Here is a 71,501-nt window from a genome sequence, read left to right as displayed (position 1 = left end):
ATTGTAAATGATTTATAGTTTTACTTTTGATACTTAATTATATTTGAGCAATTACATTTACTTTTGATACTTACGTATATTTAAAACCAAATACTTTTAGACTTTTACTCAAGTGGAATTTTACTGGGTGACTTTTACTTTAGTCATTTTCTATTACAGTTGCTTTACTTTTACTCAAGTGTGACAATTGGGTACAGGTATCAAGAACCATATAAAACTAGCTGAAATGAGACGCCTAACATTCCTCACATGGCAGCTTCTTGTCATTGTTGCTAGCTATCTGACCATTTAGAATCACAGCGAAGCAGGGCTTCTGGCCCTATCCATGCGTATGCATTATTTTGTGACTTTGTCAGCCAACCCATCTATGAGAGTGGATTGACACAGCTGCAGGGAACAGCATTATTTTTCTCTCAAAACAGTGCAGAGGTGGAATATGGCTGTGGTAGAAAATACCCCACTGTAACTTTGCCATACTCTACGTTTAGCTGAAGCCCCTGCTGAAAATATGTAGGGATTTCGGCACATGGTTTGCATAATGTTAAAAAAATATGACAAAAGTTGAAAAGAATGCAATAATGTGCAACGTGGGTGATAAGAATACTAGGCCTACCTTATAGGCCATATGGGTAATGATAAAAATCACAAAGATGCTAACATCGATTTTGATTGAAAAAAAGTTTAGTTTAAAAACTTGTAAAGGTGAATGACTCACCCACATTCAGTCAGGAATAGCAAGTCTTGACAAATAGAAAGCCTCTTTCGGTAGTTTTAGGTAGCTATTCAATAGTCTATGGAGAAGAATGTTAAGAATGCGAAAAGCTCCTATTCCTATTGAAACGACTGAGACTAAATGTTTTTGCGACTCTTAGAAAAATTGTGACAAATATGATTTTGACTAGTCACGGAATTGATCCCTTATTTAGATCCTCTTCCACACAACAACAATATTGATATTCTGCTCCCATGACTTGCAACTCTTCTAAAGGCAAAAGAACATACCTACCTTTCTTTTCAAAATGTACCTGTTTGTTATTTTTTGAATGTTACATAACAGAACAGTTCACACGTTTCATATTTGGCCTACAGCCAATGGTATTTTAACCAATCACATGATTATCGGTAACTTTAATCTGAATACAACATTTCAACACTCTCATCATAAGTGCTTGGTCGTCTTCTGCCTGGTAACAGCAATTCCTCCTATTGGTTTAGACTAATTTCGGTCTCCTCCCTAGTCAGAGAGAGAGAGAGAGAGAGAGAGAGAACTTGTGTGTGTGAGTGTAATATTTACTGTTCACTTTTTATTGTTCATTTCACTTTTGTTTATCCATTTCACTTGCTTTGGCAATGTAAACATATGTTTCCCATGCCAAGGAAGCCCCTTGAATTGAGAGAGATAAGAGGGGGGGGGGGGGGGTCAGTTTATTTAAACTTTTGTTTCAGTCACCACGTTATTCATCTTGTACATTACAATTTCCACACACACAGCACTGTAAAGTGAGGTAGTGCACTTTTGTTGTGACAAGTTTTAATGCCGTAAAATTAAACTGAAACCTGAAATCAATATTGATAATAGGCTAATTTGTCTAAATTAAAGATGTTTATAGTGCAATTATTATTCGGTTGGGCTTTAACGTAAACGACTTTGCACATCGTGTTTTACTCTTGAAATATTAAATTGCCTGCCTTATTGAATGGCTCTGATAGTTTTATATGCTTTTTACAGGTTTTATGATGCATAGGTCTATTGAATATGCCTGCAATCTGAACAAGTATATGAATTGCTGCATAATGATTACGTTAAAGTGATTTTAAAAATACATGTCGCACTGTTAAATGTCTTTGTGTGTTAGAAGCTTGCCCATGTGCTCACCTCATGTTCGACTGGGTGACGAGAAGAGAAACCGGAGCTATTCTCAGAGCTTTTTAAGAGGAAAGTTTCATGAATGTGTCTATACCGCCCCCTATCAAAATTGAACCAATTCACATTAATCTCTGCATAACCAACTTCCCTATACTGACACTGGCCCTACATCCCTTCTCCCTCAAACCCCCACCACTCAGCGTACGTTCTCTTCAACCCCTCCTGACTCCCCTCCGCTGTATAGGCTACGCCACCCAGAATACTGGGACCTCCCATTTCCATACCTATAGGAGTGGATAAGCAGCGATTGGAAGGACTTGGAAACTTTAGAGGGGTAGTTCTTTAGAGTGATCCTCCTCTCTCTATAGACTCCTTAGCTCGGCTCTCTCAGACTCGCTGTTGCTTTGATCTCCTCCTTAACAACAGTTAACGTCATCGCATAGCCCTCTGAAGGGGAGTTTTGTCTAGAAGGGTGAAGCGTTGGAGCTCTCAGAGGGCTTACACTGTAGGAGCAGCAAGCAGCATCCACGGAGCCTCACTCACTCCTAACAAGAAGCACATATTTTGATTATTTATTCAGCCCAGAAAACGCAAGATACTACCGCAAAAGATATGGAGCACCAGCTGCTGTGCTGTGAAGTGGAAACCATCAGAAGAGCTTACCAAGACGTCAACTTACTAAATGACCGAGTTCTACAGACAATGCTCAAAGCAGAGGAAAATTATCTCCCGTCTCCGAATTACTTCAAGTGTGTCCAGAAAGAAATGATACCTAAAATGAGGAAAATTGTGGCTACATGGATGTTAGAGGTGTGTACATTTATGATGTCTCGATGTATTGCTTAAACGTTTGTGTCCTAACACTAACCATGCCCTTTGGACGCAATGTATTGAATTGGTCGTTTTATGCATCGTACGTTTATTCTTTCCAAGCATGATCATTCATATTATGTAAACATACTGACATGTAGTAGGCTAATGTTTCATTTGTAACGGTTGTCCAAGTAGGCTAAAATAGATTTGGAACACTGTTGTAGCCTATTAGGCTATTTCCAAGGTATTGTGTGTGTTCAGTAGTTACAACACTTGCAATGTAGCTGCTCGATTCTTTTCTTTGTCGGGACTTAGGAAATGTATTTAGATTGAAAAATTGTTCCAAATTAATAGCAATGTACACGTATGCAGTCTTACTCTTGCCAGTATTATGCGCCATCTTTGTTGTCGTATGCGTAGGTTTTTAATATCATTAAAAATCTTTAATAATGTCGGCAATGACAGTAACTCAATCAGCAAGTCGAAAAGTATATCTTGGGTATGCACTTATAATCATGTCGCACAGATAGCGAAAAATGATTATATAAAACCATAAAGTTTTGTTTCGGCTTACTTATCAGGCTGCTGTTCCTGCAGTTTCTGAAGGTCGCTCTGGAGACATGATCATTTTCACAAAAATGTTAAATAAGAATGCATTTTCAATGGTCGGATATGATACTATATCGATTAATCAACATTTACATGTAGTTAGAGATTGAGTCTTGTGTCTACATACATTTTTTATTAATTTCAGAAATTGTGAGTCCGCACAAGATCTAAATGTCGCACGCTCCACGAGAAAGAGCGGTGTCTTGTAAATTAAATGTTTTTTATATGTTTACTATATTAAAGTTCGACACATCTTAAAACTATCCGATAAGGTATACGATAAGGATCATTTACATGCTAATTTCACAAACCGGGACAATTTTTACATATTTTTTATTATTTTTTGAAAAGATGACGAACTAGAAATTCCAGGGGAAAGTTGCATTGACGCCACCTTTGTGTCTTAGTAAGAAGCGACTGAAAACAGCCTAAATTCTCAACTATTTCAATTTCCGTTTTAATTAGTCTTAAGCAACTGTTTCAGTTTTCCGAAATGCATGATTTTATGTTGATTGCATTGGCAGACTATAGCCTACTTTGCGCCAGCTAAAGCCTATAATTAGGCCATAGCTATTGTTTTAAGGACAGCCTTAAGGAATGGAAGGATCTTTTTTTTTAAAATGCGTAGTGTTGTCATTACAGTATTTCGTTTTCACTTATGGACAGGCCTATTTATTGGTATATACCATCGACCTGAATGCACTTATAGTCCTATATTATAGGTTACTGTAATTTGAGGCTATAGGCTAAATTGCTGTTTTCACTTCTAGGTCTGCGAGGAACAGAAATGCGAGGAGGAGGTTTTTCCCCTGGCTATGAACTACTTGGATAGATTTTTGTCTGTGGAGCCCACAAATAAAACCAGATTACAACTCCTGGGAGCTACTTGTATGTTTTTGGCCTCAAAGATGAAGGAAACGGTCCCTTTAACTGCAGAGAAGTTGTGCATTTACACCGACAACTCCATCCGGCCCAGCGATCTATTGGTAAATGAGCAATGTCAATCTTCTACATATACACTCCGTATATGGCTGTAGTTATAATCCATTTAATATCGGTTAGGCTATTTTAATGAGCATTTCCATAGTAGTGCAATGGTAGCCTACTACAATGCATCCAGTTTGTTGAGCTATAGGCCTACTACTTGTCTTAGTTTCTCTTCGACGGGATCTAAATCATTATTGCATAATTTTTGTTGTGTTAATTTCAAAGAAAGACTTTGGATTTACATTTCACATGATAGCCTACAACGGTTAGCCCAGTGTAGCGCAATGACATGACGAGGGCGACATCTCCCTCTAGTGGATAGAGTAAAATGTAGAATAAATTATGAAGCCACTTGTGAAGTTCGATTGTCTCATTGCGCACGTCTGTTTGTCTTTCTTTGTAGCAAATGGAACTACTGACTCTAAACAAGTTGAAATGGGATCTAGCATCAGTAACACCTCACGATTTCATAGACCATTTCCTCTCCAAGCTACCAATCCATCAGCACACGAAGCAGATTCTGCGCAAGCATGCCCAGACATTCGTGGCTCTCTGTGCAACAGGTAGGCCCACACATGAACCATTGTCTGTTAAGTGTGAGCTTTTTCCTGCCACTGCTCCATAACCACTTTTTCAGCGACCAATGGCCAAGATATGTGTATGATGCAAGATATAGATTTTTGTCTGCATTTTTCCCACTTGTGAGGATAACTCTTCCTCCTTGAAAGCCCCCAGGTGGCCAATGGTCAATGTAAATGGCTGGGAGTATGGGCTCTGGTGCAGGAATGTTTGAGTGTACAAGGCCTAACATGTTTTATGGAGGGTGTCTCTGTCACTGTGTAGTGTGGACAAGTAAGGAGATACTGGAATGGAGTCAGTGCCATCTTTTTTTCTCCAGATCAGTTTTATGAGTTTGCTTCTCACCACATTGGTTTGTTTGCGTGGTGTTTCTCCCCAAAGTCAGGGTTTACTCAATAGATTCTGAATCAGTTGTCACTGGGGGTATGTTTTTAGGGCTATTGTGGAAAATGAAACAGGTTGTGCCGCTAATGCATTTATTTGTGAAATTATATCTACTGCATGCACGGGGGGAGGAGGAGATTGACACTCCACTCTAGATTCATGGTCACCTTTCATGCACTTGGAGTAGGCAGTGAGATGCCTACTCCAATGGGGTTTAAATCTATCATTTACATGAGGGGAAACAGGTATGAAGGGGTGGTATTTCCTTTCTTCTTGGAAAAAGGTTTTGAAGTGGTGTACACATTGAATGTGTGTGCTGTACGTACTTTTGTACCTGTCCTATTTTGTCGACGAGCTAGATGTACTGTTCTTGGAAGTCTGTGTGCATGAGCACTGGTTGTCCTGTCAGTAGCCGGTCGTGAAATAAAGCACATTCTGGATTTTGTGACTGTGAGTGGAAAGGAGCAACAGGATTTCCATTGTTCCCTACAGTACCTCATTCTGCCACAGCCTAGAATGGCCTCCCTCACATACCCTCTATCTGCCGTGGTCTCCCTTTCTACCCCTGTGTACAGTACTTGATAGCTCTGCCTGTTTTATTTACCACATGAATCCCATTGAAAGCTCAGGTGAACCATTTGGCCAATGATCTGTTTCGGGTGTTTTGCTTTCCGACTCAAGTACTTACCGTCTCTCTCTTTTGTCTTCCCCGTAGATGTCAAATTCATCGCCCTCCCTCCCTCCATGATCGCAGCGGGCAGTGTGGCAGCAGCGGTGCAGGGGCTGTACCTAAAGAGCAAAGACGGTGCACTGTCATCCCAGAACCTAACCAACTTTCTGTCCCAAGTCATCAGGAGTGACCCGGTACGTCAAACACAGTTCTCCGGGCCTTTACATTGCACCACACACACATGCTTGCATTGCACTATTTGACACAAACCCTTTCGCTACTATTGTCTTTGAGGTGTTTCGCTTCATTATGCTGACATTATCTCTCTCTCCTCACAGGACTGCCTGAAGTCATGTCAGGAACAGATTGAGTCTCTGCTTGAGTCTAGTCTGAGACAGGCACAGCAACATAGTGTCTCCACAGAAACAAAAAGGGTAGAGGAGGATGTGGACCTGTCCTGCACCCCTACAGACGTGAGGGACATTAACATTTGAGTGGCATCTTCCCCATTTTTTTTGGAAATATTTTTGAGGCTCTGGCCTTACCAAGAGGCCATCTGGGAAAAGAGGACACCAGCGCACCCTCGAGTCGTCACCCTCTGAACACACTCTGGCAAACGCTAAATGTGCCACACCTGTTACGGTGCCCCGGCCTTGTATGGCCTCCCAGTGACATGTGGCCGCCCTCAGCCAGGGCTGTCAAGAAAGGACTGAACACCTCACTTTTCTGAGACCTTCAGTCATATTCCCTCTCACTCTCCCATCCCGTCTGGCTCAAGACATAGACAAGGATGACAGCAAAAATGAATTCTTGTGAAAGATACACAACTATATGGATGAAGCAAAAACGTTATAGTTTATGTGCAAGATTAAGCCACAGAAATATACATTGTTACTACCCAATGTTGAACTAGGATTTTTTTTTAAATACCATAGACTGATTTTACATGCTTACTTAAAACATTTAAAATAACAAGTAGGTATTTTTTTGTCTGTCTTTTGTGTCTAGGTTTTTATTTGAAGTATAAATTCATTTATAAAAGAGAAGGGGCATTTTTGTTATCTATTAGGCATTTTGCTTGCTATCAAAGCTCCCGTTTTCCCCCCAGTCTAGTCGTCTGTGTATCCCTGCTTGCTATCAAAGCTCCCGTTTTCCCCCCAGTCTAGTCGTCTGTGTATCCCTGCTTGCTTATGCGTTTAATCACTTTATTATATTGTCTAGACTTCTAAAGAAATTCTGAGCCCCTAGTTTTGGCCTCTTCTCTTTTTAACTGAGTTGTATAGCTCAACAGTATACTTTTAGTATATATTGCTCTGTTTTATTGTTTAGATTGTGGATTGCTGATGCTGAGGTTTGGCAAATAAGTTCATTCATTCTTCAGTATAAGGACAATTACTTTATATTCAATTAGGAGTAAATTGAATGAACCAGCGTTGTTTGGCTGTTGATTTGTGATTTATTTTGTCCTCATTGCTACATATGTACATATATCAACAGCTAGCTACGACACAATAAGCTAAAAATCTAGCGTTAGTTGCAAACCTTTACCATGCAATCCATAGTTCATTTTTTTGTGGTTATATCTTACTTTCTAATACCGTTCCATTTTTAAAAGCACTTTTAGTCAGTTTTTTTTTTTTCTGACTCATAAAAGAAAAATCACAAAAAAATTGAAAAAATGGTATGGAGTGGAGCAGGTCTCTTTTAACTATGGTGTTATGTGTTACAATTTTGGGTACAAGTCAACGCAGCCCTTACAGCAATCCCGTGTCCCCTTGATGTAGAAGGGTATTCTTTTGGAGATTGTTATGCCACAGTTCTTACAGGAGGGGTCTATAGTGAGACGAGCGTTGGGTGTGGCATGTTTCTGCATCCTGTATCCCATCGCTTGAACGGCATCCAGAGCATTTGAAACACTAAAGTATCAAACTTGAAAGCTAAAACAAAGATTAACAGTGTTTATTACATGTTTTCCTCTTGGAGCCAGTGCAGATTAGAAACAGGATGCCAAAGTAACATTTTGTACACAACTATTTACCAGAGTGCTAAACGCGACTGCCCTCCAAATCATGTATGACAGTGTTTTCTCAACACAAAACTGAAAGAAAAACACCATAGTTAAAATGCTGTTTAGAATATGTGTAGTTGAGGGGATAAAAATACAACAACAAAAAAATAGGTTTAGAGATGATTTTTGCACAAACCTGAAGACATAGGCTATGTTTTTGTTGCTTGCCTAAGAGAAGAGGATCACAAAGATGGGATGGGTAACGTTGAAAAGTGGGAGTGGGGAAAAAGGGAGGCAAAAGGGTGACAGCTTGACAGCAACACATTTCTGTTGAATTGCTGAATTGAGGTGTTTGATTGTACATTGAGAAAAAGAGACAAGAAAACAGGATAATGGGAGACCACACTCCTCCTTTTGAGCTGCTATGGAGGAATTTCCAGCAAAGTGTAAAACAACAAGAAAAAAACCATGCTTTTTCTCCTATTGTTTGCTGCTATATATTTTATACATATAAATGTCAATATACTGCCATGTAATAGGTTTTTAATTTTCTATGAGAAAATTGTTATTGACGTCTTTGTTTTTGTAGTCTTGTCATCAGTTTTTACTTTAATATGATTTCAGTGCTATTCCAAAAAGATGAAAAAATTAGACAATGGACATGGTTTTTATCAACAATACCTCATATTACAGTCAAGATTTATCTTTAATTTAGTTTTGAATTTTGATTTTATTTTACTTGTTTGTTCAGTGGCTGATTGTCCTGTTTTTAAACTGCTAATGGTAATGCATTGATCATTATCCAAATGGGTCCTGATGTGAGCAAGTAGAGAGCATTGATTGAAACTGGTGCCATAACAGACCGGATTATATAACTCTTTTGAGTGTTAAGCTGTCTCATTGAAAGAGTCTTTATCCCCTTTAAGCTCCTGAAGGCCCTGCTATTTTTTTATATATATAAAGCATTTGCTCAAGTTAAAGCCCGTAATGAGTTTGAGTTTGTTAAATACCAAGCCATAGAATTATTTTCAAATCATCATGCCGTTATTCCACACAGTTCAGTACATGCTTGTCTAGATATCTTGTCCTCCACCAAGAAGCATAGCATATTGATATTTGTGTCAACTGCACAATAAATGGTAAATAGATTTAAATCTTGGAACACTGCAGTTTTTTTCTTAACTGAACCACTACTGGTACATTGAAGCTAAAATAATGGGCTACAGATATTGTTAGGCACACTTCCATTTGACCCAGACATCCTTCAATCAGAGTTAATGAGTGTGAGAGCCAACAGTGGTTCACTTAGCCATAGACATGATGCTGCTATATGTTCTGGTTGTAGATGTGAGGTAGGCCTAGTGTTGCCTAGTATTTGACAAATGATGTTGCTGCAAGCTGCTCAAATTTCTACTAGCTAACACAGGACCCAGGATGGAGAGATATTGTTTTTCTGTCTAGTGAAAGGAATACTTGTTACCTCAAAAAATGGAGAAAAAAAAATACATTGATGCCCTTGGGCTCAACTAAAGATGACATTACATATTTCTGTCATATTAATAAAAAGTGTTGATAGTAAAAATGAAAACAGAAGGGGTGGAGATCTTTGTCCAAACTTTTCGACAGAATGTGCTTACCCCCCCCCCCCCCCCCCCCAAAAAAAGCTAAGTGGTCAGCTTTTTAGCCTTTTACCATTGCTTCTATTGTTAATGACGGTCGGGTAGTTCGCCCCTCTTACTGAAGTGTGGGTCAGATTCTGTGTTCATTGCAATGGGTCAAAGGTCATCTGGGGTCCAAGAAAAATAAAGCAAAGATACTGAAATGTCTGTTTTGTGTAACAGTCGCTGGTCTGAAACGCACAACATTTTACTTGCGGATCCATTCTAGAAACATGATTTGAACGTCAAACTAAACTAAAAGTAAAAGTGGATTAAAACATCCTGTTTTGTCTTCTCTTGATGGGAAAACAAACAACGGATGTTGATGTCTTTTACAATGTCAAATATTTCTTTCTAAAACAGTTATTGTATTCCATACATACCTAATTACATAATCCTACCTCAGTTACGATTTTTGTTCTCTTTTGGGGGGCTCCCGACTGGTGCAGTGGTCTAAGGCATTGCATCTCAGTGCAAAAGACATCACTACAGTCCCTGGTTCAAATCCAGGCTTAATCACATCAAGCCATGATTGGGAGTCCCATACGGCTGCACACAATTGGCCCAGCGTCGTCCAGGGTAGGCCGTCATTGTAAATAAGAATTTGTTCTTAATTGACTTGCCTAGTTAATTAAAAGTACATTTAAAAAAATAATCTGTAATTATCCATTTTGAATAGGAAGTTATAGATTACTGACAGTGACTGAATAGTTTTTCAAAAAGCAACATTGATATACATAATGATATTGAGGACATTTTCCAAAATCTAAAGTACAAATGCTTTTGTGGGGCTAATGATTACCCATGCTATTGGTTAAAGCATGTGTGTGACAGTACTCATTGATTTATTATGCAAGGAATTCCTTTGATCGGGGTTTTCTATAAAGAAAAAGGCGTGAAATTGTAATCCTTTCCCACAGCCCTGCAATCGTGAGCTGGACAAACAGTGGATAAAGGGTTTCAGTACATTAGGCAATGCAGCACCAAATCCCTGCTGGCACACCGACATCTCTCTCAACATCATGCCACATAATGCATCTTATAGCATTTGTAAACTAAAGGATAAAAAAAACAGCAGCCATAATGCTCACTATTTAACAAGCACCAAAACAACTGTCATAAAATGTCTCATCTAACCCTAGCCCTGGGTTATAACCGTTTCACTGATGATTTATTAATCCTAGCCATAGCTTTAACCTGTTGTTGATTGTATCATAAACCTTTTGCATCCGTATCTGACCAGTCAGATCAGCTCTTTAGCCAATAATCAGCACTGCGTTTGAACACTGGGGACCATTTTCGTACGCATCACTCCGTGATGTATAGTTCTGTTGGCTGGGAGTCCCTGACTACCAGAAGGGCCCAGCACTGGCTACTTTTTGTAAATAAAGTTGTTCTTCAGAGACTCCTCCATGACCTCAACTCACATATTAACTGGAGATCCAGCAATTTTCAGACCCGCTCACTGTACTTGCTGGTTCTGGAGGTCCAGCAGGTCTCCACGGACCTGGGAAAAAATGCTTTTCATTTTTATGCCCCCAGCTCATGGAATCTTCTTCAGGCCACCTTGAAATTAGACTTCCTTGTCTCCATTGGACAGTAAAAGATTGAGTTTAAGGGAGGTGATATGTGAGAGAGTTGTGTTGTTTTGATTAATCTTGTAGTATTTATTGTATGTTCATGTTTTGTATTTATTAAGGATCCCCATTAGCAGCTACTCTTCCTGGGGTCCAGCAACATTAAGGCAGTTATATACAATTTAAGATATTACATGACATTACATTTTAATAACACTTTTCACAAGTGTGTAGCACTATGTAGCACTGTTCACAGGGCTGCCTTGCAAATGAGACCCTGGTCTCATTGGTGACCCACCCTGTATAAATATAAGTCATTTACGGATAGTCAGGGGAAAGCATTTGTTTAGTGAGTCTGCCAGATCAGAGGCAGCAGGGAAGACTAGGGATGTTCTCTTGATAAGTGCGTGAATTGGACGATTTTCTTGTCCAAATGTAATGAGGACTTTTAGGTGTCAGGGAATGTATGGAGTACAAAGCATTCTTTTCATTAGAAATGTAGTGAAGTAGACAAAAATATAAATAAAGACACCCCCAAAAAACGAAGTTATTTTTTCTTAAGTACTTTACACCACTGTGTAAAAGCAGCTGATTGTTGGGTAGGTCACAAGAAAATGTCAAAGGCTTTCAGATGAGCCAGAGTAAAGAAAAGACGGTACCCACTGCTCTAAGGCCCTGGGTATTTGCGAAGGAACTCTTGAGTATTTCACATAAACCTGTGGCCATCTGAGGTTTGGATTAATACAGTGTCAGGATCAACATTGTGACCCAAGTGCCATCAAAGGGTACAGGGATGGACTCGTCAGGACATGCTGCCTAAGTGTGGTATCCTTTCAACATTTTTACCCATGTCTGTAGCTATGATGCAGTGCAATCCTTCACAACTGAGAATGAGGCATTTCTCACTAATGCCATTGGGAAACAGTTTCTATGCCAGGCAGCCACATAGGCAAATACTGTGCTGACCTGATCCTTCCATGCCTTTAAGCAGCTTGTGGCAACATCATGGATCAAGGTCTTTTAAAAAGTTATGAAATCTCCTGACTTTCACCGTGACACATATCAACATTATAATATTACATTTAGTAGCTGATTCTGGGTGCCAAGATTAATCGTAATGAATGTAAAAAAAATATATAAAAAAAACTAAAGCATGAAAATATGTACTGGCATCCTTCAGCTCTACATGCCCTGATGCTAGCATGAAATAGGGGCCCTGGGGGGAGGGAAGGGGGGGAACATGAGGCACCAAGGCAGTGAAAAACTCTGCCTCCATTTAGTTTGTTGTTTTTTTTCTTCCTCAAAGTGCCTGGCGGTTGCATTTGTCACGTCTTCTTTTCATGTCACCACTCACCACCTGCTCCAGAAATTCCAGAACATTCTCTAAACCCTCCGGTGCCCCCATAGCCCTCTCTGCCTCCCCCTTTCCTTGGCCCCATCCACTCTGCTTGCCCAACACAGGGAATCAAAGAAACAGTGCTGCTACAGCTTTCATTCACTGGCTTACCCTCTCTCCCTCTGTTCTTTTTTTGTTGTTGCATTGGACTCAGGCACACACAAGTAACTACGAATCAGGTCAGACTGCACAAAGATAAGCAGTTCCTTCCCTCCCGCTCATTTGGGCTTTATCTATCCCCCTCAGAAGGTGCCGCGGGGCAGTGTTCACCTGCTGCTGCACAGTGCATCAACCAGCTGCCACTGGCCCCCACCACCGTTACCCCCCCACCTCCCCATCTGGTTGTCTGAATTTTTATCCGTACATTGAATAGAAAGGGGGGCCACGAACGAAAAACAAGCACTCCGCAGCCCCTGCCATCGCTGGTGCCTCTTGATACCATTGTTACAGCCAGAGGCCAATCCCACACATGACCCAGGAGAAGGGGCCAAACATGAACTGACTGCTGACCACCCATGAAATTAGGCTGAAAGGCCCAGTGGTGGAATTTCATGGGGATGGAGTTGGGTGAACAAAACCAACAGACCGTGATTGCTTTGTGCCTCTGGCAGGTGAATCAACTCTCCTGTCATTTGTCATACTGTATATGAAGTCATTTTACAAAAAAAAAAGTGTTTTAGAAACACATACCACCTCGGTTTGTATCGCATAGTAAAGAATTGTGGTTTTGATTGCTTATTTCATATTATTGTGAGTTTAATTAATGCTTGTTAACTAATACGCCATAGCTGATGGAGAAGATCCGTCTCCGTACACTTCATATTATCTCAGCCAGAGGAGCTCACTAAAACATGCGTGTGATATTTTTCATTGACCACACGGTGGGGATGTTGTAGTAGAGTTGAAGTTTCTGGCTATCCATAAAACTTCCTACTACTTGTTGATCATTTCAACCGCTGAAATGATGCATCGCCATGTGACCATTTAAAAATGTTTTAGCAAGTGTGAATACAAAAGGAAACAAATGTATTGGAATATGCTAACATACATACTTCACACAAGTATTTGAAAGAAATAGTTTTTTAGTATTAATATTATTATTTCACATCAACCAGTAGTTTTAGCAATCTCACAGCACTCATTCTCAACCAGGAGGTCACTCAAAATTGATCTACACTATTAGGAAAAAAGTGTTCATTAGGGTTCTGTATAGAACTTTTAGGGATGTTATTGTATATATATATATATATATATATATATATGAAGCAAGCGATAGAACCCTTATTAGTTCCATTTGGAACCTTGTGTAGATTTGTAAAATATTCACTCCTTTTATATAGAATCCTTAAAGTTACAAAAGAATTGATGAAAATCAGCTCTCTTTACCACCCAGACAAAGCGTTAAACATCCAGGACTATATACGCCGAGGACCCCAAGACGTGATCATTCTGTTTTTTGCCCTAACACCACAGCTGATTCAAATTATCAAAGATTGGTGATAAATTGATTATTTTTATCAGCTGTGTAGTGCTAGGGCAAAAAAACAAAACGTGCACTCCTTGGGGTCCCAAGGACAGAGTTAGGGAAACCCTGGTCTATATAACACCAGTTAGGCCTATGCATCACTTGCAGTTCACTTTGTGTCACTCAGTGGCACACCATATTTCAAAACTAGACTGATGCCCCACCAATTGATATCGTAACCTTTGTCATTCGAAAACACCAATTCTTCATAGTACCAATTGATAGCATACTTTATACTCCACCCTTAAAAGTCAGTTAACTATGCTAGAGACCAACTCAGAGCCTCCTGTTTACATAAGAGCAGGCCCAACTCCAGATTCCTCCTCTTCAACTAATCTCCTATCTTCTCGTCTTCAAAGCCACAATGCTTCACAGGAAAGGTTGCATTCAAGGAACCCCCTTCAGATCCTCAAGCTGAGGGTTGCCAGTTCCCTTCAGAAGGATATCCCCCAGACTTCACGTAATCACTGAAGTCTGTTGGCACATTTAACAGAGAGCAGACCTGAAGATGAAAGAGATTAAGGGGAGCTAAAGATCAGTACCTACTTTTTCAGTAGACATTAGTTTATACATCAAAATAAGAGCATGGAAAACACTGCTAACCAGTGGCCAGTTTAGGTCATGGATAATCTAAAGGCCATGAACCTTACATTGAAAAACAGTTGAGTTAACCATTCGTTGGTTTCTAAGAGCTTCTTCACACAATTGACATGTGGTTTCAGTGAGATAGTCCTACCAGTCTAATCTTGGCCCGAACCTTCTCCATGTCTTCCTGTAGATTTTCATATTGAGGTTCTTCATGGGGGAACTTCAGAATCAACCCAAGAGGAGATTCCAAGGCTTTCAGCCTTTTTCATGAAACATAAAATAGACAGACTGAAGATCATATTATTTGCATGAAAGTCAACAGGAACAAGCGACCGATGAGTAGATAAGCTATAGGCATTTTATTACTGCAGATGAGAGGTCAAACCTGGCTTTCACATCTGTGTTGTTTTGAAGAAGCCATTTCCAAGTGATTCCAAATCCATAATAGAAGGAAACCTATAAAAAGAAGTGAGTGTAGTTTAGAAAGTTATCTGCAGTTGGCGAGAAATTGGTTGTAAAACTCAAATCACACTTATTTAACAAACCAGTAAGCCTATACATGTAATGTGCAAGTAACAAAATCATATGTATGACTATAGCTGAGTAACAAATCAGTTGCTGTAACAACACTGGCTTGCCATGCCTGCCCTGGGGTTTAGCTATTAAAAAATTGTGTCTAGTCAGACCATTATTACTGTTCCAGCTGGATGATACAGTACCTTGCGAAAGTATTCACCCCCTTGCATTTTTTCCTATTTTGTTGCCTTACAACCTGGAATTAAAATAGGCTTTTGGGGGGTTTGTATCATTTGATTTACACAACATGCCTACCACTTTGAAGATGCAATTTGTATTTATTTATTGTGAAACAAACAAGAAATAAGACAAAAAAAAACTGAAAATGTCATTTTGGTTTCCTTACCCTGTAAGCAGTCAATGGACAAGGTATGACAGCAATTCATGCTTAGGTTTAGTTTCTTTGGCACTATTTCCACATACTAATTTTTGGTATAAATCCCATTCAAGTCATGGGACCGATGTTAGCATTTTTTTGTGCATCAAGTTCAAATCATCTTAAGTGATTTTGTTGAACTTCACACTCCATTTGAGAAACTTTTGGATGGTTTGAACATGATGTGCGAAAAATTACAATATCAGTCACATGATGAATGGGATTTGTGACAAATGCTAAAACATTAGCATGTGGAAACATTGCCAGCAAAACTAAACCAAAGCATGGATTGCTGTCATACCATGTTCAGAGACTGCTTACAGGGTAAGGAAACCAATGTGTCATTTTGTAATTTGGGTAAACTATCCCCTTAAACAGTACTGGGGAAAAAAACTTACAGAGTGCATCAAACATGATTTAGACCTTGGTTATGGAAAACTGTTTATTTCTGTATTTCATGGTTGCAACTTGCTGAAAATTGTCCACAGTGTTCCTATCATCTAGTTTAATATATTTGACTAGATGGTTTACAGTTTGTCAGAATTGACTTGTTGTAGCATGTTGGAATTTACGCAGTAGGTTAGGTTAGTTAACGTAGCAGGTTAGGTTTAGCTCAAGTGCAAAAAAAGATAAACTTTTGACGTCAATATAGACATGACCCTGACTGAGTGCTCAACTCTCCTCCATTGAAAACTTGTGATGCTCCATGCTTCATACCATAAATCATTCCTTGTCGCGTGCCTTCATCGAACCCCTTGCGGTACCCCTCCCTCTACGTGGAACCTGAAATCATTAGAAACTCATACCTAATCACGGAACATTGCTACAACTCTAGCTAGCTAACCATAACTATAAACAGACAGGCATGATGCCAGCTAGCTAAATAAACTAGAGCAAGGCAGTGTTTAGCCTATCTTCACTTTTGTGGGCCATTTTCGAAGAGTATTAAAAGAGTATCGGCTATTAGAAAGATTACTTGGTTAGCTATCTAGCCTAGCCAACAGCTCTCACTTCTGCAAACATTAATTTGTGGCTACAACATTGCTTTGGATAGCCCAACAGTTAGCTCGCATATCACTGCGCTCTACTAAGTTGGAGTTTGTTGGAGCCGAGGTTACAGATAAAACCAGTAAAGAAATGCTAGTGTTGAAAATAAACATTACATTTAGAGCTAGCTATATTGTCACATCTCGCAATGAACATGACGACTAACACCATGAACATTGCCACTTAATTAACAGCCAGTGGATGTATCTCAATGAGTAAGGTGCTCTAGCAGCACCCAGTGCAAGCAGTGGTGTAAAGTACTTAAGTAAAAAATACTTTAGAGTACTACTTAAGTAGTGTTTTGGGGAATCTGTACTTTACTTTACTATTTATTTATTTTGGTCAACTTTTACTTCACTACATTCCTAACGATAATTATGTACTTTTTACTCCATACATTTTCCCTGACACCCAAAAGTAGTCAATACATTTTGATTCACACACTTATCAAGAGCACATCCCTGGTCATCCCTACTGCCTCTGATCTAGTCAATACATTTTGATTCACACACTTATCAAGAGCACATCCCTGGTCATCCCTACTGCCTCTGATCTGGCAGATTCATTAAACACACATGCTTATTTTGTAAATTATGTCTGAGTGTTGAAGTGTGCCCCTGGCTATCCGTCAATAAAAAATACAATAAAATTGCTTAACATAAGGAATTTGAAATTATTTATGCTTTTACTTTTGATACTTAAGTACATTTGAGCAATTCCATTTACTTTTGATGCTTAAGCATATTTAAAACCAAATACTTTTAGGCTTTTACTCAAGTAGTATTTTACTGGGTGACTTTCACTTTTACTTGAATCATTTTCTATTAAGGTATCTTTACTTTTACTCAAGTATGACAATGTAGTACTTTTTCCACCACTGAGTGCAAGGAAAGTACGCATTTTCTTTACCCTAAAAAGGCCTACCAGGAGATGGAAGCTGCTTGAAAATACAGAAAACAAACAAACATTTTTGTTTATATGAATGACAAAACATTGTTTAAAAAATAACAGGATTAACATTCGCTGAATTTCTGTCCATGCATGGGTAGGCCTATCAGTTATCATACTGGCCTAGTACTTTGCCTATGGCAGTATATTTAATGTGTTATATCTTTAGTAGGCTACTGCCCCAACCCTACCTTCAGGCTATGCGCAAACCCTACACCCCAACCCGAGCACTCCGTTCTGCCACTTATGGTTTCTTGGCTGTGGCAGGGCTTGAAAACTATTACGAGCTACAAAGGGAAACCCAGCCACGAGCTGCCCAGTGACACTAGCCTACCAGACGGGCTAAATGCCTTTTATGTTCGCTTCAAGGCAAGCAACACTGAAGCATGCATGAGAGCACCAGCTGTTCCAGACGACTGTGTGATCACGCTGTCCGTTGCTAATGTGAGCAAGACCTTTAAACAGGTCAACATTCACAAGGCTACAGGGCCAGACGGATTACCAGGACGTGTACTCCGAGCATGCGCGGACCAACTGGCAAGTGTCTTCACTAACATTTTCAACCTCTCCCTGACTGAGTCTGTAATACCTACATGTTTCAAGCAGACCAGCATAGTTAGTCCCTGTGCCCAAGAACGCCAAGGTAACCTGCCTAAATGACTACCACTCGTAGCACTCATGTTGGTAGCCATGAAGTGCTTTGTAAGGCTGTTCATGGCTCACATTAACAACATCATCCTGGAAACCGTAGGACTTCCTGACAGGCCGCCCCCAGGTGGTAAGGGTAGGCAATAACATCTGCCACGCTAAGCCTCAACACAGGAGTCCCTCAAGGATGAGTGATCAGTCCCCTCCTGTACACCCTGTTTACTCATGACTGCACGGCCAGGCACAACTCCAACACCATCATTAAGTTTGCTGATGATACAACATTGGTAGGCCAGATCACCGACAACAACGAGACCGCCTAGAGGGAAGAGGTCAGAGACCTGGCCGTGTGGTGCCAGGACAACAACCTCTCCCTCAACCTGATCAAGACAAGGAGCTGATCGTGGGCTACAGGACAAGGAGGGCCGAACACGCCCCCATTCACATCGATGGGGCTGTAGTGGAGCGGATCGAGAGCTTCAAGTTCCTTGGTGTCCACATCATCAACAAACTATCATGGTCCATTCCCCCTGACCGGTTACATCACTGCCTGGTACGGCAATTGCTCGGCATCTGACCATAAGGTGCTACAGGGGGCTGTGCATACGGCCCAGGACATCACTGGGGCCAAGCGTCCTGCTATCCAGGACCTCGACTAGGCGGTGTCAGAGGAAGGTCCCAAAAATGGTCAAAGACTCCAGTTACCCAAGTCATAAACTGTTCTCCCTGCTACTGCACAGCAGAGCGGTACTGGAGCGCCAAGTCTAGGTCCAAGAGGCTCCTTAACAGCTTCTACCCCAAGCCATAAGACTGCTGAACAATTAATCAAATGGCCACCCGGATTTCAAGGTAAGGTCTACCGAGTGGGCCAGCGGTCTAAGGCACTGCATCTCAGTGCTAGAGGCCTTGGTGCTAGAGGCCGAACACCTTGGTTCGATTCCAGGCTGTATCACAACAGGCCGTGATTGGGAGTCCCATAGTGCGGCGCACAATTGGCCAAGCGTCGTCCGGGTTAGGGTTTGGCCGGGGTAGGCCGTCATTGTAACTAAGAATTTGTTCTTTATCTGACTTGCCTAGTTAAATAAAGGTTAAATAAAATTAAAATAGACTTGTTGTATTCAGCGCATATGACAAATAAAATGATGTTTTTATTTGATTTACAGGGTAAGGAAACCAATGTTTGACTTTGCTGATAGCTATTGTAAAGAGGAAAAATGTACTTACTATGCCTGTGATATGTGGTTGTCCCACCTATCTATCTTAAGATGAATGCACTAAGTCGCTCTGGAAAAGAGTGTCTGATAAATTACTAAAATGTAAAATGCACAAACAACCATTGGAAATAATCATATTAAAATACTATCACAGATTACATCTGTGATACTTTTGTATGAATGATAGTCGTTTCAGTGTACAATAAGCCCATACACTGAATCATCAAAGCTACTCTGGACAAACTCAAGAGCGTGCGAGAGGAATGGATGATAATGATGTTTGTTAGAGTTCCAAAACTGATAAAGAATTGTGAGACTTCGAAAATGTTCAATGTGCTAGAATTGACTACATTGTGTGCCAATAAAACACCTTTTTTTTTGTTGCATGTGTTAGTCTTGTTAAACCAAAAACTGCTGTGAGAAACTAATCATCAATATGGCTTTCTAGATCTGATGACTGATTGAATGATCAAAATGCATTCCAATAACAGGGGGTGCCAACAATGAGGTGACAACAATTACACATTTGGACAAATTATTTCACATGGTGTCTTTAGTAAATTTGAAAATGTAAATGCAAACACATATGAGTTAAAATTAAGGCCTAATTATTTTTTTAAAAAGCTGTACAAATACATAAGTATTTACAAATACAGTTGAAGTCGAAAGTTTACATAGAACTCAGCCAAATACATTTAAATTCCTTTAATCCTAGTAAAAATTCCCTGTCTTGGGTCAGTTAGGATCACCACTTTATTTTAAAAATGTAAAATGTCAGAATAATAGTAGAGAGAATTACTAATTTCAGCTTCTATTTCTTTCATCACATTCCCAGTGGGTCAGAAGTTTACATACACTCAATTAGCATTTGGTAGTATTGCCTTTAAATTGTTTAACTTGGGTCAAACGTTTTGGGTAGCCTTCCACAAGCTTCCCACAATAAGTTGGGTGAATTTTGGCCCATTCCTCCTGACAGAGCTGGTGTAACTGAATCAGGTTTGTAGGCCTCCTTGCTCGTACGTGCTTTTTCAGTTCTGCCCACAAATGTTCTATAGGATTGAGGTCAGGGCTTTGTCATGGCCACTCCAATACATTGACTTTGTTGTCCTTTAGCCATTTTGCTACAACTTTGGAAGTATGCTTGGGTCAATGTCCATTTGGAAGACCCATTTGCGACCAAGCTTTAACTTCCTGACTGATGTCTTGAGATGTTGCTTCAATATATCCACATAATTTCCCTCCCTTATGATACCATCTATTTTGTGAAGTGCACCAGTCCCTTCTGCAGCAAAGCACCCCCACAACATGATGCTGCCACCCTGTGCTTCATGGTTGGGATGGTGTTCTTTGGCTTGCAAAATTCCCCCTTTTTCCTCCAAACATAACTATAGTCATTATGGCCAAACAGTTCTATTTTTGTTTCATCAGACCAGAGGACATTTCTCCAAAAGTACGATCTTTGTCCCCATGTGCAGTTGCAAACCGTAGTCTGGCTTTTGCTATGGCGGTTTTGGAGAAGTGGCTTCTTCCTTGCTGAGCTGCCTTTCAGGTTATGTAATTTACTGTGGGTATAGATACTTTTGTACCTGTTTCCTCCAGCATCTTCACAAGGTCCTTTGCTGTTGTTCTGGGATTGAATTGCACTTTTCACACCAAAGTACGTTCATCTCTAGGAGATAGAACACGTCTCCTTCCTGAGCAGTGTGATGGCTACGTGGTCCCATGGTGTTTATACTTGCATACTATTGTTTGTACAAATGAACGTGGTACCTTCAGGCGTTTGGAAATTGCTCCCAATGATGAACCAGACTTGTGGAGGTCTACAAAAAAAATTCTGAGGTCTTGGCTGATTTCTTTTGATTTTCCCATGATGTCAAGCAAAGAGGCACTGAGTTTGAAGGTAGGCATTGAAATACATCCACAGATACACCTCCAATTGGCTGAAATTATGTAAATTAGCCTATCAGAAGCTTCTAAAGCCATGACATAATTTTCTGGAATTTTCCAAGCTGTTTAAAGACACAGTCAACTTAGTGTATGTAAACTTCTGACCCACTGTAATTGTGATACAGTGAAATAATCTTTCTTTAAACAATTGTAAAAATTACTTGTGTCATGCACAAAGTAAATGTCCTAACTGACTTGCCAAAACTATAGTTTGTTAACAAAAAATTTGTGGAGTGGTTAAAAAACGAGTTTTAATGACTCCAACATAAGTGTATGTAAACTTCCGACTTCGACTGCATCTACAAAAATGTAGACAAAGTGCATACAGAGCCCCATATTTGTTTTTCAAAATACATGGATCAAGTATTTTCATTAAATAATATGGCTAAAAGTAAAGTTTTAAAAAATTATAACGAAATAAATACTACAATTGATTTCAATCCGGTTCTTCTTGGGCCTGTATGTTTGGAGTGGTGTATAATGTCATGTGCCAAAAACTAATTGAGATTGGAGACACCTTTTAGATGTAGAAGCTTCTTAGTACAGATTGCACCATCAGTTGCTCATCTCTTATTGAAACTGGGGCTTTGGATTGAGACCTGGGAAAGTTTCCCAAAGGCATCCATAGTGTCTATGTCCAGGCCTGACTGAGGGCCTTGCTCGGGGTGGCTTGACAACCCCAAATCTGTTGTTATATCCAGCGGCAGGGTGCTCACCCTTGGTAGAAACTGGGACAGTGCAGGAATGCCTCTGTCTCGCCCCTGGAGCCTCTGCCTGCTGCCACCCAGGCTCACCAGGGTCCCATGCTTGTCAGAGACATAAATATTGTAGCCGTCTGGGAGGATGTTTTCCTTGAAGGAGCAGGCATCTTTCATATAGGTTTTCTTTGGGAAGAGGAGGGAGAAAATAAGGTTTAGTGAATATGGAGTGACACACATAGGCTATTTGTCAGATCCTCTTCATCAAAGTGTGTCATCCTGACTGACTCCTGCCAGGAGTTCTTCGAGAGCTATTTGCATAGGGTACACAGAGTCACTAGAGGCCAAGGCTGTTATTCCTGTTCCTTTCCAATGAGGTTTTAACTATACCCTAACAGTGGACAAAGGTTGCTGCAGTGACATATAACCTATAGTAAACCTATATATTTCTCAGTATTTGACAAATGCATTTTAAATCTGGTATGGAAATGTAATGTAACATTATATGCATCTCCAAACTATGAATTGCTGTTATTCACAAATCGGAGCTGCATCTGAAATTGTTCAATCAATGTGAACGTGAAATAAACGTTACAATCAAAAGTCAAATGTGACTTACCGATGCGTACAGTGTTCCATTCCCTTCCATGCAGAGATACTGCGAGGCTGCTACTCCTTTGATTGCGACACAGCCCGTGTCTACAGGTCGGATTTCCACCAAACCTGTATCAACACAACAGGTCATTCAGTTGACTTTAAATGAAAAAGTATTACATATTTCCAAATAAAAACAGTAACAGAAATACAAAGTCATACCAATAGACAACCACAACAAGTGATAAGACAAAACATAAAACACGGGTTTATATTGTGCCTAATCTGAATAATATCTCAAATTTGGGCTGAAATGGGAAAAGTTCAGTATTTGGATATGAGCTGACTCCTCTCCTTATTTTGGATGTTATGAAGGAGATGGCTGAGAACCAGGTGGATATTGTGGTGGCTTTAGCTCTGTTGATTCTAGCGGTGGATCCCTCCAGGAGATAACAAGTTGTAGATCCACAGAGTGTTCAAGTGAGCTTCCTGATCAAACCATGCTTTCAAAATTGTCTTTTTATTTGCTGCAGTAAGCACAGTTAATAGTGGATATTACTCTTTGTTTAGACAGGTTTACACTATTTCTAAATTCATTTTTATTGACTATTAGGCATATCTCTGATGTATTTAAATATTATGAACAACCTAATAGAGTTACCATTTTAAAATCCACAAATTTCAAATTCATACTCACACGTTTTCAAATTACTTTCTCAAAGCCTCAACCAAAAGCTCACCACCTCTTTCATCAAAACAACCTATCCAGAATATGAGTTCTGGTTATGCAGTCTCCAATAAATATTGTGAATGACCTTGCCAGTGATATTCAAAGATGGCAAAGTTAATAGGGTCTCTATGTCTCAACAAAATGCTACTTTTTTCACCGCTGCTCTATTCATAGTGGTAGCCTACTTACTGTAAGAGCTCTGCTCAGGAGATCCGTGCACCTTGCCATTCTCGTTGATTAGCAAATGCAATCCGTGTTTGGCCGCATACAGATGTCTGAGCCGGACCGTCTGTCCCCATCCGTTGGCTATATGAGGCCCCGAGTCTGGCAGTGGTAGACAAACAACTCCAACAGCAAAAAACACGCTGACCATGCATACTGCAGTCACTGCAAGTGTCATTTTGCTCTTGACTATATCAAATTCTATTTTCTGATGCTTTCTCTGTCTGTTATCCCAGACCGTCTCCCTTCTTTGCATCTGTCGTTATTTTCTAGTAAGACAATGTCCCAGCCTTTTTAAATGTGCTGCTTATCAGTACGATCGATAACCCTTTTCCCAAAGCCAATTCTGGGAACAACACAACACACTCTCTCGACATCCAACAAAATCATAGGTGACTGGTGGCCCACGCCACGACCAAGGATTTATAAGAGCAGTTCGCCCTTTAGTTATCAAAGTCAAAACATTGATGATCATATAGTATTAGAATTAATTGATTATAATGATATGTTTTGTTTAAATATGCAGATTTGATTTATAGCCCTGTGTAATTCATAAGGTCTTGAGAAGTTAAAGTGAATTACAGGATTAAAGTATAGCCATCCACTCGTCGTTATAATATAACAACAACCTTTTTAAATTAGGCTATACTAATTAAATCCGGTTTGCCATTGCTCAATCAGGGGGAGCGTTCCATTATTTCACTAAATACCAAGGGTACAAATTATGTGTAATTCAAAGCAGCTCTGGCACAGGAACATATCTGTCTTTGTTGGACTTGGTCAACTAGCACAAATAACAGATTTACCTCTCTGTTATCTGATTTTGACCGAGGGTTTCCGATGTTTAGTGTGCACTCGTGGTCAATTGACGAACTCCTCGGTGGACTGTGAAATGGAGGCTACATAGAAGTTAAACAGTAATTTAGAGCAAATATCCCCATTCATGAAAATGAAGCCGAGGACCGACATTTCAAAGCGCAGTATGCCAGATCAGGTAGTATTAAACTGTGTGGACGGTCGAGACAACATCTCTCGGTGAGTACCTTATTCCAGTAGGCCAACATTTGTCAAAATTCATGTTTTGAATTCCTTATGAAACTGAAGTCTTTAACTTTATTCATAACATTATGATTTGACCGACTAAACGGGAGACTACTTGAAGATTACTGGCTAACCACTACAGACCGTGCTCTGCCTAAAATAAATAGCCTAATTCTGTAAACCAGATTATTTTTCACTCAGTGGTCCATGTCATATACTCACTAGGTGGCGCACAATACCACATTATCAATTTTAAATTCAAAACCGTCTTCATGAGCTTCATGGAGTCTTACCTTGACACATGCAATTGGTTGGTGAAGTTCGCGCTAATGACGTCTTCAAAGTTTACAAGTATGTTGGAAAGGAAAGGCCTGCTTTTGCGCACTTTTACGCCTTGATTTGGTGCACTGCGCATTTGCCTTCCTTATTTGCACGGAGGCCAGCTGTCTTCTCGTCTGTTCAGGGTGATAGAGGTTGATGGTGAGTAGGGGAACCTAGGCTGGTTAACGAGATGAGATGGTAGCCTTAACCCTTTTATAGCTACATTTAATTGTAGGCATACCGAAAAGGAAAAGTAATATTGCCATGCTGATGTTGTCTTTTACTTTTGATCAGTATGCCTTGTCAGTCAGTATCATGCCCATAGTCTCACACAGGCTCCGGCCCTCTGATGATCGAATGGCGACAAAAATGTTGTGTTTATACTTGTTGGTAGACTTCGCGAATTGTTTGCTCCAGACCTCTTAGTAAGAGTCAGTTCGCGTGCCTCGACCAATGGCCCCATCAACAGTGAATTGAAGGCCTGCACTGCAATCCTGTGCTGTTACCTGATGGTGGCATTTGAGAGAACGCCTTCATGCTTTGGATGCATGAGTAATGTTCATTGCACTGCTTGAGTCACAGTTTAAACTAGGCTCTCTTGCCAGGCCGAACTGTCTGGTGAAAGACTTTAGAAACATAATGTCATGCTGAAATGAGTCCATGGCTTCTGTGTGACGCTCAGTGCAGAGGATGTGACATTCATAGGCCTACTGATCTACAGCACTATTGACCTATGTGGTCATCCTGATGTCCCATCGAATGAGAGTTGATTGCTCTGCTAATGCACTCACTGGCAGGCAACTTCCATCCGTTATTATACATATATTGTAGTTTTATTGTAACGTGGCTTTGATCCTGTTGCCCAAGATTTACTGAGGCCACTCCTCTTGGGGCTCATTCAAAAATACTGTCTTACAATATAAATATTCTGAGAGAAAAGAGTAGAGCATATAAAGGATACCATCGTCACTCCATAAACTGCAGATGGATCTTGTGCATAGGATGCACAGCTATTGTAGTGCATTGGGAAACCGGCAAAACAAGTTGACACACACAGAGTGATGTCATTGGCTGCATAATACGCATGTGTTACTTAGAGTCATGTTCTAGTTCCCCAGTAAGTAGGCTTAACCATCTTCTAAATCTCCAAGGAAATGTGTTTGTGCATGAAATAAGGGAAATGGCTCATGGCCTCCACTGTTTCTGCTGAAATGGTGACCATCGGCCCCATGATTACAGGTCTATGTCATTTCCTAAATGCCCCAGGACAGAAAGCATTGCACAGCATGGAAGTGAAAGGGGGGGTGGAGTCTTTTCAGCACCTTTTGAAGTACTTTGTCTTTATAGGCAAACATCTGGAGGATCTCAAGCAGACACCCCCCTCTCCCGCTCTCTCTTTCTCTCAGACATATTTTAAGCACACACTTTAAGATTCTGGTAGGGATGTATGCATTTGTACCTAGTTGGTGTTTTGCATTCTGATCCAAAGCCTGTTTGGTTGTTTTTCTCTGTAATGTTTTGAGTTTTATCTTCAGGTGGAATACTGTGGGACTGTTAATCCTAGCCGACCTGAGGATCAACAGTAAATACATCTGATTCCTATCAGGTTCGAAACGCACACCACCCATAATGTTTGCACCGCATTGACGAGCGCGGGATGCGGCTCGAAAACGTACCTCAATTCTATTATCCGAAATGACAAATCAAGAAGATTGAAATACTGCTCGTTTTCAATGAATCAGCATTTTTCGTCCTTACGCTAGTAAATGCTAAAGCTAGCCTAGCATGAGGACGCAAATGGCAGATTAATTGTTTGTTAAACCAAGCAGTATTTTAATCTTCTCGATTTGTCATTTTGGATAATGGGATAATTAAGAGTACAATGACATCTTCCATCCCTGGATTGAGGTACGTTTTTGAGCCATATCCCGCGCTCCTCACCGCGGTGCAAACGTTGTGGGTGGAATGCATTTCGGCTTGAAGAAAGACACTGAACTTCAAGTCAACTTTTGGCTAATTCAATCCATAGATTTAGCCATTTAGAACAAAAATATGCACATTTCCATGACTCAGTGTCGCAGTACATTCAAGTGAGACACTATCAAGGTTTTACTGTGTTACACTGAAACATTATGTGATGTAATAATACGCCTCTGAAATGGGCAGCAGCGTGACACACCCTGGCTCTGATGCTCTCCTATGTGCCAAGTTCTGCCAACCACACTCGGTCTGCCAAAGATGCCGCCTATTATCGTGGCTGAATAAAGCTAAACCAAGGGTTACGCCGAGGAGCCAGTCACCTGATAGTACACCAGGTGTTTGTTAACACAAACGGTTGTTTGCATGTGGTTTTAGGCCAGGTGTGGCTATTTGAATTTCCTTGCGTCTGGCTTATGTGCTTCAGAGCCTCACTGTTTTATTTAGCCAATTAACAGTGTCATAGTGCCATAGATCAAAAAAACTCCACTCATTGATGTCTTGAGAGAAGTTAGTTAATCTGAAGCATCTATATTGTGGTTGATTAGCAGGGAATAATGCAACCGTAGAAAAATGTCCATTTATATCCTCTCTGCCGCTGCGCTTATGAGGGATAGATAGCCCCACACAATCTCATTTTGTTTTGACAGTAGAGAACAATTGAGCCCCGTCCCGCTTCATCCATCTCCTCTCATTGCCCCCTTTTCCCCTCAGAGATGATCCAGTCTCACTGGCGTTAAAGACTCAGGCTTCGCTTGTGTTTGCCGGCTGGATAAAGCAGCAAAACCCTATAAGCTGGGGCTTAGGAGGTGCGATACCCATGGAATTCAGGGACTCTGCGAGGGGGCCTAGATAACTAAGTGCTCAAGGTGCCCCTGCCAGTCAGCAACACGCCTGGCCCCATCCCACTGCAGCGTGATGTTTTAATCATTCTTTACAACTGGCATCTACACGGATGGCTTTAGACACTTGATGATCTTGGTGTTAAATAGACTGATTTGTGTGTATATTGGGGGGTGCGTGTATGCAGTTGTCAGTCTTAAATAGCTTTTGGCAGGGAAAAACAGAGTTTGTGGAGATTGTTTGTGCCATTCACAATTCCGCAATATCACTTATTTAGCGTTTTTTCTTTTGTTGCTAATTACATTTAGTTTGACTTGTTTATTTCACAAAGACTTTGATACTCTACCTCACGTCACATGCCTTGTGTCAGTCCCCCAGTGCCGAACCCCTAGTATTCACTGAACTCTGTTAGGGCAGAGGGTCAAAGCCACATTGGAAATGTAGAATGGCTGCCTTCATCCTTACCTCGTTGGAATCCTCCAACACTCCGCTGCCTATTTACATAGCGCCATTGGACAACCATTCAATTACCCATCTCTGTTAGTGAACAAATCGTTGCAAGTTTCCCTGGCTGTCTCTGTGAAGTCCTTTTGTGTTTTACAGAACTTGAAAGGCACATCTGAAATAGAAAGACGTGTTGGCCCGTGGGTTGATGGATGTTTATTTGGTTGACAGACAATCGAGTCAGGGCAGATGGATGGCGTGTAGCCACTATTTTTAGGGATTGTTTACAATCCTTAAACATTGCAGCCTCCGTTTACTGGAGCAGAAAGCTGTCATTCTTTCAGGCAAAGACGAGGCTCCATTTAGCTCGAGCTACCCAGTGGACAGAAATACATGTGTATTGAGTGGCCACACCTGTCTCACTCTTCCAATACCATTTTTCTTTGAGGCATTTATCAAAATGGACAGTTCAACAAAGAAATAACTTGGAATTGACGTAACTTTCTTTCCTCTCCTCAGTTTGACAGATATATTTCTGGTTTCGCCATTGAATAGTGTGTATTGTAGTGCGGTAGATAAAATAGAATTTGATGTGAAACTCTGTGCGTTAGAGAGCCATTGGAATCCTGAACTCCTATGTTATAGTCTGTGAAGACATGTTCCAACAAGGGTTCAGACAAGAAAGAGTCATTTTACAACATTGGGAGTTTTATTAACTTCAAATTTAAGTTAGGCATTAGTCATGTGCACAGCACATACGTCAAAATAATTTAACAAGACCTGTATAAAACTACAGATAATAGAGATGATGAGTAACAAGCCCACAGGACTCAAAGCACTTGTTACTTGAGACCCAAGAGCCCTCCAATGGGTGCAGAAACCGCACCGCAGTGGAAGAAATGAGCGCCCAGAGGAGACAATAGATGATGACCATTTAACACTGAAAACATGCTCGTTATTCTGCACTTGAAGTTCTTGTCTCTGTGCCGTCTCATCAGATAGATTCAGGGATACATTTAAATGTCTGAACAATTGTTCAAACTCTCTTGTCTACACGGTGCACTTCTCCGATCATTGTGTTGTGTTGCTTGTGCACTTGTGTTGTGTTGCTTGTGCACTTGCTGTGTAAGCAAATGAGGTGACTCTCCTGGGGTTGGAACAGGGTCGATGGGAGAGGTCACAGAATATTTGCCAGTGGCTTCTCAGTCTTTTTGTAAACATTATGGTGAGCCATGCAAAACAGTCTGTTGGGGAACGTTTGGCACAGCTGTGGCAAAGGAAAATAGTTATGGGATTGGCAGTGCAGCCTGATGTCTCGGGTGACTAAATAATATTACCAACAGGTGTTTTGAGCGTCCAGGTCATATGTGACAATATTAAGTTTGGTACAGCATTGGATAGCTAGCTCTCTGACCAGTCGGTCTCAGGAGCTGGATGGTATACAAGAGCATCATAGTCTTGACTCATTTTGGCTGCCGTGTGCTCGTGTCTTTTTTTTGAAGGGCAAGACGGGATCTAGGTTAGGATTGTTTTACGGGAGACCTAGACTTCCACAGCAGGTGTTTAGAAATGGACACCGAGAGTTCACCAACAACACCCTGAGATATTTGCTGGAGCCTCAGCCATTCTATTTTTTACTACTACCCAGTGAGATGCATTTAGAAAAGCTATTTGCTGTGTCAAAAGTTACGCCTCGTTAGATTTCTCAGGATTTGGACGCTATTGTTACTTTTGTTATATTGAATATAAAACACTGGGCCTTCGCTTCCAGTTTGAGTTGTCTGAAATCAGTACTGTACCTTGTAAACTGCCATGGTATATGTGGAATGTTGAACCTGAGATGGAACCCTCTCAGAAGAGAATGAACACCATCGTACAATCTAGAACTATTCTAATAGTCCCAATCGGTATTAGATAGAACGTTGCAGCCCTGCCCACTTGTGGGGAAAACATCCGGTGGTTATATAGGTTGGCTCAGAGTAAAAACGTTACCTTTTTCAAATGCAACTTTCTTGTTGTCTGCTTGTTTTAGTCAATTACAAAACAACATTTACGAAAAGTACAACATGCCTAAAGATAACTTTTCAACATTGCCAGCTTCCTAGTGTTCTCACTACTTATAGAATAAACAAAAAAACGTAACATTGTAGGTCTTCCCTTATGCCCCTTTTCATGACAGTGCTAGCAGCCACGTGAGTGGTAGCTAGCTAACATTAGCCAAAACCAACAACACAAACAAACGGACTATACAGCTACAAGTAATTAGTGGAGTTACAAATGGACTATACTAAACAAGTTAAATGTTATAGCTGTGATGAAAGGTTTTCCACACACATAGCTAGGTGTAGCCTACTTGGACACCGGGTCCCCAGATTTCCCGCTCTCTCCCACGCCGACTAGCCTGAAGCCCCAGCACAGGGCTCTTCTCGCAGGCTCTATTTCCCTACGTGGGAGCATTGCGAACCGTAGGTCAGGATTTTTTGACCTGGTTACGTTGAACACAGCAGTTTTTCGACATTGTAAAAAAACGATGAAGAAAGTTGCCTCTTTTACAATGGAGGTCCATAGGAAAGAATGTTGGTTTTTCCCCAATTTGTGGTGGAGGGAATTCCTTATTATTAAGCGAATACCGACTGGGACTACAGACAGAGAGAGAGACACCCTCTGGCATGGGCCATCTCCTGGTCAATCCCCTTCGTCTGTGAATGAATGATCCCAAAGGAGGAATAACAGACTTTTTGAAGCAGCATCGCTCTGCTCCGCCAGTTACCAGGGGTTATATTTACGAAATATAGAGAGAAAAATATAGGGTTACCGGTTAAGCATATAGTGCAGTCTAACAGCTGTCTGTAAATATTCCCACCATGATCATCCTTTCTAAAAGTAAATCACAGGGTAAAGATAGCTCAAACGTGACAAGGCGCAACTGGGACAAAATGGCTGCCTGAACTTCTGCCTATGGCATGGTGCTCCGAGAAGATTAGGGCTAATCTCAAACTGGTTCAACAGAATTACTTCAGGACAAACTCTAGAAAAGTTTTGAGGGGATTTGTTGATTATGTGAGGTAGAGGATAGATAACAAGGACAGTGGGGCAATGGGAAGAAATGGGAGGCAATGCATGCCCCCCCCCCCAAAAAAAATAAAGTATACCTTTTCGGTGTACACACTTGGGGAAAACAACCTGTGACAATCATTACATTATCTTGCCTTCTTTTTTTTGCACTCAGGGAGGAGCTCTGATGCTGAACTTGTGATGATTTCAATTAATCATTTTGGGATCCATATATCCTCTATACAGCTGAGGACTTTGATTTTTTTTACTTCCCCTCATAAAAGCTGTATGTTATAGAGCCATGGCTATGGTTTCTGCCTTGTGTGTCAGCACACTGACCTTGCCTATAAACTCTCAAATTCTCTGCTTATACAATGTCAAGAAGATGCCTCTCTCTATCCAGAGTCTTATAGATCTGACAAAGATTGACTGCAGAAAAGTTCAAAGTTCAACCCCCTGGCAGAGCTAAAAACAGATTTGAGAGGATAGGACTTCAACGCGGCTCATTCTGTAACCAGTAGTAAGCTGATACTGTTTCAATTAGACTCCAATGCCTACAAAGATTCCTGCCATTGGACAATTGCTTCTGCTTCTAAAACCAATCATTTGATATTTCCCTTGTTTGAACATCGGTCTAAGACTTAGAAGTTAATTCCATAGAAGAAAAATAAGTCATACAAAAGTATCCTTTGCTCTGTCGCTGTAGAATATTTTGTCTATAAACAGTGCAAAGAAAACCATCATTCAACAAAGGAATCTCACTTACCCAAACACTTAATAGCAGCAGACTTCGGATAAATTAAAAAACATAAATAAATGTGTTGATTTCTGAAATTCCCCCTGATGTGAGGACCTGTTTCCCACCCAAATACAAAATTGTTTTACATAATAAATAAACTGATATACAAACTTATACATAAGATTTTAAACAGGATGATACACTTAGTCTTGCATAAAACTCCAGTTAAAAGTGCATCATTTTGAGTCCCCCTCACCCCACCTTTATTGAGGTTAAGTCTATTTCTGAGTGACTCAGATTCTTGGCAAGAAATGCGTCACCGTCATGGCTGGTGACACTCGGTTTCCTCTTTTTGTTTTACCGGTCTTGCTTAGTCCAATGTACATCGTTGGGTATGCCACCGATTCGTAAGCGTTGTAATTATTTGCCAGGAGAGTTTCTTTGAATTTGCACTCGTTGTTGTAATGAACCTAAAACAGAGAAGATTAGAAGGATGTTTAATTACAGGCTACAGGTGTAGTATGAGCAGTATAATTGCATAGACAAGACGTTACCTACTTTGTGGAAATTGAAACTTTACAAAATATTGTATAATGTTAACAGTTATATGCCATATATCCTTTAATGAATGACATGGGGGTAGGTTAGTCCATTTGACTGCTTGGTTTTGCATTTGTTGATGCTTTTGTTAGGTAGGGATAACCGGGGCAGGTGATTAAAACCGATTACGTAAGAGCCACAATCCAACTATTTAACTATCCCATCAAGAACATTCATGAATGTGCTGTGTGGTGGGGTCTATAGGCAGTGTGTGTGGGTGGTCTTTTTGGCCAGTTTATCTTTACTCTGAGAAAGACAGTAGGTGCATGTGGTGGCTGGCAATGCTAAGAATGGAATGCGCAGTCTGAATGATCTACTGCGCTACCGTTCCTGGGTTTATCCGGCCCACAATGAAAACACGGCCAGGCACTGGAAACATGCCATAACCCAGCCCAACAATGTGACGCGGAAAGGAGCTGTCGGGGGTGCTGCGGTGTATGTAGCAGAGGAAGTGGTTGCTACAGCTCAAATGGTGACATGTCATCGAGTAGGCTACCGATAATAACATCTCCCGGCAGAAATCAACCGTAAATCATCTCGTACACTCACAGATCCGTACAGCTTCCCTTTGCTGTTCATGGCCACGAATAGACTGCTTTGGACGCCAAAGATTGTCACAACTCCTCTCTCTACTGGAGATATCTCAAGGAGACCTGGAAAGAAGAAAACAAATAGTATTGTATGTGGTTCACAAGCAACTAACTTCATATCACGTCGTCAGTTGATTTCACTCATGTCTGGAGACAGAAACAAACGTTTTTTTTTAAATGTGCAAGCATGCATCCTCCAAGAAAGAGGCTTGTAAGTCACTGGCAATTTAGAAGCTTTTGTTAATTAAGGCCTAAAGTGCAAATGATTATAAAACACATATCAGTTGGTATTGTGTAATATATAATGAAATTAGCAATTGTGAATATTAAATATTCAATGCAATTCAACAATAAAGTACTGTTTTGCTATGTATTTACTGCAGCATACTGTAAAATATTGTGCGTTGTGGGGGAAATATTGTGGGAGGAGAAAGAATCGCTGGCTCATTAACATATTTTAAGGCGTGCCTTGTAGTGGCTATATTTGTTGCATCTGATAGCGAGAGTCCTGTACCAATTTAAGTGATATGTGGTAGTAGTTCCCTGACAATTTCAATGTATATAGTGAACAGATCAGAGTGGTAGCGGGTTTTATAAACCTTTTAATGGTTGAATATTTACCCAGGTCCATTTGACCTGATTTGCACTGTAATCGGCCACTTTGTTTCAGCCTCTAGAAGTGCAAGTGATAGAAAGCACCATTAGTATGCTGTAATATGCAAATGCATACAGCCAACTTGCTTGCTCTAATCCCTTGAAATTACAGTAAAATACTGTAGAAATCATTTTCTTACAGTTTAATGGTCACTTTTAATGTCTGTGCACTGTATTTCATTGCTCTGCAATCAATCTCAGTATTGTATTGACAAGATATCTTGTTGTAATTACAATTATTTTGAAGATCAATGTATCCTCAACTACAACAACATTTTCAGTAATGGTTACAGACATGTTTACGTGCTATGACTTTTTACTTGCTATCAACCTTGGTTGAATGCACTGACTATAAGTTGTTAAGGACAAGAGCACCGTTGAATGAACTAAATGAAAACTTGCTAAGAACACTGGGTAATATGTCGCTGCAGGGGTATTTCCAGTAATATACAGTAACATTTTTGGTACCATAAAATGGATAACAGTAGCTGTACTGTAGAATAAATTAGAGTAACCTACTGGCCAATTGCTGCCTGTAAGTTACTGTACATTTTACAGGAAATGTTTGCCAGTGCATTAACACACATTGACACATCATTTGTTACAGATCAGGTCAATCAAGCACGCCTATGGACCTCTGATGCTGTTCTTGTGCCTTTTTGTTAAAAGTGTGCAAACGGAAGCATCATATGTCACTTTTGAGTCCAGAATGATGTCTGACTCCCTTTTTGAATGTGTTTTTATGGCGACTAGAACTGTTCAAACATAATCTATGTAATGTATCTCGCTTGAATTGTATGTCATGTCTCAAAATAGGCCAAGGGAACACAAAACAACCTTTACATTCACAGGCAGACCTTGTCGATATAGGCGATCGGGGCGTATTTGTCACATTACGTCGTTGAGAAGATACAGGACCATATTTGCAATGACAACTGTTAGACAATTAAATGTTTGTTATTTGTGTCTGCAAGTGTAATCGAATATGACTTTGTCTCGAGCGGACATTAATTTGACACGCAAGGCCAAGGGGTTAATTTACCGTAACACATGGGTTTATCTCCGTCCTAACTTTAGGACGTATTGGATCTTGGCTTGGTTCCTAGAAATCTCTGATTTCAGACACTGGTTTCAGAGTGGAAAGTACCCACACGTCATTTTTAGCCTCCAGATGTTCCAACGCATGCCCACCTTATTCGCTCCTTTGACACAAGACACTTAGGCCTATTTATTTAATAGGAGCATCGCTTTTTAGATTGCTAGCATAGCACTGCATGTCACCGATGCCACACAGACAACATATTTCATCAGCAGTGAAATAAGAATCACATTCTAATCCTGCAATCAAGTCCTATCTATTCCACTTTCAAATTAAACACATTGGTGAGGCATTTCAAACCGTGCCAAGAGACCCCTGCCTCGACACTGACACTATCACATAATATGCCATATATTCATCGCGATAATATGTTTATGAAGACACAATCTAGCAGTCACTTCAAATAAGTATAGGCTAATTGGAATAAACAAGTGCCACATAAAAACGTGTGTTTTTATAAATAATGTTTGGGGGCGTAAGTCACTAATATATTTTTTTAATAATTGATTGCATGAAATATGTTATATGAAATATTGGATTTCATTTTATGAATAGCCTAGGCCTATTCTAATACCAATGGTTCGCACGGGAACGGGCTATAAGTGCATGGAATGACCAGGCAGGCCAGAGATCAGGTTGGGATTGACAGCACAAGAGGCATATGCAACTAATGCGAGGAGGCAGTCTAATGCGTGAAAAGTCGAAATAATCACGTTGAACTTACTGTAACGGTTTTCACTGTGCACTCCTGTCATTCTCCCATCGGGTGAAACTTGAATATGAAACCCAATTCCTACATTGCAATAAAGGCGTCGTAGCCGTTTAATGCCCATAAGATAGTCGCTGTCCCGGTTTATCTCTCTCTTCTCCCCGGGGATCCGAGCCAAGGACCGCGAGTAGAGTGTCTCCCAGTGTCGTTCCACTGTGCCATTCAGCCTGCCAGGGAAGGGGGCACAACGCACCAAACTAGTCATCAGTCCCAAGACCAATATTGGTAAGAGGGCCGATTGAAAAGCCATCCTTGCCAACACTGCAGTAGCCTACAGTGTTTGAGGGAGTTTAAGGGACTAAAAATATCACCCCAGTGCCGGTCTTTACGTTGAACTCCGAATAAGAAAAAAGGAACGAATGAAAAAAAGCTACGAAAGACGCTCATTCCAAGACAAAGATGAGTTCCCGTTGGTGCGACATCTATTATTGCTTGGTATGACTGTCCCTCTCTGAGGTAACGTGTGTAGATTCGAGTCGAACTTGTCCAAGTATAAGTTGAAGTGTTGGCCGTCTAGGCAAGCGCGGCTCAGCCATGCCGCTTTTCCCTCGTCTACGATATTTATATCTGCTGCGAAATTACATCACGCACTACCTACTGCATCACGGGACAGTAGTCTAAGCGACTTTAAACAGATGGAGCCCTCATAATGTACATGCTGTGCCAAGGGAGGGGGGCGTTTTAACAAATGTCAAAACTAGACTTGCCCAGATAACAAAACGACATTTGCCAGTGTTCACTCATATTGAAAAGAGCAAGACTGCGGGAAGTTGTCTATACAAATAATGCCCTTATCTAATAGTGAAAATTAGAATAAAGACGTTGTAATAGGGTTTCATTGTGTAAAGCTTCTTTCATTATCGGACTGAAATGAAATAATTTATGTATGGGAGGATGTAAAATAGGAAATAGCCAAGTTGACTGACTGCGGTGTCAGACAGGAGACAGTTCTATAAATGAACAATAACAGGAAAAAACAAAAGTTGAATTCATCGAATTGAAAACACTAATTTAAGACTGGCAGAAAAAAATACCCCGGTTCTTAAAGAGAACAATGGTGAGACTAAATAGAATATGAAAAGCATGATAAGTAGATGCTCCGACTGATAATCTGCACAGTGAAAATAGTGGCACAGAAAAGCCATTCACGACTTATTCCGTTAGAGAGCCTGCCTTGTGGAGGATATCGCGACAATGTGAGTCATTAGGCTATTGCTGGCTCTAGCTTTGTCATAGTTACAATAACATCAATAAAGTGTAGACTATAACATCGCTGATAATGATAAACAATTATTATTCAATCTACGAACACATTTGAGAATGTGGACAATGCAGAATGTTTGCTCACGTTTCAAGCTTAGCGAATAATATTGGGGGGAAAAAAAGGTTTGTGTTACATGGCCAATATCAGTGTCCCCAAAGCAATGAAAGTTTTTTTTTTCTTCTTGTTTTCAGTTACTGCGTTCGTCTGTGTCCAAATAATGCCCAAATTCCATCCCGCACCAAACTAGTCATCAGTCCCAAGACCAATATTGGTAAGAGGGCCGATTGAAAAGCCATCCTTGCCAACACTGCAGTAGCCTACAGTGTTTGAGGGAGTTTAAGGGACTAAAAATATCACCCCAGTGCCGGTCTTTACGTTGAACTCCGAATAAGAAAAAAGAGAGAGAGACAGTCTGCATGAACTGTCTACTATAAGCCGCCCATTTTGCTTCTACAATACATACGTTACTTACATCTCTACACGTTGGTGAAATGGATTGGGGGAAACAATATTTTCATTAGTCTAGTCAAAACTGTTAAGTAAAATATGTTTAATCTTGAGTGCACACTGGTGCCATATAGGGTTGTGAACAGTAAGTACCCTCGTTCATCTCTTTTTTTTTTTTTTTTTTTGCCTTTTCGTGTATCTCTAATAACACACTAAGATCGCTATGCGTAGAGAAAGAAACAAACTATTCCTTGGAAATCGTTGGTGGGTTTACCGGCGCGCTTGTGGACCCTGAACCCCCCCCCCCCCCCCCCCCCCCCCCCCCCCCCCGTCACAAGCTGATGATTCTCATGAAAACGTTTTCTCATGTTCACGGTTGGGTAATTCTCAATGTATAGGCTAATAACACCCCCCCCACTCTATGCTGCAAATTGGAACTTTAAATGCATTCAGATCTTGGAGCCGTACCCCGAGTTGTTCAACCTTTAGCTTGGCGGCCCCTCTCTCCTGGGTTCGCTAGTTCACTATACGCTGCCTGCTGATGACACAGAAGACGCGTCTTTTTCAGCCGGTTCATTTGATCTTTTTCTGTGTCTCACACGTGGGCTGTTTGTTCTCTGCCTTATGGATCGTCAAAAAGATCGGGAGTGACATTTGTTGTTGCGTTGGCAGCGATCACTGAGGTACACCATGGATTGTGACTCGTTACCATTGTACACATTCAGTACAACGTTGGTCTATTTGTACACGTTTGAGCATCGATTCTGGAGGTTTTCCCCCCCATGTCAACTGAGCTTCAGGCCTATACTTTCCCCTGGTTTCGTTTTGGATCAATTCCATATAAGTGATGGGAAATAAACTATTGTGTAAATGAAGCAGACGTCAAAAAGCTTGGACAAAAATCGGACAACCCAAACAAATGTTTTAATAATTGATTGAATAACTTGCAGACTTTTTCAAGCAAATATAACGGACTTAGACAGTTTCTAACGGTCTTCTGCAGATGCAAGTTATTTGCCATACTTCAATAAGTGACGTTTTTCCTTTCATGTATTGCTGTGGTGCTGCTCTCCATGGTACTGTAATGTGTATCCGCATTTTTAAGTAGGCTACACATCGCGCTGCATTGGGATTCGCTATCAATGGGTAACGTTTTGTTCGACTTTTTTTAAATTTTTTACTGTCTTCGTGTTAGTAGTTCGGTTGCTCAATATGTTTTTTCCACTGACATTTGACTGAATACATTCTCGACGTTTCTGTCTTGATAGCTTGAGGTTACTCCACATCTAAGCCTGTAACTTTTGAGCATGTCTTTAAACGTGTTAAAACAAGGAAACCATTAATGTGTAAAGAGGATGTTTGAATCTGACAGCAATTCGTCAATTGGCAGGTGGTTGTAGCCTGTTTTGGTCCAAATCTATTGTTCTCTTCACACAATCGCTCATGGTCAGCAAGGCAATCGACAAGTGTCTATGATGTCTGCCTCTGCTTTCGCCCTACCTGACGATTAAATTGCCCTCATGTCTTGCACGTGAAAACCCACCCCTTGTCCACTTACAAAAGACAGCTGGCAGAGCGCTATAGTGTATTATGCAAGGGACTGTTTGTTCACCGATCCAGTCACTCAACTTTAAACCTTATTGTTTAGGTTGTAATCGGCATTTATAAATTATAAATGTGCGAGCTTTAAAGGACATTGACCCAACCGCATTCAACTGTGATCTATACACTCAACTTGTAGGCTATGCGTTGATAGGCTGTGATAGTAACACCCGTAACTGCACATTTGTAAAACAACCCGATACAAACCGTAGAAGCTATACACTTGATACCCCTATTTGAAATGTATTTTGTGAAAAGGAACACGATGATAACATTTTCGTATGGTCTAGGATTTTGCATAGTGCACATGACCTAAAGTCATACTTGACTATGTATTTTATGAGTGAAATCATTCAAAGCTGTATTCGATTTGTTTCATATTTCTTCAGTGCTGAAACTGAGCATTTCCACAATTTTGTTCATTTGAATATCATCCACTTGATGATATTTCAAGTTTGATTTGGCCAGTGTCTATCTTTTTGCCTATAAAGGGAGAAATCATCCTGGTTTGATCTTCTATGATGCTTACTACTAGCAGTTACTGCTGATACCAAACTCGGGGACCTCCTATATCACGTGGGTTGCGTCAGCCAGGCTAACTGGCAGTAGGTGAACAAATCAGCCATTTCAGTGACTATCATTTCTTTATCGTTTTCGTTCTGCTGGTGAAAGAACATTTTAAAGTGAATGTCACTAATTGTGTCAAATGTGTTTACCAAAAAAAAATGGTATAACAATTTTCCTATAGACTCAGGGGTGGATGTTTTCCAGGTAGGCTACGTCACTTTTATTTTAACGTCAATAGGCCTACTTCAAAGGCCTATCACTCTTGTGGGATATAAGTCGTGATTTTAACTTTTGCTCATTATTTCACGGCATCTTATAAATACTTGCTGATGCGCAACAAATATTATTTGAGACAGTCTCACACAATTTGGAAATTGTGTCTATATTTATATAAGCACCATTTATTTCACGTCAATATGTCACTCCTCAGTCAAGTTATTTGACCACTTGGAAGATGCTCAACAAATAAAATATTTGAAAACCAAAACAGTGAAATGTCTCTTTGGCTGAGAGGTCATGGTAAGCAGTGCAGACGGCCTGCACAGGACAGTGATAAATTGCCTCCCACAGGTTATGTGAAGGTGGAATTCCTGGCCACACCAATCCGACAGGCATGAGGGCCTGTCTCCTGTTGGCGAGACAATGAATACCTGCTATTTTAATTTGGTGGGACATCTTTCACTGATTTGTTAAGATGACATGTTCAAGCAACAATAATAGTAGCTTATTCAAATTCTTCGATTTCATCTTTGCAACTTGATCACCCCTCTTCGTTTTATCATTATTTTGACGATTGCGTGGTTATTATATTGAATTTGCTCAAATTATGAGCTCCTTTTGATTTGATATAGGTCACATTTCGTGTCGTATATGCGTATATAAGCGTTTGATGTTTCAAAGGAAAAGTATTTCCACTCCATATATTTGTTGAAAAATCCAAATTGATGTGCATTGCTTCATTTTTACAATCGTTGTTTAGCGGAAAAGTGTAAAACGTTGAATGTTAACGTTTCGCGTTATAAACGTTTGGGCTAAATAATAAATTGCAAAAAATATATTTTCGCATTTTCTGTAAAGCGTTTGTATTATTAGGAAACCACTAGCCTAACGTCCTACCCCTAGGGTGCAGTGTCTACAAGTTAACACAATAGATGCTTTCCATAGATGGGGGGAAAAGGGAGTCTCTGCTTCCTTACCTGTGATGGCCTATGGTTTATCCCGCCGTCTGCCGTAGTTGTGGGAAAAAAGGCCTTCAATCGCTGGATGTCATTACAGGTTTTACCGCGTAGACTGTGGGAGGGGAAGTTTGCTAGAGCGCTAATGAGCATCTCCCCTTGACATGGCGACACATTGTGTTGTGCGGGTCAACAGAAGTCGCCCGGTCGAGACGCAAACTCTAACTACTGAGCTTTTGTTTACTTGCTTAATGCCACTGAACTAATAAGAGCGCCATGTGCCTGAATAGATGTTCTGCGGGAGCACGGAGGGGAACAGGAGAAAAACATGATCTGTGTGGGAATATGCGGAAGGGGCCAAGCTGCATGGTAGCCTCAATTTCTACAATTGAAATCAGTTTGAACTAAATCAGTTTGAACTCCTGATTTCTTTATGCTTCCTATTAGGTTGAATGAACATTGAATGAACATAACTGCAACTGGGTTATCATGGCAGACTAGGCTACAACCTTTACATGCAAATTAAATTAATCCTGTCTCTTTATTTTTCTCTTACAAAATGCCAGTGGGTCACACATTGATGATGGGTTAATTATACTGAACAAAAATATAAACGCAACATGTAAAGTGTTGGTCCCATGTTTCATGGTGCTGAAATAAAATATCCCAGAAATGTTCTACATGAACAAAAAGCTTGCTTCGCTCAAATGTTGTTCACAAATTTGTATACATCCCTGTTAGTGAGCATTTCTCCTTTGCCAAGATAATCCATCCACCTGACAGGTGTGGCGTATCAATAAGCTGATTTAACAGCATGATAACACAGGTGCACCTTGTGCAGGATACAATAACAGGCCACTCTAAAATGTGCAGTTTTGTCACACAAAACAATGCCACAGAAGTCTCAAGTTTTGAGGGTACGTGCAATTGGCATGCTGACTGCAGGAATGTCCACCAGAGCTGTTGCCAGATAATATAATGTTAATTTCTCTACCATAAGCCACCTTCAATGTAATTTTAGAGAATTTGGCAGTACGTCCAATCAGCCTCACAACCGCAGGCCACATATAACCACTCCAGCCCAGGACTTCCACATCGGGCTTCTTCACCTGCGGGATCGTCTGAGACCAACCACCCGGACAGCTGATGAAACTGAGGAGTATTTATGTCTGTAATTAAGACCTTTTGTGGGGAAAAACTAATTCTAATTGGCTGGGCCTGGCTCCCCAGTAGGTGGGCCTGGCTTCCAATTAGGTGGGCATATGGTTGCTCCCCTGCTCAGTCGTGTGAAATCCATAGATTAGGGCCTAATACATGTATTTCAATGACTGATTTCCTTATCAACTGTAACTCAATGAAATGGTTTAAATAGTTGCGTTTATATTTTTGTTCAGTATATATAATTCTCGTCTAATGCTCTCTTGGGAAATATATATTTTCGTCAGCCAGCGGATATTCGGCTACATCAGAATGTAGATCTTATTGTCCAGCTGATAAATGCATATCTTTGTAGGGTGACTGCTTAGCCTATGAAGATGAGATTTGTCCCGTCAGATTAGACGAGATGCAGCTGAGTTGAAAATAAGACAGCGGGTGGGGAAAGGCGAAGGCTAATTCAAGTACTTCCACTTATCTGAAGTCCCACATTCCTGTTAAGTAATATTAGAGTTTGGCATTCATAACAAACTATAGCAACGTGTTACACTTTCTATCACACGGTTTCTTTTTCAGGAGGGATTGCCTTGTTTATTGGATCTGAGGCTTTGGTCGACACAGCTTCCCAGGTTCCCCCAGAGACGTTCGATTGTCATGCTCAGGAAGCTTTCTGAACCTCAAGGTATAGGATAACACTTATTTTATATGCTCCTATAGATTGAGCAACGCACAGTCAGTGGTTGGTTGCTAGGTTCAGTTTTTCATCTAAACTTGAATTGAACAGTCAATGACCAGATTCAGTGCTTGCAATTTTTTTTAAACGCTCAATTTGAAAAAAATATCTTACTGTATCCCTAACACTTCTTCTCTCATTAAAACAGGTGCAGCCACTCTGAATGAGTGAGAAGCACACAGAAGGGATTGGTTCCCCTGAGAGAGTTCCATTCTGCTGGAAGGCCATGAGACATTCTACTTCAGGACTGTGGGATCACTATTTTGGAATGATGAAAGCAAGCTACAAAGTCCTGGTACTTGAAAATAAACAACCATTCAGCTTTTAAAATGTACATGTTGCCATCAGTAGCCTATATTATTTTGAAACTGTAAAAATCACCTTACATTGAGAAGTAACTGATGCTAAAATTAGACCTCCCTCTTCACCCCAGAATCCCTTTTAAACACAATGTTTACAGGTGACATTAATCCAAATACTTAATAGTTTATTGTTTACATGTTAGTGTTCACTATAGCCTCATGACTCAACATTCACCGTAAAATAATTGATTGGTGGTGAGAGAAATCATGACAATTACATATTTGTGTTAACATGGAGTGGAACAAAGCTGTATCCCCCATGCTCTGAACAGAACAGCAATCTATGAGTAACATGGAAGGCCAAAGCTAGGTTCTACCTGGTGTAGGAACAGTAAGGTCAGGTCTGACAGAGATGAACCCAAGCTGGGGTGAAGTGCAAAACATGGTCATGGGCAGGACAAGACGGAGTCTGCTGAGTGTGGTCTCATGCCCAAAAAATTGACAGATGATTCGGTAAGTACATTTTATGTAGTTTGTCTGTTCAGTTGTACTAGCTAGTTACACCAATTAACAAAACATGGTAATGTTTGACAAGTCAGATTGACCATTTTGTTTTGACAATATATCTTGTTTGAGTGAGGGGCACTCCTGGTTGGTTACAACAAAGTTTTTAAAAATTATAACATTGTTTCTACATTTACCAATCTCATCAATAACTTAAACACAGGTACCAAATAAATATTCATATCATTAGTAATATACAAAGTACTTCTCGCAGTTTACAGACAGTAGACTATCACATCATAAGTACATTTCAAAATAAATGTGTTCCCATGTTTTTGCTTGTTTTCTTTTTATGTTCGTATGAAAAAGTGCTTTGCTGTATTTCTATTTTTCTGGAGCATACCACCTCCTTGGTATCTGTAAGCACTAGAATGATGGAGCATACCACCTCCTTGGTATCTGTAAGCACTAGAATGATGGAGCATACCACCTCCTTGGTATCTGTAAGCACTAGAATGATGGAGCATACCACCTCCTTGGTATCTGTAAGCACTAGAATGATGGAGCATACCACCTCCTTGGTATCTGTAAGCACTAGAATGATGGAGCATACCACCTCCTTGGTATCTGTAAGCACTAGAATGATGGCGCATACCACCTCCTTGGTATCTGTAAGCACTAGAATGATGGAGCATACCACCTCCTTGGTATCTGTAAGCACTTGAACGATGGAGCATACCACCTCCTTGGTATCTGTAAGCACTTGAATGATGTCCAGTTCTTACACGCACTCATTTTCCCACATTAAAGCCGCTGATAAATGAAACTGATATTAAAAAAATAACTGTACACAAAGTTCCACAAGAACACAAAAACAACTTTTCCCAGGTAATACAACAGTTGGAAGATATCCAGCTGTATTGACTTTAGTTGCATTCACAAGTGTATGTACAAAACAAACACCAAACCTATCATCCTTTCATACTTGTGTATTGGTAGCTCTAACTTCAGATATGTGCCTAACTCAAATTCCCAGGCAAATCTTGTGTTGGTATTGCAATAGTTGTAGGGGATGGTTTGAGTTGCATGTATCCCAAGCAAGGATTTTGGAGGGAGCTTGTACAACAAAGTATAGTTGTGCTGCCACTGGCTGATCCAAGTATCTAAGGCCGATATTTCAGAAAGTTCATTTTTGGTCAGTTTCATGTGCCGTGAACTGGTGTTCCTTAGCGGAGAAATAGGGCCTACTGCTCTCGGGCAGTGGCTAATGTCAGTCAGTCACCAGGCCTCTTGGTTCTACCCTTTCTTCCCCTGGCCCGGTGTCTCCGTCTCCGGTGCTCAGCCCGGCCCATAGGGGGACTCTGCTGCCCAGCTGGGTGCCTCTGGCTGTCACGAAGCTTTCGCACCATCTCATGGTCCTTATTGCCTAGCACTCGAGGCAGGAAAAGGGAGGCTTTGTCAGTGCTGCGCGTCTTAAAGCCCCTCCTTGGCCGGCCTTTCCCATTGATGGACACATACCACTGCCTCTTGGCAGTGGCTCGTCGTTTGCCACTGCCACCCCCTGCAGGGGGCTGCAGGGTGGAGTGGTGTCTTGAAGCATAGGTGTTGTAGCCCAGCTCATGAATCCGCTCCAGGAACTCACACTCCTGGTTGAACACATCCTGAAAGAGAAAAAAAATGTTGATTTAACCTTTCATCATGGTCAACCTTCCATCATTGTCAATCAGTCCTTTCATTAATCCTTCATTTATGGCCCTGGACCAATGCTCAAATAGACCTGAATCTATGAAATCACAATTTCACATGATTACTGCATAAGCTATTCAAATAGACCTCCTTGATTCACTGACACACACACACACACACATATGTTTGTTTTGCTATCTTTGTGAGGACCAAGCAATTGATTCCCATTCAAAATACTATTTTCCCTAACCCTAATTCTAACAGAAACCCCTAAGCCTAAAATATACAAATTTTCCTTGTGCGGACCAGCGATTTGTCCCCACTTGTGAGGACTTCTGGTCCCCACAAAGATAGTAAAACCAAACACAGACACCCACACAAACACATTCCATTTGATTGATCATATTGCCTTGCAATGCTGGGCTGCTTCAAACTCTTGAACTAGAGCAGTGACCAATTAGTTGGAGAAGTCGCACAAACATCACGTAAGACAGGTTGTTTAGGGAAATCCCTACAGTTTGGTGCAGTTCTACGCAAGATAAACACCACAGTGGCTAGATGGAATCAAATAGCGCTCCTTTTTTACCCGAATCCTCTAAATGCATATCTAGATATCTTGGCAAATGTGACATAACACTTACCGAGGCGTATAGACGTCCTTTATCATTCATGGCCAGATATCTCCCGGAAAATATCCCCTTTATCGCTACCACTCCAACATCAACTGCTGTGATCTCCATGATGCCTGAGAAGATGAGACCAAATGTTAAGCATTGATGCATTCTGAAGAACATTTACGTCCAGCTATAAGAGTAGTCGTACTCTCCTTCATGACGCTATCATTTTGATGACATTGCAGTGGCTTCGAAGTTCTTGGGCTCCATTACGCACAGAAAAACGTTGGGTTTATCTGGATAATAAACGTTACGCGTTTTGGTTAAATGTCGGATGTCGAAATACAACGACTATGAAATCTCAATAAAATAGCCCGTACTGTGTATCTTTTTTTTTTAATTGTTGGTTGAAATGTCACCACAAAAGTCAATTTGCGCGCAAATAATTTGGATAAATGAAAAGCCAATTGCATGTTTATAAGATGTAAGATTGAAAAATATTACGTTTGGGTTTATTTGCTCCATCCTCATCCATTGATTTAGTCTATGTAGGGTATTCAGTGGTTTCGGGTAATCGTCTTTGATTGGATAAATACATCCGCTACGACTCAGCTATTGTGTCTCAGTCTGTTAATTCTGATGTTCGTATGGAAATAGGCCTCAATTTAGTGTTTGGGTTTGGCTAATGGGAGCTCTGTTGTCTGATAAGTGACTAGGCCTAAGTGTTTAAATAAAACAGAGAACAAGTGTCCTCTGGTCACGTTTTCAAAGATATACAAACATGATTACACTGCCCAAGTCAAAGAGGAGACCATTCAGTATACCACTTATCTGTGCACACCGTAATGTTGACCCTGATGAAGTAGCCTAGAGGCAGTTTACTTGGGGAACAGCGGGAAGTGATCAGTTCGGTAAAGATTGCTTCACAAGTATGCTTCACAAGCTTACCTACCGGTGTTGTCGTCTATATGATCTACTGTACCCCATAGGCTAATACTTTTTTATAGAGAGCACGCCTAACTTATTTTAAACCAATGTTGTCCCACAGAGGCAAATATATACACTTTACGGTCACAGCTTTAGCTATAGGTATCAAGATATACACACACTTTTCTACATCTTTAATGAAAAAATTGGGAGCCAAATGTAGGCTATAGGCTACCACCTTAATACAGCCATGAATGAAAATCTAGTTCAAATTGCATGGAATGATACTTCCAGCGCCACACAATTAAAACAAAGTATTAAATTCAACATATTTCCTTTTATAATTAAGTTATTTAAAATGCGTATAAAGATGGTGTTCATTAACCACATGAGATCTTCAATATAAAACAAAATATATACACTCTTAGAAAAAAAGGTTCTGGATAGAACCAAAAAGGGTTATATTGCTTGCTTCATGTATTATGGTACCCCTAAAGGTTTATATGTTTATATATAATTATATAAATAAATAAATAACCCTTTGATCAGAACCCTTGGGTTCCATAGGGTTTAATATGGAACCAATTTCGGTTCATGGTAGAACCTTAAGGGGTGCCATATGAAGCAAGCATATAACCATGTTTGGTTCTACCCCAAACCTTTTTTTATAAGTGTAGGCTACACATATATAAAGGAAATACAAAATTAATTATAGCCTATACTTACTTAACTGGTTGTTTTCCTCAAGAGAACCGTCTATTTTCCCGCTTGGATGTATTTGCAAATGATATTTAGTTGCACAGTAAAGTTTTCTGCATCTTGGTGCTCCTCCGAGGTGCTCGTAGACTCCACCGCGTCCCCCAGCATCTCTCCGCTGCCTTGGGTCACACGCCTGGCCAATGGCACAAGGCGCCCCTGAAGTCCTAGCAAGCCTCGGAGACAGATAATCCTGCTTGCTTTGGTCCAAGAAACTCAGCAACAACAGGAGCTGAATTATAACCATTGTGGCATGGCTGTATATCGTAAGATTCTGGAAAGAATGGATAGAAATGGCATCCGGGGTCCCATTAAAGAGTTGGCCTTTGCTGTCGTGTCGGCAAAACGCAACGATCCTGCCCACGAAACATTGGCAAGTAGAAGTGCTCCTCTGCAGTCTCTTTATCTGAAGTGATTTGGTGAAGCCGTGGTCATCGATTAGAGCCGGCGCGTTGACAACAGTGTGGTCTCGTCCTGGCGTTGTCGTCACCTTTGCTCTCCCTACAGAGGACTGCAAAAACTTCTGGATCCTACAAGGAGCCTATCGTGAGATTTCGCTGATCGACAGCGTCCACAGATATAAAAGAACCATCCAGTGACAATAGCCTGAACTCCGACCAATTGATACCTTGCCTCCCCCTTTCCTTTGTATCAGCCTTGTGTGAATCAAGAGAGTGCAGCGTGGATAAAATTACACAGCATTACACACAGTGGCTTATTGCGGAAAACCGCATTTCAAAGAGCGTGCCATCTGATGGCAGGGGTTTCCTCTGAACTCGTCTTTTGAAATATCCCAAAAACGAATAATACATCCCACATTATACACTGTGGTTTAAGACATGTGCGCCTATCCAAGTGCCCTATCAATTCAGTCTAACAGGTGAAGGTAAGAGTCTTGCATAAAAGTTTGAAGATGTTTTTGTTTATTTTCAATTATCCTAACCAAGCACACCCAAGGATCAGATAACCACCTTTTTAGGGTTAAGTTTCTTAGGGCCTATTAGGTCCATTTTAAAATAGTGTCTCTCATAATATTATAAATTAGGCTAGGGTTTGTTTAAGTGGTTTGATAGATTCAATTTAACTGAGCGTTTCAGAGCATTTCATTTGTTTGCCCATGCCTTCGGGGTTGTCAATTATTTGCATAATTAGGTTACATTTCAGACATTTGCCTATTGGATTTTGATCAGATAATCTAAACAGCCTAATTTATGTGATGTGTTTCATACTCTCAAATAATCGGAATATATTCGTTTAAATATTCATTTCAGTCATTTTTAGGGTGGTCCAAATATCTCAAGTGACTGTCCTACCAATTTATTAACGCTAGCAGGTGTCATTAAAGATTATGCAATACATATATTTTTATGAGCTCTAGTATTTTATAATTTGTCCGAATCTTTGTTTTGGTGAGATACTTTCACAACGGAATCTTCAAGCAGTGTGCTTCTGATGGAGAGCATCGCCTATCTCCAATAACGCATGAAACGCACGGGGACGGAGTGTGGCAAGCAACAGAATAACTTTTCGGAAACGACCTTTTGTCAGACCGATAGCCTCAGAATCATCGGGGAGAGCAAACCGTTAAATTCCATTTTGACTTAACAATCGACAGCTTTTTCTGTAAATCAAAAGATGGATAATAAACTTTTCATTATATATTTCCAGAATATTTGAATACGCGGAGAAGCACCATTATTGGCATTAATCCAATGTTTGCGTCCCCATTGCGGTCAACAATTTTTTTATATTTTATCTCCTTCTGCACAATCTGCTCATTCATTCCTCTGTCCCAGGCTATTATATTCCTAATATTAAGGATCCGGCTATGTTATAGCCGGTGGGCGGAAGAGTAACACGCAAATGACTACTGCCAAAATTGCTTCCATCTTGTTAATATTATGGTCACTATTCTCGTAATTAGCACAGTCTACAAATCTCTCTGCCCTTTGGCGCTAATCCAGAGAATGCTATGAAGGCCATAGTTCAAAACTCCCTAAGGAGTGAACTTTTAAAATTTGTCTTCCCTTCGAATACGGTGTTGTGGTACCCCTGTCTGTCAAATATAAGTAGTTTACTAGTCAATAGAAAGGTGGCCATAACATATTCAGCATTGCGCATCGTAGACGCCTGCGAGTCAGACAACATACAAAAACATCAGCCAACCAATGTATTTCATACGCTGTGCTGGTGACCATTTCTGAGAGAGACTGTCTTGATGTGGCTTGATTCTGACAGATGTTGGGTTGCTGGGACTTAAGATGTGGTCCGCTATTTCTTTCAGAAAGTATTTTAATTATGGTCTACAGCAGCTCACAAAGCATCTCAGTAATAATCTGTATGAACAGTCTGATTTTCGCAACACACACACACACATGAGTGGATTATTATTTTAAACAACGTGTCATCTCCATGATCCATTTGGTTAAATGTGTTAGCAAGACTGCTTCATGATATACCACACTCTTAGAAAAAAATATTCTGGATAGAACCAAAAATGGTTCTATGCTTGCTTCATATATATGGCATCCCGTAAGGTTCTATACATGTAGAACCGAAATTGGTTGCATATAGAACCCTACATGGAACCCAAGGGTTCTATATGAAACCAATGTTGGTTCATTGAAAAGAACCCATTGGGTTCCAAAAGGTTTTATATAGAACCTTTAGGTTTTATATAGAACCTTTAGGGGTGCCATATATAAAGCAAACAATCAAACCCTTTTTGGTTCTATCAATAACCTTTTTTTCAAAGAGTATGCATCTATTTGAAAAATGCTAAACACAGAAAACAATGCTATATAAAGGGCAACCTACACATACATTTGAACCTTATAACTTGAAAAATGAAAGCAAGAATTTCAGAGCTTCTTTTTTTAATTGACCCCAAATTCCCCAAAAAGTACACAATAGTGTATTTTCTGACATTACAAAGGTTATTAGCCACAGGTCCTTTTCTTGGCCCATTTGCAGAAAAAAAGGAGGTACCAATAATCCAGACCAAATCAAAGTGACCTTTGAACCTTTTTTGCTGTACTTTTTCTCATGGCATGGTTTCTTTTAGTGAGCTAGTGATCTGAGGGCCCGGCCAAGGCTGTAGCCACTTTCCCAGATGGGAATGCCTCTCGTCCCCTGACAAATCACTGCTGAGCCTCTTTTGTCCACTTTTACTTTGATCTCACCTGCTTGTCAGAGACTAAGAAAGAACTCCCGTACAGTTTGAGCGCATTGCAAACAAATTGGCAACCATTTTCTTCTCTCAACCCCTTTTTAATCCAAGTTGGTTTGAAAATGTTAACCCTAGTTTTGCATCCACATTGATTTTCTGCAACACTTTATGTGATTTGTAAAATGATTTTTAAACAACATGATTTTGGCTTCCCCATTCAGATTTATTTTGTAATAGACTGTGGGAAGTTAGTCATCTACTATATATTTCTTCTGATGGAGTTTAACCACCAAATCTTAGTTTAGATTTTAGATAGTATGGTTGTGGTCCTATTTGTATTAACTGGCTACATTTGAAATTGTGAATGTTAGACAGCATTGAAATTATATCACGTCTTTTAGGGTGCCCTATTACTGCCATGTAAATGGACAGATAGTTTCGGAGTATAAAAATATATATTTTAACCACAGATTTATCGAAATAATTTGTTCTAAAATAGTATCTGGGGCACTGGAGCAAGACGCATTGAATGAGTGGTTGCCACAGCATCTGTACTGGAGTTTGATGTGGATTTGTTGACATGCATTTGTTTATTTGAAGGACGACACAAGAGATGCTCTTTTTATTATGAGAAGTAGGTCTATTACAAAGCCACTTCAAACTGTAGGTGCAACCACTGCAGCACTGCCGTAAGGAGCAAGCACTTAGGAGATGCAAGAACATAATATTGTGTTACCTTCATGCACATTTTCCCTTGTGCAGGTTAGCTCTGATATGGTGCACTGGATATGTGAGCATTAGAAAGATGGCGCAGGAGGGGATGGCTGCCGTCTTGTCAGCTCTTAACCAACCATGCTATTTTTTAAAATCTTTTTTTTCGTTGTTTGTACATAATGTTGCTGTTACCGTCTCTTATGACAGAAAAGAGCTTCTGGACATCAGAACTGCGATTACTCCCCTCAGATTAGAACAAGACTGTTTCTTCAATGAGTCTGATGGGAGGGAGACATTACAGACACCCGACTAGGCCCAGATCCCCGTCATTCGCTGGAGAAGTAAACTGAGATTTTGCGGAAAAAGATCAGGGGGCCTTGTGAGGATCAGGCGATGAGTGACTGATCTTCCTTTGCCTTCTGTCTTGCTAGCTAATACTCAATCACTAGAAAATAGAACTGAAAGCACGTATATCCTACCAACGGGACATTAAAAACCGTAATCTCTTATGTTTCACGAGTCGTGGCTGAACGATGACATTAAGAACATACAACTGGCGGGTTATACACTCGGCAGGATAGAACAACAGCCTCCGGTAAGCCACGGGTGGGGGCCTATGCAAATATGTAAACAGCTGGTGCACAATATCTAAGGAAGTCTGTAGGTTTTGCTTGCCTGAAGTAGAAAATCTCATGATAAGCTGTAGACCACACTATCTACCTAGAGTTTTCATCTGTATTTTTCATAGCTGTCTACATAGCACCACAGACTGATGCTGGCACTAAAACCGCTCTCAATGAGCTGGATACCGCCATAAGCAAACGTGAAAACACTCATCCAGAGGCAGTGCTCCTAGTGGCCGGGGACTTTAATGCAGAGAAACTTAAATCAGTTTGACCAAATTTCTATCGTAAAAAAAATTGACTGCCTTTACTCCATACTCAGAGACACGTACAAAGCTCTCCCTTGTCCTTCATTTGGAAAATCTGGCTACAATTCTATCCTCCTGATTCCTGCTTACAAGCAAAAATTAAAGCAGGAATAACCAGTGACTCTGCTCTATTAAAAAGAGTGGTCAGATGAAGCAGACGCTAAACTATAGAACTGTTTTGCTAGCACAGACTGGAATATGTTCCGGGAATCTTCTGATGGCATTGAGGAGTACACCACATCAGTCACTGGCTTTATCAATAAGTGCATCAAGGACGTTGTCCCCACAGTGACTGTACGTACATACCCCAACCAGAAGCCATGGATTACAGGCAACATTCGCACTGAGCTAAAGGGTAGAGCTGCCCTTTTCAAGGAGTGGGACTCTAACCCGGAAGCTTATAAGAACTCTCGCTATGCTCTCTGACAAACCATCAAACAGGAAAGAGTTAATACAGGACTAAGATTGAATCGTAGTACACTGACGCTTGCAAACTATTACAGACTACAAAGTGAAGCACAGCTAAGAGCTGCCCAGTGACACTAGCCTACCAAACGAGCTAATTAACTTTTGTGCTCGCTTTGAGGCAAGCAACAGTGAAACATGCATGAGAGCATCAGCTGTTCCAGACGACTGTGAGATCACGCTCTCCACAGCCGATATGAGGAAGACCTTTTAAACAGGTCAACATTCACAAGGCCGCAAACCCAGACGGATTGCCAGGACGTGTACTCCAAGCATGCGCTGACCAACTGGCAAGTGTCTTCACTGACACTTTCATCTTCTCAATTTCTGAGTCTGTAATACCAACGTGTTTCAAGCAGACCATCATAGTCCCTGTGCCCAAGAACACTAAGGTAGCCTGCCTAAATGACTACCGACCCGTAGCACTCACATCTGTAGCCATAAAAATGCTTTGAAAGGCTGGTCATGGCTCACATCAACACCATTATCCCAGAAACCCTAGACCCACTCCAATTTGCATACCACACCAACAGATGATATGATCTCTATTGCACTCCACACTGCCCTTCCACACCTGGACAAAAGGAACACCTACAGTTGAAGTCGGAAGTTTACATACACCTTAGCCAAATACATTTCAAACTCCATTTCACAATTCCTGACATTTAATCCAAGTAAAAATACCCTGTTTTAGGTCAGTCACTTTTTTATTTTAAGAATGTGAAATTTCAGAATAATGGTAGAGGGATTTATTTCAGCTTTTTATTTATTTAATCACTTTCCCAGTGGGTCAGAAGTTTACACGCATTCAATTAGTATTTCGTAGCATTGCCTTGAAATTGTTTAACTTGGGTCAAACGTATCGGGTAGCCTTCCACAAGCTTCGCACAATAAGTTGGGTGAATTTTTTGCCCATTTCCTCCTGACAGAGCTGGTGTAACAGACAGGTTTGTAGGCCTCCTTGCTTGCACATTCATTTTCAGTTCTGCCAACACATTTTCTATGGGATTGAGTTCTTTGTGATGGCCACTCCAATACCTTGACTTTGTTGTCCTTATACCATTTTGCCACAACTTTGGAAGTATGCTTGGGGTCATTGTCCATTTGGAAGACCCATTTGCGACCAAGCTTTAACTTCCTGACTGATGTCTTGAGATGTTGCTTCAATATATCCACATAATTTTCCTACCTCATGATGCCATCTATTTTGTGAAGTGCACCAGTCCCTCCTGCAGCAAAGCACCCCCACAACATGATGCTGCCTCCCCCATGTTTTAAGGTTGGGATGGTACGTTCATCTCTAGCAGACAGAACAAATCTCCTTCCTGAGTGGTATGACGGCTGTGTGGTCCCATGGTGTTTATACTTGCGTACTATTGTTTGTACATATACACGTGGTACCTTCAGGCATGTGGAAATTGCTCCCAATGATGAACCAGACTTGTGGAGGTCCACAATTATTTTTTTGAGATCTTGGCTGATTTCTTTTGATTTTCCCATGATGTCAAGCAGAGGCACTGATTTTGAAGGTAGGCCTTGAAATACATCCACAGGTACACCTCCAATTGACTCAAATTATGTCAATTAGCCTATCAGAAGCTTCTAAAGCCATGACACCATTTTTTGGAATTTTCCAAGCTGTTTTAAAGGCACAGTCAACTTAGTGTATGTAAACTTCTGACAAACTGGAATTGTGATGCAGTGAATTATAAGTGAAATAATCTGTCTGTAAACAATTGTTGTAAAAATTACTTGTGTCATGCACAAAGTAGATGTCCAAAACCGACTTTCCATAACTATAGTTTGTTAACAAGACATTTTGTGGATTGGTTGAAAAACAAGTTTTAATGACTCCAACATAAGTGTTTGTAAACTTCCAACTTCAACTGTATTTGAGAATGCTATTCATTGACTACAACTCAGCGTTCAACACCAAAGTGCCTGCAAAGCTCATCACTAAGCTAAGGACCCTGGGACTAAACACCTCCCTCTGCAACTGGATCCTGGACTTCCTGACGGGCCGCCCCCAGGTGGTAAGGGTAGGTAACAACACATCCGCCAGGCTGATCCTCAGCGCGGGGGCCCCTCAGGGGTGTGTACGCAGTCCCCTCCTGTTCTCCCTGTTCACTCATAACTGCACGACTCCAACACCATCATTACGTTTACAGATGACACAACAGTGATAGCCCTGATCACCGACAACGATGAAACAGCCTATAGGGAGGAGGTCAGAGACCTGACCGTGTGTTTTAAGGACAATAACCTCTCCCTCAACGTGATCAAGACAAAGGAGATGAATGTGAACTACAGGAAAAGGAGGACCAAGCACGCCCCCATTCTTATTGACGGAGCTGTAGTGGAGCAGGTTGAGAGCTTCAAGTTCCTTGCCGTCCACATCACCAACAAACTAATATGGTCCAAGCACACCGAGACAGTTGTGAAGAGGGCACGATAAAACCTATTCCCCCTCAGGAGACTGAAAAGTTTTGGCATGGGTCCTCAGATCCTCAAAAGGTTCTATGGCTGCACCATCGAGAGCATCCTGGCGGGTTGCATCACTGCATGGTATGGTAACTGCTCGGCTTCCGACCACAAGGTACAACAGAGGGTAGTGCGTACGGCCCAGTACATCACCGTGGTCAAGCTTCCTGCCATCCAGGACCTCTATACCAGGCGGTGTCAGAGGAATGCCCTAAAAATTGTCAGACTCCAGCCACCCTAGTCAGAGACTGTTCTCTCTGCTAGCGCACAGCAAGCGGTACCGGAGCGCCAAGTCTAGGTCCAAGAGGCTTCTAAACATATTCTACCCCCAAGCCATAAGACTCCTGAACAGCTAATCAAATGGCTACCCATATTTGATTATGCGAGCATGGATGGCTTGGGGGTGAGCAGACTTCATCCATGTACCTTTTGTGTGAGACAGGTACAGATCTGTGTGCTGTACCTGATTAAACAGCAGTACTTCAAGTTGTGTCCTGGTAAGAGGATTCTCTCTCGCTCTTTCACTCTGCCCCGCTTGAAACCGGATAGGGCTGTCCTATACTTCTAGCCCTTTGATTCCTACCTGCAGATTTCAAATACCTTTCGGTGGGACAGTGGAGTGCACTGCACCTTCCAACAGTAAAATGATTGTGGTGGGTTGTAACTCAATAAGCCATCAATGGCTGTCACACAACAAACAGTCATGGGGCAAGGGTTAGCCTGTGGGAGGGACAAAAACATTAGCCCGTTTCTTGTCACAGGTTGATAACAAGTGGTCCAATACAGATGTCCTGTTATCGTTAAACTCACTCAAAAGGCATCCAGTTGTTCGACGAAAAAGACAGCCACGGTCATATATTAACATTCCCACAACCATTGCTCCATTTAAACCCATTCATTTTACACTAAATCCAATCATCATCTAGTTATATTGTATCTGTCAAACAGCGCTCCTCTCACCGGTTCTAGAGAAGTTCCTCTGTGGTTCCCACCATTTGCTCCCCCCTCAAGTGGCTGGACTTACCATCAGGGCTTGGGAGGTGGGCAATGCCGTCCCCTTGTAGCAGTGAGATTAATGGTTTGGAGTGACAGCAACGGAGCAGATGTAGCGAACTAATTTAAAACTCAATGTCACCTAATTTCCCTTTAATATAAGGCCATTGACACAAGGGGTGGGGTTCTCCACGGGGGCCACTGCATAAGAAAGCTGCATGTTTATAGTGTAAAAGATGGATGACAAGAGTGTTTACAGCATGGTGTATTGTTCTCTGGTCTCCTTTTCAAAGCATCACCGTGACATTTATATGGACCCTTGGTGGACTTTTACTCTGGCCTTCTTTTGTGCCCCCATCCAGAGAGACACACGATAGAAAAGCAAGAACACACCAGAGAGGCTACATGAGTATGGCCCTAGCTTCACGCTTAGATGGTTAAGCTGTTATACGTCATTAAATTGATGCATGCATTTTAGATATATGGAATGATAAAAAAAAAAAAAAATTAAAAAAAAAAAAAATTAGGGATGGGAATTTTTAGAATCAGTTGTTTTGCAACGAAATCAACCCAGGTGTGAAGGTGATGGCAGCAGAGCAGTTGGCTGGCGTGTCTGTGGAGTTTGCAATTGACCTGTGGAGGGCCACGTTCTGCAGCGATTCTGGGTGGGCTGGTATCCATCAACACCTGGCTGATCCAAGGAAGAGACCATGACATGACTCAAGAAAGGATGATGGTTGTGATTTTCTTGTCTTCACACAATCCAATTCAATTCCAAAGAGGTTTCTATATGGATCCCCAAATAGTTCCCCTATGGGAGCAGCCAAAGAACCCTTTTTGGAAACCTTTTTTTCAATGAGTGTACCCATACGTACAGAAGCCTTCTGCCCTAGAACTGGGCCATCTTCCTAGAGTGTCTCTCTCCCTGGCCACGTTCTCTCCTCAGACAGCTCTGACTGTCACTATTTGAGCAAAATGGCCCACTGACAGATCTCTGTCCTGCAGGTACTTAGCACCACTGCACTGTTTGCTGATGTCTTTCAACTGACATGGCTGAGCTATGTTAATGCCATTCTTTCTGATGGGTTCTGAGTGACCCAAAATAGCACCTTGTGTGTGTGTGTGAAGTGGTTCCACATAATTCATCACCCTGCTGGATATAGTACCTTTTAAGAAGGGGAGAAGGCATATGTGCTGCTGTTCCTAGGAATCAGACAATCGTTACAGCATACATGGACACAAGTGGATGATTACTCTTCTCTGTACTCAAGTCATAGTACTCAGAATTGCTTGCCACGTTCAAGCAGTTCACTACACCTGCAATAACATCTGCTATGTATGTGTTTGCAATCAATAATTTGATTTCAACTAGTCAAAATTCTGAATAAAATGTAGAAGCATACCAAGCCAGGGACGGAAGTTGATCCTCTATTAGAAGTGGTTGTGGAAAAGCCTGCCCAACGAAGTGAAATGCCACACATATTCCTTGCATACTTCCAATTGTATGCGCTGCAATTTATGTAAATGTTGAGGCCATTATAAAGGACATCATACAACATTGCAATTAGTGATAACACTGAAGCATGTGGTAAGGGCCTGGCTTTTGCTGACTCTCTCTCCCCCTCTTAACTCTTGTTTGTGAAGAGGGGATTAGGATTATCATTGAATTCACCATACAACAAAGATTTAACCTAGAGCTCTAAGAGGGAGCGTAAACTCTTGTCAAAAGCAATGGAATTAGCGTTTCTGCAATAATGCACCGACAACATGTATAAATCCGTAACTTAAAATGGGTTTGTGTAGTAGTATTTTATAGTTTTATGCAGTATTGTGATGGCCATACATAAATGAAACACTTATTGCAGGGTTTAGCCATGGAACTTTTGTTCAGTGCGAAAAGAAAATGTCTTCACGATTCTCCATAAAATGTACAGTGATATGCGTCAAACAACACAAACACAAGGTTTTAGAACCTGTTCAGATGCTAGATTGGGGTTAGGGGCTAGACTGGTCGAGGGGGGTGTGGCCGATTTTGGCCTTGCTTCTTTTAGTGATGAATAAAGACACAATTGTTTGTCAGTCAGACTGAGAACAGGTGTTACGGAGCTGCAGACTGTAAAGCTAGAGGCCAGTGGTCTTGCTCTCTGATTTCAGGGGACAGAAGAGGGGGGGTTCCTATTATGTGGCCCCGGCACAGCCTATGGCCACTGGGAGAGTATTGCCTGTCTGAATGTGGAGACGGTCGCTACTTCTGACATACTGGGTGGTAACTCTAGAATACGTATGTGCGCACATGCATTCTTCCTTCATGGTCAGAGAAGCTACCCAGCTTGTATCCACCCCCTTAGGGAATAACAACTATTTGTATCAGGAGCAACAAAAAAAAAGGGTTCTTGGTTTCTATTTCAATGATCTACCAATGTTTCATGGAAATGTCACAGGTGTGTATAGTTTTGCCATAATGTTAATTAAGAGTGCTTATATTTACTGAGGATGCACACATCAAACAAAGAGTTTAAAAGCTGTAGCTGGTTTCAGGAAGCATGCAGATGATATTAGACAGTACAGTTGGAAACCACAGCAATGCTAACATTTTCCATTTACAGCCTTCTCAACCTGGTCTCAGAGCTTTTCAAATGATTCTGTATGCAAGTATTCATTTGTGGACGTCCAATTCGTATGATATGTGACGAATTACAATTTGTATTATATGCTACGAATTTGCAAAACGTACAATATATTATGCATTTTCAAAATGTACAATATTACTAATTGGCAAAAATTATGATATGTTAAGAATTCTAGCAAGGTGGCTAGGTGGCTAACGTTAGCTAGCTCGATAATGTTAGCTATGCTAGGGGTTAGGGTTAAGTTGAGCAGTTTGGTTAAAGGGTTAGTGTTAGGGAAATGGTTAGCTAAAAAGGTTAAGATTAGGTTTTGAAGTGTTAGCTAAAAGGGTTAAGGCTAGGGTTAGGGGAAAGGTTATCTAACATGCTAAGTAGTTGCAAAGTAGCAAAAAGTAGTATGTAGTTGAAGTTGCTAATTAGCTATAACACTAAAGTTGTCCATGATAAGATTTGAACTCGCAACTTTTGGTTGCTAGACATTTGTGTAATCCACCCCCCGGCCAACAATCCTCCTTTCGTTTTGCCTTAAGTAAATGTCTGTCTTATGTAGCAATACCAAATGGAGTGTCTCAGATTTATGTACAGAATAATACGAAATGCTCTGAGACCAGGTTGTTCCTGATTTAATGATTTATCAATCTCCCACTGCCCAGACTACATCATCATTTATTCTAGATTGATTTAGTATGTGATGGGGCTCAGAATTTTTTTCCAGGCAGAGACTATTGTTCTTTGTAGTGACGTTGTGGAATTGTTGGTGCAAATGGTAGCCAATCCCTCAAAATAGTAATTTGCACTTGTGAAGGGGTTATCAATTGTTTTGAATATGGCATTAGAGAAATTATATCAGACTAATTTGAAATTGACTGTCATAGCCCCACATTAAAAGTATGTGATCATAAGTTAAGACAATCAGAAATACTGTTAGAATGTTTTGCAATTGACTGCCATAGCCCAAAATAAAAAAGTTCACATTGGCTGAGCTAACATAGGCTAATGTGATTAGCATGAGGTTGTATGTCCCAGATCATAGACATGTCTGATATTGGCAAAAAGCTTAAATTCTTGTGCATCTAACTGCACTGTCTAATTTACAGTAGCTATTAGTCAAAGAATACCATGCTATTGTTTGAGGAGAGTGCAGTTATGAACTTGAACATGTATTAATAAACCAATTAGGCACATTTAGGCAGTCTTGATACAAAATGTTGAACATAAATGCAATGGTTCAATGGATCAGTCTAAAACACACACACACACTGCTGTCATCTAGTGGCCAAAGTCTAAATTGCGCCTGGGTTGGAATAATACATTTTGGCCTTTCTCTTGCATTTCAACGTTGATGGTACCAAAAAATATAAATAAATTGCATTTTTCTTCTTTGTATTATCTTTTACCAGATCTAATGTGTTATATTCTCCTACATTAATTTAACATTTCCACAAACTTCAAAGTGTTTCCTTTCAAATCGTATCAAGAATATTATTATCCTTGATTCAGGTCTTGAGATAATTTTCATTTAGATTTTTAAGGTATTGTGGGATTTTGGAAATTCTCCTACGACCCCTAGTTTGGGAACCATTGGCCTTTGACAGCTTTGCACACTCTTGGCATTCTCTCAACCAGCTTCACGAGGTAGTCGCCTGAAATGAATTTCAATTAACAGGTGTGCCTTGTCAAAAGTTCATTTGTGGCCAGCTGTGCCACCAGAGACTCTGGGTTCGTGCCCAGGCTCTGTCGTAACCGGCCGCGACCGGGAGGTCCGTGGGGCGGTGCATAATTGGCCTAGCGTCGTCCGGGTTAGGGAGGGGTTGGCCGGTAGGGATATCCTTGTATCATCGCGCACCAGCGACTCCTGTGGCGGGCCGGGCGCAGTGCGCGCTAACCAAGGTTGCCAGGTGCACAGTGTTTCCTCCAACACATTGGTGCGGCTGGCTTCCGGGTTGGATGCGCGCTGTGTTAAGAAGCAGTGCGGCTTGGTTGGGTTGCGTATCGGAGGACGCATGACTTTCAACCTTCGTCTCTCCCGAGCCCGTACGGGAGTTGTAGCGATGAGACAAGATAGTAGCTACTAAAACAATTGGATACCACGAAATTGGGGAGAAAACGGGGTAGAAAAAAAAAATATATAAAAAAAAATATATATAAAAAAAAAAAAAAAAAGTGGTGGAATATCTGTCCTTCTTAATGCGTTTGAGACAATCAGTTGTGTTGTGACAAGGTAGGGGTTGTATACAGAAGATAGAGCTATTTATTTAAAAGACCAAGTCCATATTATGGCAAGAACAGCTAAAATAAGCAAAGAGAAACGACAGTCCATCATTACTTTAAGGCATGAAGGTCAGTCAATCTGGAAAACTTTCTTCAAGTCCAGTCGCAAAAACCATCAAGCACTATGATGAAACTGGCTCTCATGAGGACCACCACAGGAAAGGAAGACCCAGAGTTACCTCTGCTGCAGAGGATAAGTTAATTTAGCCCAAATAAATGCTTCACAGAGTTCAAGTAACAAACACATCTCAACATCAACTGTTCAGAGGAGACTGTGTAAATCAGGCCTTCGTGGTCGAATTGCTGCAAAGAAACCACCACTAAAGGACACCAATAATAAGAAGAGACTTGCTTGGGCCAAGAAACACGAGCAATGGACATTCGACTGGTGGAAATCTCTCCTTTGGTCTGATGAGTCCAAATTTGAGATATTTGGTTCCAACCGCTGTGTCTTTGTGAGACGCAGAGTAGGTGAACGGATGATCTCTGCATGTGTGGTTACCACTGTGAAGCTTGGAAGAGGTGTGATTGTGTGGAGGTGCTTTGCTGTTGACACAGTCTATTTTATTTAGGGTTAGGGTTAGGGATTTAGGGTTAGGGTCAGGGATTTATTTATAATTCAAGGCACACTTAACCAGCATGGCTTCCACAGCATTCTGCAGCTATACGCCATCCCATCTGGTTTGTGCTTAGTGGGACTTTGTTTATGAACAGGACAATGACCCAACACACTTCCAGGCTGTGTAAGGGCTATTTGACCAAGAAGGAAAGTGATGGAGTGCTGCATCAGATGACCTGGCCTCCACAATCACCTGACCTCAACCCAATTGAGATGGTTTGGGATGAGTTGGACTGTAGAGTGAAGGAAAAGCAGCCAAGTGCTCAGCCTTTGTGGGAACTCCTTCAAGACTGTTGAAAAAGCATTCCAGGTGAAGCTGGTTGAGAGAATGCCAAGAGTGTGCAAAGCTGTCATCAAGGCAAATTGGTGGCTACTTTGAAGAAGCTTAAATATAAAATATTTTGTCTTATTTAACATTTCTTTGGTTACTACATGATTTACATATGTGTTATTTCATAGTTTTTATGTCTTCACTATTATACTACAATTTAGAAAATAGTAAAAACTAAAGAAAAACCCATCGGCACCAACGATGTTAGGATGAAACAGTCAGAGGTCACCAAGCGCAACATAGCTTCAGCGTGTAAATCCGCTAGAAAGATGTCGGCATCGAGTAATTGTCTCTGGCCCCCTCCCAGTTAGGGGGAGTGATGAGCTCTACAGCAGAGTCTCACAACTCAATCGCTGGTTGAAAACTGTTTTCTGCCCCTCCCAAAAGATGGAATTTGTAGATAATTGGCCCTCTTTCTGGGACTCACCCACAAACATCACCAAGCCTGGCCTGCTGAGGAGTGATGGTCTCCATCCTAGCTGGAGGGGTGCTCTCATCTTATCCACCAACATAGACACTCCTCTAGCTCCACAATGAAATAGGGTGCAGGCCAGGCAGAAGGCTGTTAGCCAGCCTGCCAGCTTTTAGTGGAGTCTGCCACTAGCACAGTCCAGTGTAGTCAGCTCAGCTATCCCCATTGAGACCGTGTCTGTACCTCGACCTAGGTTGGGCAAAAATAAACATGGCTGTGTTCGCCTTAGCAATCTCACTAGGATAAAGACCTCCTCCATTCCTGCCATTATTGAAAGAGATCGTGATACCTCACATCTCAAAATAGGGCTACTTAATGTTAGATCCCTTACTTCAAAGGCAGTTATAGTCAATGAACTAATCACTGATCATAATCTTGATGTGATTGGCCTGACTGAAACATGGCTTAAGCCTGATGAATTTACTGTGTTAAATGAGGCCTCATCTCCTGGTTACACTAGTGACCATATCCCCCGTGCATCCCGCAAAGGCAGAGGTGTTGCTAACATTTACGATAGCAAATTTCAATTTACAAAAAAAAAATGACGTTTGTCTTTTGAGCTTCTAGTCATGAAATCTATGCAGCCTTCTCAATCACTTTTTATAGCTACTGTTTACAGGTCTCCTGGACCATATACAGCGTTCCTCATTGAGTTCCCTGAATTCCTATCGGACCTTGTAGTCATAGAAGATAATATTCAAATTTTTGGTGACTTTAATATTCACATGGAAAAGTCCACAGACCCACTCCAAAAGGCTTTCGGAGCCATCATCAACTCAGTGGGTTTTGTCCAACATGTCTCTGGACCTACTCACTGTCACAGTCATACTCTGGACCTAGTTTTGTCCCATGGAATAAATGTTGTGGATCTTAATGTTTTTCCTCATAATCCTGGACTTTCGGACCACCATTTTATTACGTTTGCAATTGCAACAAATAATTGGCTCAGACCCCAACCAAGGAGCATCAAAAGTCGTGCTATAAATTCCCAGACAACACAAAGATTCCTTGATGCCCTTCCAGACTCCCTCTGCCTATCCAAGGACGTCAGAGGACAAAAATCAGTTAACCACCTAACTGAGGAACTCAATTTAACCTTGCGCAATAACCTAGATGCAGTTGCACCCCTAAAAACTAAAAACATTTCTCATAAGAAACTAGCTCCCTGGTATACAGAAAATACCTGAGCTCTGAAGCAAGCTTCCAGAAAATTGGAACAGAAATGGCGCCACACCAAATTGGAAGTCTTCCGACTAGCTTGGAAAGACAGTACCATGCAGTATCGAAGAGCCAGCACTGCTGCTCGATCATCCTATTTTTCCAACTTAATTGAGGAAAATAAGAACAATTCTAAATTTCTTTTTGATACTGTCGTGTCTTTACTATCATTAAATTGAAGACTTAGTTTTTATCAAAGATTCTCTGTAATTAGTATTACGCGATCAAACTGATTAATCATGTAATTGTAATTAACTTAAGTTGGGGCACCAAGGAAAATATTCAGATTACAAAGTTATCATTTCCTAAAATAACTTTTCAGCTATTTTATATCTGATCAATTAGTCTTCGATTTAATGAATTATTTATATTACCTCACGTTAGTCTCATTCCAAACGTCGTAAATTGTTGGTTATCTGCATGAACCCATTCTTCACTAGGAGTCATCCATACATCAATTGTCTGAAATCATTTATTTATTACTAACGAAGTAATTCACAGAAATCCATAAACAAACAAACAAAGTCAATATGGTTACAAGAAATGATAAGGAAATGTGCCCTAGTGGGCTAAACTGGCATAGTGGCTTGTTAGACAAAAGGGAAGTGGGGGTCGACTAAGAAGTCACTACAGAGTTCATAATTATAACAATTGAAATGCTACTCCTTTACACATGAACGCTCACTCATTCGGGAACTATTGCAATCAATATATATTTACGCGCTCAGTGTGTCGTCTTGATCTTTTGTTGAAAAGTTGTTTATTTTGTAGAATTGTCTGTCTCTCTCTCTGTCTGTCGTGGTTAGAGGGGATAGTTCAGAGCGACATTCATGTTGTAGAATGGATGTTTCGGCGGTTGTCGTTCTTCGCGTTCAATGATACCGAATTCCTAGCTGCAGACCTAGTAATTAATATAAAAGACTTGTTCTTATTCTGTCGGTATCGATAGTCTAAGAGTTTAACCACATGGTATGGTTAAAAGATTCAGCAATGGTCTGCAACCTTTGTACTCCCGTGATTGAGAGAAACGTGGTCTACTTGAGAATTTCTCAAAGTTGGGTTTTATTCGGAATTGCAGAAAAGGGGTTGTCCCAGGATGCCCGACCCTAACTGGGCTCAGGGGCAGTCCTATGATTTAGTTCAACTCAAAAGGGAATTGGAGTTTCCTTCATTAAACAGTCAAATCACATTACACAATTTTACACACAGTATCATACTCACTCATTCATCGTATACAACAATTAGACCTCATATCTGAGGCTATTAAATAAACAGCGTTATGGTAATGCGGCCACACCATCTCACATGAGCTTCCCCAAGTTGTAACAAACGGACCAGTTCGTAGCTGGATTCTTCACCGATCTTTTATACCTTCTCCAGAACATGAAATTTGTTTGGACCTCAAGTTCTGTGAGGTGGAAGAAATTCCTTTGTTCTCTATGAAAATTCACTCTGTCTCTTATACTGTGTGGTCATGAGGCAGGGTCTTCTCCTCAGGAATTTACGACCTCTCTCTGACCACAGCAGCCTAGTTGAAGGGGGAGGCAGGGAGAGGGGGATGGGGCTTGCTGTACCCATAGAGGGCAATGTCATGACAATACTGTCGCAAAGCTAACTAAAAAGCAGCATTCCCCAAGTGAGGATGGCTTTCACTTCAGCAGTAATAAATTCATGAACTTCTTTGAGGAAAAGATCATGATCATTAGAAAGCAAATTACGGACTCCTCTTTAAATCTGCGTATTCCTTCAAAGCTCAGTTGTCCTGAGTCTGCACAACTCTGCCAGGACCTAGGATCAAGAGAGACACTCAAGTGTTTTAGTACTATATCTCTTGACACAATGATGAAAATAATCATGGCCTCTAAACCTTCAAGCTGCATACTGGACCCTATTCCAACTAAACTACTGAAAGAGCTGCTTCCTGTGCTTGGCCCTCCAATGTTGAACATAATGAACGGCTCTCTATCCACCGGATGTGTACCAAACTCACTAAAAGTGGAAGTAATAAAGCCTCTCTTGAAAAAGCCAAACCTTGACCCAGAAAATATAAAGAATCTCCCATTCCTCTCAAAGATTTTAGAAAAAGCTGTTGCGTAGCAACTCACTGCCTTTCTGAAGACAAACAATGTATACAAAATGCTTCAGTCTGGTTTTAGACCCCATCATAGCACTGAGACTGCACTTGTGAAGGTGATAATTGACCTTTTAATGGCATCAGGCCGAGGCTCTGCATCTGTCCTCGTGCTCCTAGACCTTAGTGCTGCTTTTGATACCATCAATCACCACATTCTTTTGGAGAGATTGGAAACCCAAATTTGTCTACATGGACAAGTTCTGGCCTGGTTTAGATCTTATCTGTCGGAAAGATATCAGTTTGTCTCTGAATGGTTTGTCCTCTGACAAATCAACTGTAAATTTCGGTGTTCCTCAAGGTTCCGTTTTAGGACCACTATTGTTTTGACTATATATTTTACCTCTTGGGGATGTCATTCGAAAACATAATGTTAACTTCCACTGCTATGTGGATGACACACAGCTGTACATTTCAATGAAACATGGTGAAGCCCCAAAACTGCCCTCGCTAGAAGCCTGTGTTTCAGACATAAGGAAGTGGATGGCTGGAAATGTTCTACTTTTAAACTCGGACAAAACAGAATGCTTGTTCTAGGTCCCAAGAAACAAAGATCTTCTGTTGAATCTGACAATTAATCTTGATGGTTGTACAGTTGTCTCAAATAAAACTTATTTTCCACCATAATATGCTTATAAATTCATCAAAAATCCCACAATGTGATTTTCTGGATTTTTTTTCTCATTTTGTCTGTCATAGTTGAAGTGTACCTATGATGAAAATTACAGGCCTCTCATCTTTTTACATGGGAGAACTTGCACAATTGGTGGCTGACTAAATACGTTTTTGCCCCACTGTATGTCCAAACTTTCGCCTGGTACTGTATGAATGCTATTTTGCTCTTCCTTATGCATGAATTAGAGAGCAGATGTTTCTGACTGAATTTATATTTCTGTCCTGAAACTTAGCATGGAATTCCCATTCTCAGTAATTGCTAACCCCGCTCATTGAATGTTAGCTACACATTTCCCTCTCTTATGCTTTGATAAATCCTAACTCAATCGAGTGGCTTCCAGACTGAGTGGGGTGAACATTTCTTAAAGGCACACAGGCTAGCTTTAGAACATCTCTCACCCAAACACACATTCAAACACACTAATCATGCAGGAGTGCTAGTCTCAGACAGAACTGAATAGGTGCAGCAGAGGAGGGTGGTCGGCTGCTTAATGAAAAGCAGAGCTCTGCTCAATATGCTTCAGTTAGGAAGCGTGATGCAATCATGCTTAGCATACCCCAATAAAGCCGACGACATCCTGTTTGAAGACTCTCTTCCTAGGTTTATAGTGTGTTTCCACCTGCACGAAGACAGCCCGGGCAGAAGTAATCATCGATGTTCAATGTTTTTCCCCATATTTGGATATTCACCAATTTCTATTGTGAGTGTGCTATAAACACACCTAGAGGGTATCCAGACATAACATTCAAAAGGCCAATATGGCACCCAGACCTTCTGGAAATTGACAACTTTTGTGGTACAGTGGGGAGAACAAGTATTTGAGACACTGCCGATTTTGCAGGTTTTCCTACTTACAAAGCATGTAGAGGTCTGTAATTTTTTTATCATAGGTACACTTCAACTGTGAGAGACGGAATCTAAAACAAAAATCCAGAAAACCACACTATGATTTTTAAGTAATTAATTTGCAATTTTTTTGCATGACAAGTATTTGATCACCTACCAACCAGTAAGAATTCCTGCTCTCACATTCCTGTTAGTTTTTCTTTAAGAAACCCTCCTGTTCTCCACTCATTACCTGTATTAACTGCACCTGTTTGAACTCGTTACCTGTATAAAAGACACCTGTCCACATTCTCAACCTCTCCACAATTGCCAAGACCAGAGCGCTGTGTAAGGACATCAGGGATAATATTGTAGACCTGCACAAGGCTGGGATGGGGCCATAGGACAATAGGCAAGCAGCTTGGTGAGAAGGCAACAACTGTTGGCGCAATTATTAGAAAATGGAAGAAGTTCAAGATGACAGTCAATCACCCTCGGTCTGGGGCTCCATGCAAGATCTTACCTCATGGGGCAGTAATGATCATGAGGAAGGTGAGGGATCAGCCCAGAACTGCACGGCAGGACCTGGTCAATGACTTGAAGAGAGCTGGGACCACAGTCTCAAAGAAACCCATTAGTAACACACTACGTCGTCATGGATTAAAATCCTGCAGCGCACGCAAGGTCCCCCTGCTCAAGCCAGTGCATGTCAAGGCCCATCTGAAGTTTGCCAATGACCATCTGGATGATCCAGAGAAAGAATGGTAGAAGGTCATGTGGTCTGGTGAGACAAAAATAGAGCTTTTTGGTCTAAACTCCACTCGCTGTGTTTGGAGAAAGAATAAGGATGAGTACAACACCAAGAACACCATCCCAACCATGAAGCATGGAGGTGGAAACATCCTTCTTTGGGGATGCTTTTCTGCAAAGGGGACAGGATGACTGAACTGTATTGAGGGGAGGATGGATGGGGCCATGTATCGCGAGATCTTGGCCAACAACCTCCTTCCCTCAGTAAGAGCATTGAAGATGGGTCGTGGCTGGGTCTTCCAGCATGACAACGACCCAAAACACACAGCCAGGGCAACTAAAGAGTGGCTCCGTAAGAAGCATCTCAAGGTCCTGGAGTGGCCTAGCCAGTCTCCAGACCTGAACCCAATAGAAAATCTTTGGAGGGGGCTGAAATTCCATATTGCCCAGCGACAGCCCCGAAACCTGAAGGATCTGGAGAAGGTCTGTATGGAGGAGTGGGCCAACATCCCTGCTGCAGTGTGTGCAAACCTGGTCAAGAACTACAGGAAACGTATGATCTCTGTAATTGCAAACAAATGTTTCTGTACCAAATATTAAGTTCTGCTTTTCTGATGTATCAAATACTTATGTCATGCAATAAAATGCTAATTATTAACTTAAAAATCATACATGTGATTTTCTGGATTTTTGTTTTAGATTCCGTCTCTCACAGTTGAAGTGTACCTATGATAAAAATTACAGACCTCTACATGCTTTGTAAGTGGGAAACACTGCCGATTTTGCAGGTTATCAAATACTTGTTCTCCCCACTGTATGTGAAAAACATTAACTTTTTTGTTACCCCCAAACAAACATTTCACAACAAAAATGCAAGACACTCTCAAAATTGAATCAGATTGATACCTTGACTAAAGGGGGATCCTCCATTGGGAAATGACACCAGAAGTGAACCTTTTTAACATGAGCCAGTTGGCAACCTTGGTGAGTTGGGAGTGGAATCTAAAGCACAGGCTCCCTTCAACTTGCTCTACAGATTCCTCTTCTAATCCCTGGTGTGAGTTGAGGTGGCAAATTGGCAGGCTTCCAGGTCAGTCTAGATAAGACTAGTAGTCCTCTGCTCCTCATCTGTGTTTGGGACATGTTTTGTGGTTTGTTTGATGAGCTGAACCTCAGATGTTTGTGCATACATTTTCTTTTATATTTTAGATATTGGGGCGGCGGGTAGCCTAGTGGTTAGAGCGTTGGACTAGTAACCGAAAGGTTGCAAGATCGAATCCCCGAGCTGACAAGATAAAAATCTGCCATTCTGTCCCTGAACAAGGCAGTGCCTAGTTAAATAAAGGGAAAATACAAATATTCAGAAGTGGCTTTAGTAATGGTTAAGGCTTGGTATACATGAGTCAGAGATTGTCGATTTAATAAATAAACAAAGAAAAAATGATACCCTACCCTGAACAATTTCTCGGGGGTACAATAACATTTTGCTAAGACACTGTATTTGAGGGCAACTTTCAAATGCAAGGGTTATTCTCTGGAGATAAGGAAGATAGACAGAGAAAAATCTTAAACTGATTATTAAAGGTGTAACATCTGCAGAACATAACCTGTCAAATTAGCTAAGTATGTGAGGTTTGGTTGATTGCTATATTAGTCAGCAGCCCCTCACAACACAGGAAAAATGCCTGCTTGTCATGCAGAGGGTAGCCCGGTGTAACCAGGAGGAAGGATGGCCCTCCCCTTGGAAACCAAATAGGACTCATGGGACAGGGCTCTCCTTTCGGGGCAGATCTGCTCCAGAGGCCTGGGCCATTAGCAGCCTTAATATTCTGAATTACCTTTCCAGCCATTTGTTGCTCCTTTTGTTGTGATACCTACTTAAAATATCAAAGCAGCGAGAGGCTCAATGAAACATTTGAAAACTGAGAAACTCAGGTTTTATGTGTCAACGCAGAGTCCCCACCCCTCCCTCTCTCGCTCCCACTCTTTACAGAGCTCTATGCAGGTATCCCTAGATAAAAAAAAAAAGGAATCAAAAGAAAAAAAACTTGGGTTGGGACATCAATGGCTGACATAGTTGAGGCAGAACAAAAAGGAAAGCTTTGTAAGGAGAAAAAAAATCTGAAGCGCCCAAACAGGATGGGGGCCAGAGAGATTGTTGAAACACAGCATACCCAGAATACAACCAGTTTCTACTCCCTGCTCTGGGTAACCATTGGGAGATCAGCTATGTGGACTGGATTGGCCAGCCATTTCCGTTTAGACTGACCAGACCGGGGCTGAGCAGAGCTGCAGTGGGCTGGGTTAGACTGGTGAAGGCCTCAGGCCATTCACAGTGCCAGGCCCACTCTAGTTTCAAAGTGTGCAGGAGTGTGTGCAGTCTACAAATTAATTTCCCTCCCCGAAGGCAAGCGGAACCCCTTCAGACACCACAACTCAAAAGAAAGAGCAAGACATCCTCCAGCCTACCTCTTAAATTGTTCTCCTCTCCTGCTGGGTACACACACAAACAATTACATCAGGGCTGGAGGGGGAGGGATCTGTGTGTGACCATTGTAGGCTTGACATGGGCACATATATAGTGAGAGGATGGTGAGGAACATGTTGGGAGACCGTCCCAGGCTTAGCTGTTGCTTGTGTTAGACAGCATGCCTTTGCACTGGAGAAGTATCAGAGAATCTTACCCTTAGTCATTCAGAAACAAAATAGTATGGGTGTTTGTTAGGATGTAATACATTTTTATAGGCAATATTACTTTTGGGAAAGTATATGACCTACTGATCTGTTCTTATTTGAATCTTGGTCTGTTGGTGACCCGGGGTTGAAGTGTTCTAAGGTGTTCTAGGTGGACATGATTAGAAACGCTCTCTTGTATTTGTGTGGAATCCGGCAGTCGGTAGATAGAGGCATGCTGTCCTGTATATAGACACGGTGGTTGTGAACCTGCTGTTTTACTGGGGCACCTTGTAGAGTGCTAATCTCTGACGTCTCCACTCCCTTCACGGCAGCACTTTGTTTGGAGCTGGCTGTCTGTTGGCCTCTTGATGTGGTCACAGCACCGCTGTAAGAATGTGTGTTCTGATGTCTGCAACATGACCTTACTCTTTTATGTGTGTTTGGGTGTGTGTGTGTGTGTGTGTGTTTTGTGTTTTCCTCCCCAATGATTTCCTGCTGAAGAATACTGTTTTTAATTTGTTCTCTCGTGTAAAGTGACTTGATGGGGTGAATCCTACAAGGTGAGTGCTGTCAACTAAAGACTGCAGACAAACTCATAAGAGCATCAAGTAGGTTTTTCAGGTATACG

General features: G+C 41.0%; 4 protein-coding genes and 1 long non-coding RNA gene across 7 annotated transcripts; 2 read left to right on the top strand and 3 right to left on the bottom strand.

Moving 5' to 3' along the window:
* The first annotated feature begins 2,147 nt into the window (after positions 1–2,147).
* Positions 2,148–9,420, top strand: LOC139411337 (cyclin D1). Its single transcript, XM_071157587.1, has 6 exons — positions 2,148–2,677; positions 4,060–4,275; positions 4,680–4,839; positions 5,955–6,103; positions 6,248–7,016; positions 7,071–9,420. The coding sequence occupies exons 1-5, from the start codon at positions 2,480–2,482 to the stop codon at positions 6,401–6,403; spliced, it is 879 nt and encodes a 292-aa protein (XP_071013688.1). The 5' UTR covers positions 2,148–2,479; the 3' UTR covers positions 6,404–7,016; positions 7,071–9,420.
* Positions 9,421–14,171: 4,751 nt separating this feature from the next.
* LOC139412143 (fibroblast growth factor 19) lies at positions 14,172–24,057 on the bottom strand. Of its 3 annotated transcripts, XM_071158954.1 has the most exons (6): positions 23,629–23,930; positions 22,735–22,838; positions 22,134–22,301; positions 15,047–15,117; positions 14,810–14,921; positions 14,172–14,547 (listed from the first exon to the last, which is right to left on the bottom strand). In XM_071158954.1, exons 1-6 carry the CDS (start codon positions 23,915–23,917, stop codon positions 14,530–14,532), a joined length of 762 nt encoding a protein of 253 aa, XP_071015055.1. In that variant the 5' UTR covers positions 23,918–23,930; the 3' UTR covers positions 14,172–14,529. The 3 variants fall into 3 exon arrangements, with proteins under 3 accessions (XP_071015055.1, XP_071015056.1, XP_071015057.1); XM_071158955.1 differs by lacking the exon at positions 14,172–14,547 and having other exon boundaries at positions 14,812–15,117; XM_071158956.1 differs by lacking the exons at positions 14,172–14,547; positions 14,810–14,921; positions 15,047–15,117 and having other exon boundaries at positions 20,009–22,301; positions 23,629–24,057.
* A 514-nt stretch (positions 24,058–24,571) lies between these two features.
* Positions 24,572–43,156, top strand: LOC139412144 (uncharacterized). Its single transcript, XR_011634672.1, has 3 exons — positions 24,572–24,696; positions 42,579–42,684; positions 42,884–43,156. It is a non-coding gene; the product is annotated as an uncharacterized lncRNA (long non-coding RNA).
* Positions 28,978–36,325, bottom strand: LOC139412142 (fibroblast growth factor 4B-like). Its single transcript, XM_071158953.1, has 3 exons — positions 35,748–36,325; positions 33,230–33,333; positions 28,978–32,550 (listed from the first exon to the last, which is right to left on the bottom strand). The coding sequence occupies exons 1-3, from the start codon at positions 36,040–36,042 to the stop codon at positions 32,374–32,376; spliced, it is 576 nt and encodes a 191-aa protein (XP_071015054.1). The 5' UTR covers positions 36,043–36,325; the 3' UTR covers positions 28,978–32,373.
* A 42-nt stretch (positions 43,157–43,198) lies between the features above and the next one.
* Positions 43,199–48,152, bottom strand: LOC139412141 (fibroblast growth factor 3). Its single transcript, XM_071158952.1, has 3 exons — positions 47,495–48,152; positions 45,869–45,972; positions 43,199–45,202 (listed from the first exon to the last, which is right to left on the bottom strand). The coding sequence occupies exons 1-3, from the start codon at positions 47,769–47,771 to the stop codon at positions 44,816–44,818; spliced, it is 768 nt and encodes a 255-aa protein (XP_071015053.1). The 5' UTR covers positions 47,772–48,152; the 3' UTR covers positions 43,199–44,815.
* Positions 48,153–71,501: the final 23,349 nt, after the last annotated feature.

The sequence above is a fragment of the Oncorhynchus clarkii genome, chromosome 6, assembly GCF_045791955.1.
Source record: "Oncorhynchus clarkii lewisi isolate Uvic-CL-2024 chromosome 6, UVic_Ocla_1.0, whole genome shotgun sequence".
Lineage (NCBI taxonomy): Eukaryota > Metazoa > Chordata > Actinopteri > Salmoniformes > Salmonidae > Oncorhynchus > Oncorhynchus clarkii.
This window is presented reverse-complemented; position numbering and strand designations above follow the sequence as displayed.

Excerpts from the sequence above, each read along its gene's own strand:
- LOC139411337 (XM_071157587.1), top strand. The coding sequence starts at position 2,480 with ATGGAGCACCAGCTGCTGTGCTGTGAAGTGGAAACCATCAGAAGAGCT. Across the intron at positions 4,276-4,679 it reads TCCGGCCCAGCGATCTATTG|CAAATGGAACTACTGACTCT; the intron begins GTAAATGAGCAA and ends CTTTCTTTGTAG. Across the intron at positions 6,104-6,247 it reads AAGTCATCAGGAGTGACCCG|GACTGCCTGAAGTCATGTCA; the intron begins GTACGTCAAACA and ends CTCTCCTCACAG.
- LOC139412143 (XM_071158954.1), bottom strand. The coding sequence starts at position 23,917 with ATGCAAAGAAGGGAGACGGTCTGGGATAACAGACAGAGAAAGCATCAG. Across the intron at positions 22,839-23,628 it reads TCCTGAGCAGAGCTCTTACA|GTTTGGTGGAAATCCGACCT; the intron begins GTAAGTAGGCTA and ends GTGTTGATACAG. Across the intron at positions 15,118-22,133 it reads TGTCCCAGTTTCTACCAAGG|GTTTCCTTCTATTATGGATT; the intron begins GTGAGCACCCTG and ends TTCTTTTTATAG.
- LOC139412142 (XM_071158953.1), bottom strand. The coding sequence starts at position 36,042 with ATGGCTTTTCAATCGGCCCTCTTACCAATATTGGTCTTGGGACTGATG. Across the intron at positions 33,334-35,747 it reads GCACAGTGAAAACCGTTACA|GTCTCCTTGAGATATCTCCA; the intron begins GTAAGTTCAACG and ends TCTTCTTTCCAG. Across the intron at positions 32,551-33,229 it reads AAGGGAAGCTGTACGGATCT|GTTCATTACAACAACGAGTG; the intron begins GTGAGTGTACGA and ends TCTCTGTTTTAG.
- LOC139412141 (XM_071158952.1), bottom strand. The coding sequence starts at position 47,771 with ATGGTTATAATTCAGCTCCTGTTGTTGCTGAGTTTCTTGGACCAAAGC. Across the intron at positions 45,973-47,494 it reads TGAGGAAAACAACCAGTTAA|GCATCATGGAGATCACAGCA; the intron begins GTAAGTATAGGC and ends TCATCTTCTCAG. Across the intron at positions 45,203-45,868 it reads AAGGACGTCTATACGCCTCG|GATGTGTTCAACCAGGAGTG; the intron begins GTAAGTGTTATG and ends TTTCTCTTTCAG.